Genomic DNA, 72089 nt, shown 5'->3' on the forward strand with positions numbered 1-72089 from the left:
CTTGGTCCGCGGCGCTGAAGCGCCATGCACCAAGGGTCTGCTCAACCCTGGCGATGACGCGCATCACGATGTTGTCCATCGCGTCGCCGGGGAGTGCCTCGGCCTCGATGGGTTGTGGCGCCTTCTTGTTTTCCTCATCGACGAGGTTGATGGCAGAGGCGGCGCTTTGATGGGTTGACATGCTTGGAAAAGGTGGATGTGCTACAGGCTCACTTGTTGCCTCCGTGCGTCGCGCACCGCCTAGGTTTATGTGCAATATCCCTGGGTGGCGGCAAACCGTGAGGAAATGGCGGGAAACCGTGGCGTGTTCGTAAAATGCCATCAATTAATGGAAACTTATAATAGAAGGAACATCGAGCTAGCACAAGAAGTAGATGATGATCAGATGATCATTTATCCTAGTTAATTATGCATGTAATAGTTTACTCTGGTGAGTGGAAATGTCATGTGTGTACTAGCCATCTATGTAATTGGATGTTTGCCGCATATAACACACATCTTGTTTATGTGAAATGTTTCTGTTCTCTTGGCTCAACACAAATAGTTTATCAGAATGAACTGTATGACCTCCATTGCACACACCTTGATCTGGTTGAACCATTTCTGTTCTGTTGCCTAATCGAAAATAGTTCATCCAAGTGAACCGTGTGCCGTATATCGCACACACCTTGATCTGGCTGACCGTTTCTGTTGTGTTGCCTAATCACAAACAGTTCATCCGAATGAACCGTAATCTGTATATCACACACGCCTTCATCTAGTTGCTTGTTTATTTTGTTCTGCCACACTGCAAATAGTTAATTGAACTGAACCATGTGCCCTGCATCGCACACGCAACTAAAATCTGAACTGTGTTTGATGCATCCATCATCGCAAACATTTTGCACCTTTTTTGACGGTTTTTTACACCACCGTTTGTGATTAATGCATCGCATACAATTTCATCCAAGGGTCTCTGATCGTAGTGTCGCGTTAGCAGCAACCTGCAGTAGTGCTTGGCAAAGATAAATATGAAACAAACTCGTAGGCAATGGATCAGTGATGGATAACTATGTCGGATGGCATTCATCATGCAACAGTGATAACCTAGGGTGGCACAAAACTAGTTCCAATTCATCAATATAATGTAGGCATGTATTCTGTATATAGTCATACTTGCTTTTGGAAAAAGAACTTGCATGACATCTTTTGTCCTACCCTCCCGTGGCAGCGGGTAATGGAAACTAAGGGATATTAAGGCCTCCTTTTAATAGAGAGCCGGAACAAAGCATTAGCACTTAGTGAATATGTGAACTCCTCAAACTACGGTAATCACCGGAAAGAATCCCAATTATTGTTACCTTGAGGTATACGGATCATAACTCGTAATAGGTGTCTACAACTTGCAAGATAGGATCAAGAACACAAATATATTCATCAAAACATAATAGGTTTGGATATGAAATCATGGCACTCGGGCCCTAGTGACAAGCATTAAGCATAGCAAGGTCATAGCAACATCAATCTCAAAACATAGTGGATAATAGGGATCAAACCCTAACAAAACTAACCCGATTACATGATAAATCTCATCCAACCCATCACTGTCCAGCAAGCCTACAATGGAAGTACTCACACACGGTGGTGAGCATCATGAAATTGGTGATGATGATGGCGACAATTTCCCCTCTCCGGAGCACCAAACGGACTCCAGATCTGCCCTCCCGATGAAGAACATGGGGTGACGGCGGCTCCGTATTGTAAAATGCGATGAATCCTTTTCTCTGGTTTTTTCTCCCTGAACGTGAATATATAGAGTTGGAGTTGAGGTCTGTGGAGGTCCAGGGGACCCACAAGCCAGGGGGTGCGCCCAGGGGGTAGGGCGCGCCCCCACCCTTGTGGTCTCCTGGTGGGTCCTCTTTGGTTGATTCTTTCACCAATATTTTTTATATATTCCAAAAATATTCCATAAGTTTTCAGGTCATTCTGAGAACTTATATTTTTGCACAAAAATAACACCAAGGCAATTCTGCTAGAAACAACGTCAGTTCGGGTTAGTTCCATTCAAACCATGCAAATTAGAGTCCAAAACAAGGGCAAAAGAGTTTGGAAAAGTGGATACGATGGAGACGTATCAACTCCCCCAAGCGTAACCCATTGCTTGTCCTCAAGCAATTCAGTTGAAAAACTGAAAGTGATAAAGAAAGAACTTTTACAAACTATGTTGATCTTGTAACTGCAAATATGTAAAGCCAGCATTCGGGTTTTCAGCAAAGATTATGAACTAACCGTACTCACAATAACGTTTAGGTCTCACATTTACTCATATCAATGGCATAATCAACTTGCGAGCAATAATAATAAATCTCGGGTGACAACACTTTTTCAAAACAATCATGATATAATATAACAAAATGGTATCTCTCTAGCCCTTTCTGAGACCGCAAAAGATAATGCAGAGCACCCCTGAAGATCAAGGACTGACTAGACATTGTAATTCATGGTAAAAAGAGATCCATTCACAGTCATACTCAATATCAATTAATAACAAAGCATACAGATGGCAGTAGTGCTCTCTAACTGGTGCTTTATATAAGAGGATGATGACTGGGCAATAAAAGTAAATAGATAGGCCCTTCGCAGAGGGAAGAAGGGATTTGCAGAGGTGCCAGAGCTCGAACTTTTTGAAACAGAGCTGAATAATATTTTGAGTGGTATGCTTTCATTGTCAACATAACAACCAAGAGATCTCGGTATCTTCCATGCTAGATACATTATAGGCGGTTCCCAAACAGAATGGTAAAGTTTTTACTCCCCCTCCACCAACAAGCACACTCCACAGCTGGTCCGAAACAACGGGTACCGTCCATACCAACAATAGTCCTTGGGGAGTTTTGTTTGAAATTATATTTGATTTGAATTGAGCATGGAATTGGGAATCCCGATTACCAGCCACTTTCTTGTGAAGGACAAGTGAATCAACACTCATCGTGAGAATAACCCACCTAGTATGGAAGATACTGACAACCCCCCGCCACTACATGAGCAATTCAGGCATACAAAACAGATTATTATTTGAAGGTTTAGAGTTTGGCACATGCAAATTTACTTGGAACGGCAGGTAAATACCGCATTTAGGTAGGTATGGTGGAATCATATGGAACAACTTTGGGTTTATGGAAGTGGATGCACAAGCAGTATTCCCGCTTAGTACAAGTGAAGGCTAGCTAAAGATTGAGGAGCGACCAACTAGAGAGCGACAACAGTCATGAACATGCATTGAGATTAACCAACATTGAGTGCAAGCATGAGTAGGACGTAAATCACCATGAACATAAATATTGTGGAGGCTATGTTGATTTTTGTTTCAACTACATGCATGAACATGTGCCAAGTCAAGCCACTCAAATCATTCAAGGGAGGATACCATCCTATCATACTATATCACAACCATTTTAAAAGCATGTTGGCACACAAGGTAAACCATTATAAACTCCTAGCTAATTAAGCATGGCATGAGTAACTATAATCTCTAATTGTCATTGCAAACATGTTTCATTCATAGTAGGCTGAATCAAGAACGATGAACTAATCATATCTACAAAAACCAAATAGGTAGAGTTCATACCAGCCTTTCCTCATCTCAATCATTTCATCAAATATCATCGTTATATCCTTTCACTTGCACGACCGAACATTGTGAATAATAATAAGAGTCCACGTGCATTGGACTAAGCTGGAATCTGCAATCATTTATTCAAAGGAGAAGACAAGGTAATATGGACTCTCTGTTAGATCGACAATAATGTATATGAGAGCCACTCAACATTTCTATTGTGGTCTTCTCCTCTCGACCCAAAGAAAGGAAAAAGAATTTCAAAGAAACACACAGAAATATTTTTTGAGTTTTGTTTTTTCTGAACAAAGTAAAACAAGAACGAGAAAAACTATTTACACGGGAAAGCTTCCAACAAGCAAAAGAAGAACGAGAAATCTTTTTAGGTTTCTTTTAATACTACTACTAAATAAACATGGAAAGGAAAACTAAAAAGAAGCTACAATTAAATTTTTTGGATTTTCTCAAAGTTTTTCAAACACACAAGAAGAAAGCGGGAAAAAGAAAATAAAATAGCATGGATAATACAATGAAAATAAGTATGAACACTGACAACTGGAATGACTGTGTGAACATGAATGTAATGTCGGTGAGAAATACGTACTCTCCCAAGCTTAGGCTTCTGGCCTAAGTTGGTATATGGCCACGGCTGGCCTGGCGGATATCCAAAGTTGTAGTCAGGGTTGTACTGGGATGCGGTAGCTACTACCTGAAGGGCTACAACATGGAGGCGAGCGGCCTCCACCTCTCTCTCATACTCGTTCGCCTCCTCTCTAGTTATAAAATATCTCCCTTTTACCTGAAAGTTAAAGAAGGCAGGAGCAGGAAGGGTAATATAGACAACATGCTGTCGGTCAAAGATTAGTCGGTACAAGAGGGACTGTTCGTTCCTCACAAGAAACTGGTAGCATAACAAAGCATTATAATCAAGGAAAGCAGGTGGTAATTCAATGACATTCCCCTTTATGGGCACCCGAAGATAATTAGCTAAACGGGTGGCATAAATTCCGCCACCGAATCTCCATCTTTAGCATTAAGATGTAACCTCCTCGCAATAATAGCCCCCAAGTTATATCGTTTATCACCCAACACCGCACACTTGAGGATATTAAGATCTGGAACGCAAAGGTGGCTATGCTCATGCTTACCGTTAATGCATTTACCTATAAAAAGAGCAAAATAATGTATAGCAGGAAAGTGAATGCTCCCCATGGTAACTTGTGTAATATTTCTAGTTTCTCCCACAGTGATGTCCAAAGTACTCGCAAGCAAGGATCCACACTACATATGCATCGGTATCAATGAAATTGGTAGTATTTGTGGACTGAACTACGGAATGCCAGAATAAGAGGGGGATAGCTAGTCCTATCGAAGACTACACTTCTGGCGGCCTCCATCTTGAAGCATGTAGAAGAGAGTAGCTGGTAAGTTCACCAAGTATCATTGTATAGCATAATCCTACCCGGCGATCCTCTCCTTGTTGCCCTGTGAGAGAGCGATCACCCGGTTGTATCTTGCACTTGAAAGGGTGTGTTTTATTAAGTATCCGGTTCTATTTGTCATAAGGTCGAAGTACAACTCCGGTTTGTCCTGTTACCGTGGACATGACTATTCGAATAGATCAATCTTCCCTGTAGGGTATCATAACATTGATTCTTATATTGTGGGTTATCAAGATCGACAACAGGTTCAATCTCCACATCATCATCATTACTAAGTTGAGCATCAACATGAACATCATCATTAACATCATCACTAGGTTCATGCTCATTACTAGATTGTGTCTCAGCATCAGGAATAGAAATATCGTTTGGGTTCTCAGGTGTATCTATAACAGGTTCACTAGGAGCATGCAAAGTCCTATCAGTTTTCCTTTTCTTTTTATTAGAAGGACTAGGTGCATCAGTACTAATTCTCTAAGAATCTTGCTCAATTCTCTTAGGATGACCTTCAGGATACAAAGGTTCTTGAGTCAATTTACAGCCTCTAGTCATAACCCTAACAACATGATCATTGTTCTTACTATTCATCTCATTGAGCAAATCATCTTGTGCCTTAAGTACTTATTCTACTTGAGTTTTTACCATAGAAGCATGTTTACTAATAAGCTTAACAGTTCTACACATATAATCACCCAAGCGTTCAAGCATATAAGCATTGCGTTTCAATTGTCTACTAACATAAGCATTGAAGTTTTCTTGTTTAACAATGAAGTTATCAAATTCATCCAAGCATTGACTAGCAGACTTATTATAAGGAATATCACCTTCATCAAATCTATAGAGAGAATTTACCTCTACTACCTGTGTCAGAATATTAAGACCATGTATCTCTTCAATAGGCGGTAAATTCTTAACATGTTCAGCTTTAGTACCTTTTTCTTTCATAGATTTCTTTGCCTCTTGCATATCTTCAGGACTGAGAAATAGAATACCTCTTTTCTTTGGAGTTGGCTTAGGAGGTGGTTTGGGAAGAGTCCAATCATTATCATTGCTCAATATATTATTCAATAGTTTTTCAGCTTTCTCAACAGTTCATTCCCTCAAAACACAACCAGCACAACTATCTAGGTGGTCCCCGTAAGCATCGATTAGTCCATTATAAAAGATATCAAGTATATCATTTTTCTTGAGAGGACGATCAGGCAAAGCATTAAGTAATTGGAGAAGCCTCCCAAGCTTGTGCGAGACTTTTTTCTTCAATTTGCACAAAGTTAAATATTTCCTATAAAGCAACTTGTTCCTTATGAGCAGGAAAATATTTTTCAGAGAAGTAATATATCATATCCTGGGGACTATGCACACAACCCGGAGCAAGAGAATTAAACCATATCTTAGCATCACCCTTTAATGAGAAAGGAAACAACTTAAGAATATAGTAATAGCGAATTTTTTCCTCATGAGCAAATAGGGTGGCTATATCATTCAACTTAGTAAGATGTGCCACAATAATTTCAGATTCATAACCATGGAAAGGATCAGATTCAACCAAAGTAATTAACTTAGGATCGGTAGAGAACTCACAAACCTTATCAGTAACAAAGATAGGTGAAATAGCAAACTTAGGATCATATTGCATTCTAGCATTCAAAGATTTTCTTTCAGCTTAGCTACTAGTTTTTTAAGATCATCTCTATCATTGCAAGCAAAAAAGTCTCTAGCAGTTTGTTCATCCATAATATAACCCTCTGATACCTTAGGCAATTCATATCTAGGGGGAGAATCGTAATCTTCAATTTCTATAATTTCATCAGTTTCAGTAATTTCATTCTCTCTAGCCCTAGCAAGTTGTTCATCAAGAAATTCACCTAGTGGCACAATATTATCAAGCAAAGAAGTAGTAGCATCATGCATAGAAGAAGTGGCATCATCAATAACATGTGACATATCAGAATCAATAACAGGTGTAGGTGTCGCAAGTTTACTCAAAACAAAAGGTGAATGAAGTGCAGAGCTAGATGGCAGTTCCTTACGTCCCCTCATAGTAGAGGGATAGATCTTGGTTTTGTTATCTTTCAAATTCCTCATAGTGATCAACAGATATAAATCCCAGGTGACTCAGAGAATAGAGCTATGCTCCCCGGTAACGGTGCCAGAAAAATGTCTTGATAACGCACAAGTATAGGGGAATGCAACAGTTTTTTAGGGTAGAGTATTCAACCCAAATTTATTGTTTCGACACAAGGGGAGCCAAATAGTATTCTCAAGTATTAGTAGATGAGTTGTCAATTCAACCACACCTGGAAGACTTAATATCTGCAGCAAAGTATTTAGTAGCAAAGTAGTATGGAAGTAACGGTAACAGTGGCAAAAGTAACAGTACTAGTTTTGTAGCAATCATAACAGTGGCAATGGAAAAGTAACTTGGCAAAGATCAATATGAAGCGAACTCGTAGGAAATGGATCAGTGATGGATAATTATGTCAGATGGCATTCATCATGCAACAGTTAAAACCTAGGGTGACATAGAACTAGCTCCAATTCATCAATATAACGTAGGCATGTATTCCGCATATAGTCATACATGCTTATGGAAAAGAACTTGCATGACATCTTTTGTCCTACCCTCACGTGGCAGTGGGGTCCTAATGGAAACTAAGGGATATTAAGGCCTCCTTTTAATAGAGAACTGAAACAAAGCATTAGCACTTGATTTATACATGAACTCCTCAAACTACGGTAATCATCGGAAAGAATCCCAATTATTGTCACCTTGGGGTATGTGGATCATAACTCGTAATAGGTGTCTGAAACTTGCAAGATGGGATCAAGAACACAAATATATTCATGAAAATATAATAGGTTTAGATCTGAAATCATGGCAGTCAGGCCCTAGTGACAAGCATTAAGCATAGCAAAGTCATAGCAACATCAATCTCAAAACATAGTGGATACTAGGGATCAAACCTTAACAAAACTAACTCGATTACATGATAAATCTCATCCAACCCATGACCGTCCAGCAAGCCTACGATGGAATTACTCACGCACGGCGGTGAGCATCATGAAATTGGTGATGGAGGAAGCTTGGTGATGACGATGGTGATGATTTTCCCTCTTCGGAGCCCCGAACAGTCTCTAGATCTGCCCTCCCGATGAAGAACAGGGGGTGACGGCGGCTCTGTATCGTAAAACATAATGAATCCTTCTCTCTGATTTTTTCTCCCCGAACGTGAATATATAGAGTTGGAGTTGAGGTCGGTGGAGGTCCAGGGGACACACAAGCCAGGGGGCGCGCCCGGGGGTAGGGCATGCACCCTCCCTTGTGATCTCCTGGTGGGTCCCGTCTAGTTGATTCTTTCGCCAATGTTTTTATATATTCCAAAAATATTTTCCATAAATTTTCAGGTCAATCTGGGAAATTTTATTTCTGCACAAAAATAACACTAAGGCAATTCTGCTGAAAACAATGTCAGTCTGAGTTAGTTCCATTCAAATCATGCAAATTAGAGTCCAAAACAAGGGCAAAAGAGTTTGGAAAAGTAGATACGATGGAGACGTATCAATGATGATGATGGCTATAATGGTGGTAGTTCTGTTGCAGCTAACCCTACCATTGCCAACAATCCCAACACCTTGAAGGGTTAGACGTACATTTTGGCAGCGGAAAACCAACTAAGGTGAAGACCTCCCCTCCTTGTTATTGATATGTTGTCCATTACCCTGGCAAGCCAATGTTATCGAATGATGTGTATGAAAGCATGGGGTTGGCCATGAGGCATGTTCCTGATGATTTCCTAAAGAAAGAGCTAGCGACCAAGGTCATGTATCAAAGTCCTCATGTAGAGTGCCATGTATACATTGTAAAGGTACCTAAAGGTCTCGACTTCATAGAAAACATCCCCGCGAACTTGTTCTATATTGGTTTCAATCATATCTTCAACATTTTGCACCCGAAGCACCTATTGGGCATCAAAATAGTCAGACGATGGGTGTCATCTAGTAAGTAAGGTTAAGAACGAGAAGCGCACAAAGATCACGGTGGCTAACCCTTACTACATGCACACATCTAACCTTGAGAATGGTCAAACTCTAGACAAACTGATCCAATACCTAGGCCAGTTTCTCCTTCAAAACAAGAGGGTTGAGGAGAACTTAATGCCCATCTATATACTGTAAGTAATAACTAACCTTCCATAGATTTGCATTATCATTCCATCTGCAAGCTAGGTTGAACCCAACTATTGTGGTCTCTTGTTTGTGCAGCGACGAACGCACATAGGAGCATTGGATACTAATAGTTATATCTCCAAAGAATGTGTGTTCCTATTTCTTGGATTCCATCCGTGCTGTCGAGAGAAGCTTCACCAAGATGAAGAAATTTTTGGATGAAGCTCTACTAATTTTTGGTGCCAATGAAGGGATCATTATCCCGTAAAAAATTAGACAACGACAACATGGTATGGTTCGACCATAAGACATCCTTTAGCTGCATGCAACAAGAGGATGAATCAAGGACCTCCGCTTGGTATGACATGATCCACATGGATGACTTCATACGGAAGTAAGTTGGCCTAAAAAATAAAGACGAGGTCACCAAATGTGGTCAATCCCTTGTCCTTCTCACACATGATGATTACACAACAAAGCTCAAAGGGATGCAACAGGAACTGATTGAAATCATTTACAAAGATGTGCTCAGTGAGACATGGAGCTTCAACAATGGGGTATCCTTTGTTCAGGAGCAACATCGTCTAGATGTGGCCTAAGTTTGCAACATGCCGACTCATTGCCATCTAGGAAGGAGTGAATGTCTGATCGTGTGTGGTATTGTGTGTTCAAAACAACAATTCTTGTTTTGTAAAGATTATTTCTAATTAGGACGCGTAACTAGACTTACCGTATGTTTTGTGTAGTTGCTACTGAAATCTTTAAGATGTATTCCGAAACTGACCTACTGCATTTACTTTCATATATATATGTGTGTGTGTGCGTGTGTGTGTGTGTGTGTGTGTGCGCGCGTGTGCATGTGCACACTACTAGGAAATAACTTATAGGTAGATGCACTAGTAAATACAATGGTAAATTGTATAGGTGCACTAGTTCGGCGAAGAGGCGGTGATACAAGTGTAGTATGGATAGTAGATATAGGTTTTTGTAATCTGAAAATATAAAAACAGCAAGGTAGCAAGTGATAAAATGGAGCACAAATGGTATTGCAATGCTTAAAAACAAGGTCTATGTTTCATACTTTCACTAGTGCAATCTCTCAACAGTGCTAACATAATTGAATCATATAACAATCCCTCAACGTGCGACAAAGAATCACTCCAAAGTTCTTATCTAGCAGAGAACATAAGATGAAATTGTTGTAGGGTAAGAAACCACCTCAAAGTTATCGTTTCCGATCAATCTATTAAGGCATACCTATAAGTGTCACAAACATCCATAAAGTTCGTACTAAAATAACACCATATGATACGCATCAACCAACTCTAATGTCACCTAGATAGTCCAATGTGACCACAAGTATTCATGAGTTGATTATTCGATATGCATCAAACAACTTCAGATTCATAATATTCAATCCAACACAAAGAACTTCAAAGAGTGCCTAATGGTTTCTACCAAAGAAAGTAGGATGAAAACGTGCATCAACCCCTATGCATAGATTAACCCAATGTCACCTCGGGAATCCACGAGCTGAGTGCCAAAACATACATCAAGTGAATCAATATAATACCCCATTGTCACCGCAGGTATTCATATGCAAAACATACATAAAGTATTCTCAAATCCAACAAGTATTCAATCCGACAATAGTGAAACCTCAAAGGTAAAAACTCAATCCATCACAACAAGATAGAGAGGGAGAAACAATGATACGTCTCCAGCGTATCTATAATTTATGAAGTATTCATGGCATGTTTACAACAATTTTATATGGTTTTGGTGCACTTTTATATGATTTTCATGGACTAACACATTGACCTAGTGCCCAGTGACAGTAGCTATTTTATTCTTGTTTTTGGTTTTCACATAATAAAGGTTGCTATCACAAGGGGCAATATAACGTGAAAACCAAAAAACAAGCAGAAAACAGCAACTGGCACTAGGCACTAGGTCAATATGTCAGTCCATGAAAATCATATAAAAGTGCACCAAAATCATATAAAACTATTGTTAAGCATGGCATGAATACTTCATAAGTTATAGATACATTGGAGACATATTTGTCCCACCGAAAAATATTCAGCCGTACTGCTACTTGTGAGCTGCGTTGGGATTTCCCCCAAGAGGGGAGGAGATGCAACACGCTAGATATAAGTATTTACCTCAGTGAGAACCAAGGTATCAATCCAGTAGGAGAATAAAGCAAAGCCTCATGAACAACACCTGCACACACAAAAGCAAATACTTGCACCCAACGTGGGCAAGAGGGTTGTCAATCCCCTTGAACTCATTACTTGCAAGGATCAAATTTTGTATAGGTAGATAGATACATTGAAAAACAAAATAAAAGAAATAAAATTGCAGCAAAGATATTTTGGGTTACACACACACACACACACAAACACCATTCTGATCACAACCAGAACTTCCTGAGTTACACGCGTGAACTTCCCTCTGTACGAACCCGACCTTCGGGCTATCTTCGCAACCATGTCTCCCCGCGCGAATTTTTCTGGTTAGTCGTGTTCTATGTGATGTAAGTGTAATATGGAAACTATTTCTAGCAACTAAATGCCCGTTTTAAATATGAATATCGCTCGTTGGCGGATTTGCTCTCGGGTCGTGATGAAACATGCCTCTGTTGCACTTTTACTGCCCGAGTTGTTCGACCTGAACTTCCCTCTGAACTAGGTTGAACTTCCGCCAACATTGCCCAAAAGGGGCTTGAGATATACCATTGGAAAGCTATGGACACCAGTATCATGACCCAACTTAAATTTTTGTCAAAATGTAAGTGGTTAAGAGCAGTTTTGAAAACCGTTTTATCTTCACACACAAAACATGAATCGTATTTTCGATCGCATTTCTAAACTGTTTATTGGAATGAGAAAAATAATATGGCGTTGGAAAGCTGCTGCAAAACCGCTCCTTCCATATGTTGAAAGTTTTCTCTAATTCCCTATGGTTAAAGAGTAATTTGGGAAAATGTAAAATTTCGCAAACCGAACAGCCGAGTTCGTATTTTCGATGCCATTTCTAATCGGCTAATCCAATTGAGGCAAGTGATATGGCGTTGGAAAGCTTATGAAAATGCTCTACTTTTTCATGTTCAAGGTTTTTTCTAATTTTGAACGGTTTAAGAGTAATTTAGAAAATAGTACAAGTTCCACCGAGTTTGTATTTTCGATCTAAGTTTTTAACCGTACGTCCGAATGCAGCAAATGATATGGCGTTGGAAATCTTGAGTAAATGCGAAACTTTTTGATATGCATTGTTTCTCCCAATTCGTTACGGTTTTAAGTCAGTTTTGAAAATGTGTAAAAATGTATTTTCACCGTAATTTCTACAAACTTTGTCGGAATGGGGCGAATAATATACCGTTCAAAAGCTACAAAAAATGCGAAACTTTTTCATGTTGATGATTTTCTCTGAATCCCATCCATTTTCAAGTAATTTCAGAACGGCGAGATCACTCGTTCTTCCTTTATCGCGAAACAGATTCGTCAAAAATCCATCGCGTGAAGTACTTGAACTTCTGTGACAGTTCTTCTTGAACTTCACTCTGTTTTTCACATGCTTTTTTAATCGTAGCTCTTCATTCACTCACCAGAATTAAGCAAGTGATATACCGATGGAAAGCTGCTGTAAACACACAAGTTTTCCGTGTTGATCATTATTTCATACTCCCGACGATTTAAAATTTTTTCATCTAAAATTTATTCAGCGTAGTAGTTGAACTTCCTGCCATTTTCACGTTGAACTTCTGTGATGTATTTTTGTTTGTAATTTTCTCATTCATTCGTCAATGTTAAACAAACGATATTTATTTTGTACAAACCTCTCTCATAATATTTTTTTTAACTTTCTCCGACCGTGGACTTGAACTTATAACAGCAAAAAAAACTAGACCTTGCCTTTTTATTCATTTTCTCATATTAAACACACACCATGTAGTACATGAACTTTTTCCATTTTTATAATTTGAAATTTTTATTTTCTTTTTGAAATCAAATTGCTCCTAAATAATAACCAAACTTTTTTGTGGATTGAGAGATTTATTTTAAAACACAAATAACATTTTGTGTGTGTTTTTGAACATGGAAATACAGGGTGAACCTCTCTTGCAAGAATTTTTGAACTTCCCCGGACAGAGCACTTGAACTTCTTTCAACAAATCTTCTAATCTTTTATTTTTCTATACTTTTATTCTCACCTGAAATGCCTTCCTTGTAGTACTTGAACTTCTTAATGTTTTCACCTTGAACTTCTATCACATTTTTGTGTATATGTCGAATTACACGCAATTGAATGTTGGACGTCATTTTTTGCCATTTTGAAACATGTAATTAAATTTGTACTTCTTTGCCTTTATTTCTATTAGTAATGGAAAATTCCAAGTTCGGGAATAAAAAACCTAGTATTTTAATAAGTATCGAGCCACTTCATTTTTTAGATTTGAATTTCTAGAGCTTTTTTAGCGAAGAACATCCTTTTTAATAAATTTGTGTTGAGATGCTTTTTTTTTCAGTTTGTCCTTCTTAGGATTGTAATAAATGTTGAACTTCTTTGTTATTTTAATTTGAACCTCTAGGTTTTTCTAGAAACAACGAAAAACTACTTTTTCTATAAATTTTTGAACTCCTCTATTTTTATTAGTTTGAACTTCTTGGTTTTATATTTATCAATGGAGAGAAATTCTAGTGTTGTAATAAACATCGAACTGCCATGTGTATTTAAATTTGAAGTTCAAAGTTCTTTTAAGAAACAAAGAAAACCCATTATCTTTTTTGAACGATAATCCATACATACACAAAATCCCAATAAAATAAGTTGCTACAACAAATGAAAACCAACTCATAATTTTTAGTTCATAGAATAAATACATTCTTACATGAACATTCGATTCATGGTTCCCATTTTTTGGCGCCATTCTTTCTTGTACAATTTCAGAACATTTTGTTGGGGGAATATAGTAATTAGCGCCACACAACATCCCCCTGAACCCCTATCATATATATCTCTGAACTTCACCCATGTTTCATGTTTTTGTGCTCTGTGTTCTTCGACACACAACACCCAAAAAAATTTCACTATGACATATTGCTGCAAAATTCATTCAACAGTCATCATGCATTACAAATTCTAGAGAAATCACAGAATGTAAACAAACAACAGGGAGTAAAATGTTCATACATACAGAAACGCATTGATGCATCTGAGTACAAAAAAGGTCCCTGTGCCGGCCCAGTTCTTGGGTGGCAACCTTCTTCCGGCGCCACCGTGAGGCACCTCCTCCCTGGTCCCGAGCTCCACCCCCATCTCCACCCCTCCAGCAGATCTTTCTGACCTCTAGTCGATCTCGCGGCGGCGGGAGATGCTCTTCTTCCACGGGCAATGGTGGTGATTGACATGGTTGGATGCAGCAGTGGGGAAGAAGCACGAATGCAGCAGCTGGTGTTGGAGGTCGTGGGGGCGCGTCGCCGGCGGCATCTAGCTGTGCAGGGAAGAAGGTCATGGTGGCAGTTGGAGGAAGGTCGTGACGATAGGTGGAGCAAGTTCGTGCTCATGGAGGCAGCCTGATCCGGGGCTAGGGATGGACGTGGCGGCGCGATCCGCGGCGAGGGGCAGTGGATGCGGCCCGATCCGGGAGGAGCAAGGGACAGTGGAGGCGATGAGGGGCGAGGGGCGGTGGAGGTGGCCCGATCCGGGGCGAGGGACGGTGCTGGTGGCGCGATCCGCGACGAGGGATGGTGGCGGCGCCGATTGGGGGGCGGTGGCGCGTTCCGACCGGCGGCGGTGGTGGCGGTGGAACTTCCCATCCGGGGTGAGGGTGGTAGGGGGGTGCCAGATCGGTGATGGATATGATGGGGTGGGTCATGGCGATTGGTTGGGGTAGCAGCTCGGGAGTTCGGGAGAACCTAATCGTGCCCTATATAGGCCTGACATGATCCAAATAGTTATTATGATCCCAGGATCAGAATAGTGCTACTATATATATATGTATATATATATGGTAAAAGTAGACCCGGGGGCCATAGTTTTCACTAGAGGCTTCTCCCTCGGACACATAGCATACGGTGGGTGAACAAATTACTGTTGAGCAATTGATAGAATATCACATACTTATGACGATATTCAAGGCAATGATCATGTATATAGACATCACCTCTTAGACAAGTAGACCGACTCCTATCTGCATCTACTACTATTACTCCACCCATCAACCGCTATCCAGAATGCATCTAGGATATTAAGTTAATAAAAATAGAGTAATGCCTTAAGCAAGATGACATGATGTAGACAAAATAAACCCAATCAATATGAATAAACCCCACCATTTTACCCTTAATGGCAAAAATACAAATATGTGTCTTGTCCCTTTCTGTCACTGGGATAGAGCATCGCAAGATTGAACCCATTACAAAGCACCTCTCCCACTGAAGATAAACCAACCTAGTTGGCCAAACCAAACGGATAGATCGAAGAGAAATACAAATCTATAACAATCATGCATAATAAAATTCAGAAAATACTTAATTACTTCTCATGAATATTCAGATCATAAACCCACAATTCATCGGATCCCAACTGAGGGAGTCCTGGATTAGGGGGTGTCCGGATAGCCGAACTATCACTGTTGGCCGGACTCCTGGACTATGAAGATACAAGAAGACTTTGTCCCGTGTCTGGATGGGACTTTCCTTGGCGTGGAAGGCAAGCTTGGCGATACGGATATGTAGATCTCCTACCATTGTAACCGACTCTGTGTAACCCTAACCCTCTCCGGTGTCTATATAAACCGGAGGGTTTTAGTCCGTAGGATGAACAACAATCATACCATAGGCTAGCTTCTAGGGTTTAGCCTCTTTGATCTCGTGGTAGATCTACTCTTGTACTACCCATATCATCAATATTAATCAAGCAGGAGTAGGGTTTTACCTCCATCGAGAGGGCCCGAACCTGGGTAAAAACATCGTATCCCTTGTCTCCTGTTACCATCCGCCTAGACGCACAGTTCGGGACCCCCTACCCGAGATCCACCGGTTTTGACACCGACATTGGTGCTTTCATTGAGAGTTCCTCTGTGTCGTCACCTTTAGGCCTGATGGCTCCTTCGATCATCAACAACGACGCGGTCCAGGGTGAGACTTTTCTCCCGGACAGATCTTCGTATTCGGCGGCTTTGCACAGCGGGCCAATTCACTTGGCCATCTGGAGCAGATCGAAAGCTACGCCCCTGGCCATCAGGTCAGATTTGGGAGTTTTAACTACACGACTGACATCCGCGGAGACTTGATCTTCGACGGATTCGAGCCACAGCCAAGCACGCCACACTGTCTCGATGGGTATGATTTAGCTCTACCGCCAAATAGTGCCCTGGAGGCCGCACCAGCGTCCGCTCCAACCCTTAGCTCGGAGCCGACTTTGCCGATCAAGGACGAGTGGCTGGAAACCGCCTCGGGGGCTACGATCTCTACGGCGATTGAGCCAAACACCATCCCTGTCCTTTGCAAAGCCCGTGACTCCGAGGTGCCGGACTCCTCTCCGGACTCTGAACCTCCCGCGCCCCTGCCAATCAAATCTGATTGGGCGCCGGTTATGGAGTTCACTTCCGCGGACATCTTTCAGCACTCGCCCTTTGGCGACATCCTGAATTCACTAAAGTTCCTCTCTTTATCAGGAGAGCCCTGGACGGACTATGGTCAGGAAGGTTGGGATGCGGACGATGAAGAAATTCAACACCCACCCACCACCCACTTTGTAGCCACTGTCGATGATTTAACCGACATGCCCGACTTCGACTCCGAAGACATCGACGGTATGGACGACGATGCAGGAGACAACCAAGAACCAGCGCCTACAGGGCACTGGAAGGCCACCTCGTCATATGACATATACATGGTGGACATCCCAAAAGATGGGAATGGCAATGGAACAGCGGAGGATGACCCCTCCAAGAAACAGCCCAAGCGCCGACGTCAGCGGCGCTGCTCTAAATCCCGCCACAGCAAAAATAGTGATTCCTGCACGGGAGATAATAACACCCCGGACAGTGCCGAAGACAACCCCCTCCAGCAGGATTCAGCACAGGAGGAGGGAGAAGCCAGCCCTCATGATAGAGCGGCAGATAGAGAGGTAGAGGACGATAATTATATGCCTCCCTCCGAAGATGAAGCAAGCCTCAACGTCGACGAATTTGTCATGCCCGAGGATCCCGTCGAACAAGAGCGTTTCAAGTGCAGGCTTATGGCCACGGCAAGCAGCCTTAAGAAAAAGCAGCAACAGCTTAGAGCTGACCAAGACTTGCTAGCTGACAGATGGACCAAAGTCCTTGCAGCCGAAGAGTACAAACTCGATCGCCCCTCCAAGAGCTACCCAAAACGCAGGCTGCTACCCCAATTAGAGGAGGAAGCACCCAAACCTACATCACCAGCGCATGACGCTGCCGACCGGCCACCTCGTGGCCGCGACAGAGAGGCCTCTAGGCCCTCCACTAAAGCCGCACCCCAGCGTCGCTTGAAAAGTACAAAGCCACGGGAAAATGCGCCAGACTTGCGAGACATATTGGAGGACAAGGCCAGGCAAATAAGATCGATCTATGGATCACGTGGGCGCCCCACGACACGTGATGACAACCGTCACACCGGATACATCAATTCTGGTCGGGCCGAACACAGTAGACAAAGCTCATTCGAGCTGCGTCGTGATATAGCCCAATACAGAGGCGCCGCACACCCACTATGCTTCACAGACGAAGTAATGGATCATCAAATCCCCGAGGGTTTCAAACCCGTAAACATTGAATCATACGACAGCACAACAGATCCTGCGGTTTGGATCGAGGACTATCTCCTTCACATCCACATGGCCCGCGGTGATGATCTACACGCCATCAAATATCTCCCACTCAAGCTTAAAGGACCAGCTCGGCATTGGCTCAACAGCTTGCCAGCAGAATCAATTGGTTGTTGGGAAGACCTGGAAGCCGCATTCCTTGATAACTTCCAGGGCACATATGTGCGACCACCAGACGCCGATGACCTAAGCCACATAATTCAGCAGCGAGATGAATCGGCTAGACAATTCTGGACACGGTTCTTAACCAAGAAAAATCAAATCATTGACTGTCCGGATGTAGTGGCCCTTGCAGCCTTCAAACATAACATCCGCGACGAGTGGCTTGCCCGGCACCTAGGACAGGAAAAGCCGAAATCCATGGCGGCCCTCACATCACTCATGACCCGCTTCTGCACGGGAGAGGACAGCTGGCTAGCTTGCAGTAACAACCTAACCAAAAACCCTGGTAGTTCGGATACCAAGGACAACAATGGTAGGTCGCGTCGCAACAAGCACAAGCGCCGCATTAACGACGATAATGCTGAAGATACGGCAGTCAATGCCGGATTGAGAGGCTCTAAACCCGGTCAACGGAAAAAGCCGTTCAAAATAAATACTCAGGGCCCGTCCAATTTGGACCGAATACTCGACCGCTCGTGCCAGATACATGGCACCCCCAAAAAACCAGCCAACCACACCTACAGGGATTGTTGGGTGTTCAAGCAGGCATGCAAGTTAAATGCCGAAAACAACGACAAGGGGCTGCATAGCAATGATGAGGAGGAGCCCCGGCCGCCGAACAATAGAGGACAGAAGGGCTTTCCCCCACAAGTGTGGACGGTGAACATGATATACGCAACCCACATACCCAAAAGGGAGCGAAGCGTGCACTAAGGGACGTATATGTGATGGAGCCAGTCGCCCCAAAGTTCAACCCGTGGTCCTCCTGCCCGATCACTTTTGATCGAAGGGACCACCCCACTAGTGTTCGCCACGGCGGATTCGCCGCATTGGTTCTTGACCCAATCATTGACGGATTTCACCTCACTAGAGTCCTGATGGACGGGGCAACAGCCTGAACCTGCTTTACCAGGATACAGTGTGCAAAATGGGCATAGACCCCTCAAGGATTAAACCCACAAAAACGACCTTTAAAGGCGTCATACCACGTGTAGAGGCCAACTGTACAGGCTCAGTTACACTCAAAGTGGTCTTCGGATCCCCGGATAACTTCCGAAGCGAGGAATTAATCTTCGACATAGTCCCGTTCCGCAGTGGCTATCACGCGCTGCTCGGACGAACCGCATTTGCAAAGTTCAATGCGGTGCCGCACTACGCATACCTCAAGCTCAAGATGCCAGGCCCTCGAGGAGTAATCACGGTCAATGGAAACACCAAACGCTCTCTCCGAACGGAGGAGCATATGACGGCCCTCGTGGCGGAAGTACAAAGTAGCCTCTTCAGGGAATTCTCGAGTCCGACTACTAAACATCCGGACACCGTCAAGCGCGCCCGGAGTAACCTACAACAAGACCGCCTGGCACGTTCCGAGCACGTGTAGCAATGCGGCCCCAACCCTAGCCCTAGCGAAATCGCGAGACCAGTACCACGCGTACATAACTACGCTCTGGAGATACCGTGGGCATAGGGGGAGGGGCACAACCACGGCATGCCCAGAGTGCGGCTCAACCGCACCAGGGGCTCCAAATTGTGTCATTCTTTTTTTTTCTTATTCTCAGGACTCCGTTTTCCAGAAGCCATGTCCGGCAGTAGAATCGCCGAACTCACGATGCAACAGCCAGGGAAGCAGTAAAGCTACGTCGAGTGTCCAGGTGGTCTCTATTTACGAGCAGTATACCTGTTTTACATACCATCCCGCAGCCTACCCCTGGAGGGGGACATGTTAAATAGTCCCATCCCTTGCTTATCGCACTATTTGTATCGTTCTGCTTTCATTGCAGTATCTTTTGAATAAATAATACATAGCTTCTGCTTATTATTGCATTCCTTTTTTTCCATAAATGTTCATCTATGACATGTTGCACCCTACAACTTGGTATGGTCAATACACCAGGGGCTTAAGTACCCCAAAACATGGTGTGGTAAGTCCGAACACTTTCACAAGTGCGGCACCCCAAACTTATAGCATTATATGCATCGGCTCTGAATCTTGTCTTGGGTCAACAGTTGGGTTTGCCCGGCTCCCATGTTTTGGTACCTTACGTTCCGTTATATCGGCTAAGGTAGTGCTGGGAGAACCACTGCGATTGTGCCCCGGTTGAGTTGGGTTGAGCACCTCAGTGGAGAAAGCTAAAACTGACCGTCATGATAGGGCGAGAGCCGGTCGCTGTTCGAGAGGTTTTTCAGGTCCCTAAAGACTGATGCCGCTTAGAGCGAGGAGTCGGCATTGTCCGGCCAAGGTGTGGATAGCGCCCCGAACTCGGTCTTCCGAATACTAGGGGCTTCGCCGAAATTTAAAATTATAGAATTCTATGGCTAAGTGAGAGTGTTCAAGCATTATAGTTTGGTTGCCTCGTTCATCGTGTTGAACGCCTCCCTCGAAGGACCCAAGAATGAAAACAAGAGCGCTCAAGCTTATCCCGAACACCCCAGCACTCGTGGCATGAGGGCTGAAGCCAACGACTCGCCATCTCTCAAATTTGATAAACGGCCGCACAGAAGGTAATATTTTAAATTAACAAGCATTGCTTAGCGCATATGAACAAAGTTTTCAGCGTACAGGATAACAAATGCGAGTCTACTCAAAAATTACATCTTTGGAGCATTCACCCGCTATAAGGCGGGCACCCTTCAGGACGCCCTCATAGTACATCTCGGGCTTGTGATACTCCTTGCCCGGCGGTGGCGCGTCCATCACAAGCTTCTCAGCGTCCATCTTGCCCCAGTGCACTTTAGCACGGGCCAGAGCCTGACGGGCACCTTCAATGCAGACGAAACACTTGATGACTTCAATCCATGGACAGGCGTCCACCAGCCGCCGCACTAGACCGAAGTAGCTCCCAGGCATGGCTTCTTTAGGCCACAGCTGAACTATGAGGCCCTTCATGGCCTGTTCGGCCACCTTGTGGAGCTCGACCAGCTGCTTCAGCTGGTCGCTCAGGGGCACTGGATGTCCGGCCTCAGCATATTGAGACCAGAACACCTTTTCCGTCGAGCCCCCCTCCTCGGCTCGGTAGAACATGGCAGCATCGGACACACTACGGGGCAGATCTGCGAACGCTCCTGGAGAGTTCCGAATTCGGGTAAGTAATAGATAATTCACTTTTACATGCTTGCTTTGCATGAAGAATGCCTTACCCGCCGCTATCTTTTCTATCGCCTCAATCTCCTGGAGGGCCTTCTGGGCTTCGGCCTTAGCGGCTTTGGCACTCTCAAGAACCAACGCAAGCTCGGACTCTCGAGTCTTCGAGTCACGCTCCAAACTCTCGTGTTTTTCCACGAGAGCCTGGAGCTCTTGCCGCACCTCCGCCACCCGCGCCTCCTGCTTCTCTCGCTCGGTGCACTCCGCGGCCGCACTGTTTTCGGCCTTGGACACCGCTTCCTTCAGGGTCGTCACCTCGTTCGTGGCCCCTGCAATACTCACGTTATTCCTGTCATTTTTTGCAACCAAATCCTTTCTATAAGGTATTACTTTAATAAGGTATTACTTACCTTCCTTGTCCTCAAGCTGCTTCTTGGCAAGGCCGAGCTCATTCTAGGACCGCTCGAGGCTCTCCTTCAATGCATTGACCTCCGCAGTCAGTGCGGCAGAGGTCAGCAGCGCAGCCTGCATTCCCATATTGACATATTTATGTTAGACGGCTTTTCTTTCCGAACACCGAACTAAGCATTAGGGGCTACTGTCTATGTGGTAATATTCTTACATATCTTAAAAACTTACCTCAAAGCCTGTTAGAAGGCTGGTACAGGCTTCAGTCAGCCCGCTCTTGGCGGACTGAACTTTCTGGATCACCGCACTCATGATAATGTGTCGGTGTACTAGAGTAGGGGTACCCTAGTATCCCGAACTTGTGCACGGGCAGTTGCAGCACCCTGCGGCAAGGCTTGCCGGGCGACCGCCAAGGTCCTCCGTGGTCCCCATGGAGCCATTCAAGAACAAAGTATTCAAGCCAAGGAGACAAGGCCCCGGCAAGAGGAGCTTGCCGGGAAGGCCAACCGAGGCATTTCGAGGAACTTGCTGCGACGCGCCACGCGTCCCGGCAAGACCCGGTGAGCGACAAGCTTCCGGACGCGACAAGACAACGGCCGCGGCAAGGCGCTTGCCGCGGCAGGTTATCACTCTGCACCCACGCTCCAGCGCATCCACCAACGTGTCGCCCTGGGGCCTTCCCAGGCGCGCGTGGCAGGAGGCTGAGCAGCCAGCGGTGCGAGGTGGCAAGCGACGCTGACAAGATTACCATCGTGGCGAACGGTGGCGCCCCTGACGGTCCTTTTCTGCACTGTTTGGGCGACACAGACGGGCATTTAATGCCTTTGTCCCCTGCCGTCAGGGTTAGGTAGGATGCACTGTGCAGGTAGCTGTACCAACCGCAACTCCTTTTCCATTTTTACCCTCGTCTGCGTTGCCACCTGTCGGAGACCCCTTGAGCATATAAAAGGAGGCCCATGTGCAACGTAGAGGGGGGTTCGGTTGGGTTCGAACCCAGAAAATCACACACGCTCGGTCTCGTTAGCAGCTAGAGTGTACTGTAGCACTCAGCGCTCTTGAGCAAGAACACAATACAATCAGACAAGCAGCAGTAGGAGTATTATCTCTCCGGAGAGCTCTGAAGCTGGGTAAACTGCTCATGTGCTTCGCCTCGATCCGCTCTTCGTGCGATCTCCGCCCCCTGACGAACCGAAAGGGGCTCGGTCTGCCGGTCCATAGGTGTTCATGGATCAGCTTCCCCGACATCTTTGGCGCGCCAGGTAGGGGGCGTCGAGGTTGTGTGAACCTGATCCGGCGTTCACACGAGCTAGATCTTCATCTTCTTCATCGACATGCCACCGAAGAAGAAAACTTCGGCGGCAGCTGCTCCGTCCACGTCACTTCCACCACCACTGGAGCAAACGGGTGGTGGAGTAGACGCCGGCGGAAGAACGGACGCCGACGAGGAAGCTCACGACGCTGCCAGGTCCAAGGACAAGGCTGCACAGACCTCGGCGTCCGTACATGTACCACGCCCATCTCAGGAGGCGCAGGACCGACAGCGTCATGGTATTTGCAGTACCATACGTTCGTTGGGACAAGATCGAGCTGGTGGATCTCAGGGTGCTCAAGACCAGCATGCACGCCAACATGCTGGCACGAGCGAGACACGGTCGCCTGGACGGGATACTGCTCCTTCTAACATAGTTAGAAGTCCGAGCATATCCCGCTCCTCGCACCGTTCGCCACTGCCGCCCACCACTCCAGCAGAAGCTTTGGCGCGAGCTCAACTGCTCCTGGATTACCCTCCAGCGGAAGACAAGATCGACCAATAGAGGGCCACCATTCAGAGTCTCATCGGCTTTGCCAACGGCGACACTCCGCGGCAGCCAAGTGCATCGCGGCCGTGGCAGGACTGCCAGGCACGAGCCGGTGGCGACGAAACCGGTGGGGGTGCAACCACAATGCACTCTCCACCCCGAAGGCCAAGATCGCCGACTCGTTGGATCCACCTCGATAGCGACTCCACCGCATCATCAGATCCATGAGCTCGTCGCGATCAGCGCCAAGTTCTTCACGGACGACAGCAAGAAGACGCTCGTACTCGCATCGAGCGCCGAAGAGAAGCGCGATGTCAATCCGACAAGCGCGCTGGGCCCTCTATTGACATGCATGCGCCAGGGGAACCAGGCGACTTGCCGTACGCGGTAGGTTGCCCTGCGTTCACTCGTGAGCTGCGGCAAGTCCAGTGGCCCAGCACGAAGAATTTCAAGCCAGATGTACCAGAGAAGTACGACGGCAAGTCGCATCCGTCAGAGTTCCTCAGCATCTACACCATCGCGGTGCAAGCTTCCGAGGGATGGGACGGCAAGATCCTTGCCAACTACTTCCCGCTGGTGCTCAAGCCCAATGTCAGATCCTGGCTCATGCACTTGCCGGACAAATCCATATCCTCCTGGGCTGACCTATGCCATCAGTTTGTCGGCGCCTTTACAGGCGGCCACAAGCCTCATGGCCAAGAGAGCGACCTTCATCTGCTCGCCCAGAAGGAAGGAGAGCCCCTGCGCAAGTACATTCAGAGATTCACCCGTGTACAGCACAACATCCCAGATGTCCACCCTACTGCCGTAATCAGCGCGTTCCATCAGAACGTGCGAAACCGCAGGATGCGGGAGGAGATGGCGATGTGCAAGATCAGAGACGTCAGTGAGCTATATGCCCTGGCCGACAAGTGTGCACGTGCTGAGGAAGGGAGGAAACTCCCCGGAGAGAATACAGGAGCGGGAGGATCTGATAGTGAGGAGACTACCCCGGCAAAGAAAAACCAGCGGCGGAACAACAGGAAGAAGAAAGGCAAAGAGGTGCTAGTCGTTGAGCAGTCCGGCAAGAAACCCAAAGCTGGTAGCTCCGGCAAGGAGGTTGCCGCAGCAGTGGCAGTCGCCGACAAGAAGGACGGCACCAACAAGCAGTACTGCAAGATCCACCGCACCAAGGGCCACGACCTCCAGAGCTGCAAGAAGGTCGAGCTGCTTGTAGAGCAGCAAAAGGCTGAATACGAGCGAAGCGACAAGGAGAAAGCCCAGGAAGGTGCTGGAGGAACTAGCAAGAAACATCCCGGCTGAGGAGGACGCCGCGGCAAGGCCAAGCAGCGGCAAGGAGACAGACCTCCCCGCGGCCGCGACAAGGATGAAGATGACGACGACGATGAAGATATGGATGATGACGAGACCGATGAGCAGGAGTTCCAGAAAGCCACAGAGGTCCTGTGCGTTGACGGTGGTGCTTCTCTGCATACTTGACACCGCCAGCTCAAGCAGTGGGTACGGGAAGTCAAGGCAGCAGAACCACCCGTCGAGTCACGCAAGCCTCTGAAATGGTCCAGCACGCCTATCATCTTTGATATTGAGGACCACCCTGATTGCATAACTGTGGTCGGGTGCTTGCCGATGTTGGTTTCACCAACCATCCGCAACCTCAAGGTCACTAAGATGCTAGTTGACGGCGGGGCCGGCTTGAACTTGATCTCCTCCGCGGTACTCCAGAAACTCCAGATCCCTGATAGCGAGCTCGAAGAAACTGGCACATTCCAAGGAATCAATCCGGGAAGGAGCAAGCCGAAGGGGAAGATCACGTTGCCGGTAACATTTGGCAGCGAGTTGAACTTCAGGACTGAGAGGGTCACTTTTGACGTTGCTGATTTTCCATTGCCTTACAAGGGGATACTCGGCCGTCCAGCACTCGCCAAGTTCATGGCAGCCTCTCACTATGCATACAACGTACTAAAGATGCCAGGCCCGATAAGCGTCATCTCTGTTCCTGGCGACAAGAAGGATGCTCTTATCTGCGCCGACAAGATCTACCGGGAAGCAGCAGCCGCAACAGACCGCAAGTCACTTGCCGTTGAAGCTCCCGGGGCAAAGAAGAAGACCAAGTCTGGCAAGAGTTCTGATGCCCACTCCGGCAAGCGCACCTCTTCAGAGTGCTGCGCTACCGTCGAGGACGCACCATCGAGCTCCACCGGCAAGTGTAAGAAGACAATGGCAGCTCCACCAGAGACCAAGAAAGTGTCCGCCAAGGAGGATGGCACTGGTGGTACCTTCACCATCAGTGCCACTCTCGACCCTAAATAGGAAAGCGCGCTCGTTGCTTTCCTGCGGGCGAACGTCGACGTGTTTGCGTGGCAACCGTCTGACATCCCCGGTGTTCCCAGGAAAGTAATCGAGCACCATCTTGCCGTCTGCCCTCATGCGCGGCCCGTCAAGCAGAAAGTCAGGAAACAGGCATTGGAGCGCCAAGAATTCATTGCAGAAGAGATCAAGAAATTGGAAGCAGCAGGCCTTGTCAGAGGAGTGCTCCATCCTACATGGTTGGCCAATCCTGTAGTCGTGCGCAAGGCAAACGGGAAATGGAGGCTTTGTATCGACTTTACCGATGTTAATAAAGCTTGTCCCAAAGACCCATTTCCCTTGCCGCGCATCGACCAGATTGTTGACTCCACGGCCGGATGTGATTTGCTTTCATTTCTTGATGCATACTCAGGATACCATCAGATCTTCATGGCAGAAGAGGATGAGGAGAAGACCGCATTCATCACCCCGTGTGGCACATATTGTTTCGTACGGATGCCTTTTGGTTTGAAGAATGCTGGTTCAACATTTGCAAGGGTAGTCCATGACGCTTTTGAACTGCAAGTGCACAGAAATGTGGAAGCCTACATGGATGACATAGTGGTTAAGAGCAAAGACAAGGCGACTCTGATTCAAGATTTAGACGAAACCTTTGCAAATCTGCGCAGGATCAACCTCAAGCTTAACCCCCGAGAAGTGCGTGTTTGGAGTCCCCTCCGGCAAGCTTCTCGGGTTCTTTGTGTCTCAACGCGGAATTGAGGCCAATCCCGACAAGATCAAGGCCATTGAGCAGATTGAAGCACCGAAGCGCGTCAAGGATGTACGAAGACTTGCTGGTTGCGTTGCTGCTCTCAGCAGTTTTATCTCTAGGTCTGCTGAGCGCGCCCTGCCATTTTTCAAAATATTGAAAAAGGCGGGTCCAATGAAATGGGCTCCGGAAGCGGAGGCTGCGCTGCAGGACTTGAAGAGATACCTGTCCTCCACTCCAACACTTGTCGCATCTAAGCCACAAGAGAAGTTGTTGCAGTATATAGCGGTGACCAATCAAGTGGTTAGTGCTGCGTTAGTAGCGGAGAGGGAGGCGGATGATGAGCCAGCAACCACGACAGATGCATCCAGCGACAAGCAGAGGACTTCACCGGCAAGCTCTGGTCCCGACAAGGATGGATCTGCGTAGGAGCATGAGAAGATGCAGGAGAGAATGGTGCAACGCCCAGTTTACTTTGTCAGTTCCCTTCTGCAGGGGGCTAGGTCAAGGTACTCTGGTGTGCAGAAATTGCTTTTCAGCCTTCTCATGGCCTCGAGAAAGCTGCGCCATTACTTCCAAGCACATGAGATCACAGTCATCACTCGTTTTCCGCTGAAGAGGATACTGCAGAATCCAGAAGCAACAGGCAGGATTGTCGAGTGGGCGCTGGAACTATCAAGCTTTGGCCTCAAGTTTGAAAGCACTTCAACTATCCAAAGCAGAGCATTAGCAGAGTTCATAGCAGAATGGACGCCAACACCATATGAAGAAATTCCAGAAACGAGCATCCTCGTCAAGGAAGCAAGCAAAGAGTGGCTGATGTACTTTGACGGTGCTTTCTCTCTGCAAGGCGCTGGTGCAGGAGTGCTACTAGTTGCACCCACCGGAGAGCACATCAAGTACGTAGTCCAGATGCACTTTCCCAAGGAGCAAGCCACAAACAATACCGCAGAGTATGAAGGGTTGCTTGCCGGTCTCAGGATCGCGGCAAACCTTGGGATCAAGAAGCTCATTGTCAGGGGTGACTCACAGCTTGTCGTCCGCCAAGTGAACAAGAATTATCAGAGTCCATTAATGGAAGCTTACGTTGATGAAGTGAGAAAGCTAGAAGAGCACTTTGATGGCCTACAGATGGAACATGTTCCAAGAGCTCAAAATGACATTGCCGATGGCCTGTCGAAGTGCGCTGCACTTAAGTTACCTGTGGAACCAGGGATCTTTGTGCTCAAGCTGACTCAACCATCCGTAACACCATCAATTGGACAGGGCAAAAAGAGGAAGTTGATTTCTGATGACTATTTTCCGGCAGAGATCCCCGAAGCCGCTGCCAAGAAGGTCCTCAAAATCAACACCAAGGATGCTGAGGAGCAGTTTGCTCTGGCAAGCCTTAGGGTTTGTTCCGTTGAAGCAGACGCTCGAGGCAAGCTTTGCTCTGGCAAGCTTGCCGGGGAACATCAAGCTCCGGCTGAGCCGCAAGTTCTTGCCGTAGAAGCGGATGTTCCCGCAGCAGCAGATGTGCCTTTAGTCCTTGTTGTCGAGCCGCAAGCTCCAACATGGGCACAACAGATTGTCCATTTCCTTCAGACAGGAGAACTTCCCGAAGAGCAAGAAGAAGCGGAAAGAGTAGCCCGGCAGTCAAGTATGTACCACTTTGTTGACAACACATTGTACAGAAGAAGACTCAACGGCGTGAAATTGAAGTGTATTCATCGGGAAGACGGACAAAAGCTGTTGGCAGAGATACATGGAGGCATATGTGGTCACCACATTGGCGCAAGAGCACTTGCCGACAAAGCGTTCTGGCAAGGTTTCTTTTGGCCGACAGCCCTCCAGGATGCGACTGCACAAGTAACCAAGTGTGAAGCGTGCCAGTTCCATTCTAAGCAGATACACCAGCCAGCTCAAGCTCTCCAGACGATCCCTTTATCCTGGCCATTTTCGGTCTGGGGGCTCGACATCCTCGGCCCCTTTCCCCGAGCTGTCGGGGGCTTTGAGTACTTGTACGTTGCAATCGACAAGTTCACAAAGTGGCCGGAAGTGGAAGCAGTGAGGAAGGTGACAGCACAGTCAGCAGTCAAGTTCTTCAGGTCGATTGTTTGCCGCTTCGGGATCCCTAACAGGATCATCACCGACAACGGCACGCAATTCACGAGCCGCACCTTCATGCAGTACGTCCAAGATCTTGGCGCCAAGGTCTGCTTCGCTTCTGTTGCTCATCCGAGAAGCAACGGTCAAGAAGAGAGGGCAAATGCTGAAGTGCTGCGCAGGCTCAAGACCAGAACTTTCGATAGGCTGCGCAAGTGCGGAAGGAACTGGATCGAGGAGCTGCCGGTGGTTCTTTGGTCGATCAGGACAACGCCGAATCGAGCTACTGGCCAGACATCTTTCGCTCTAGTCTATGGAGCAGATGCAGTTCTCCCCACGGAATTCGTATACGGGTCACCTCGAGTGCTCGCTTATGATGAGCTTGAGCAAGAGCAGCTGCGACAAGATGACGCACTGCTCCTTGAGGAGGACCGTCTTCAGGCTGCTGTACGAGCTGCTCGATACCAGCAAGCTTTGTGCCGCTACCATAGCCGCAGAGTTAATGCCAGAAGTTTCGAGGAAGGCGACCTTGTTCTTCGGCGCGTTCAGTCTGCCAAGACTTCCAACAAGTTGACACCGAAGTGGGAAGGCCCTTATCGGGTGAAACGAGTCACTAGGCCTGGCGCTGTCCGCCTTGAGACCGAAGATGGCGTTCCGGTGAGCAACTCCTGGAACATTGAGCATCTTCGTAAGTTTTACCCGTAGGGCGCGGTTGCCGGAACCCGTTCCGGCAACCACCTTTTGCACAAGTCTTGCCGATGTTGCATGTAATCCTTTGTACAAAGCCGGGCCCAGATCCCGTGCATAAGTAAAGCTCGTGTGCTCCGCACATCTTGTCAATTTCATGCTTTCTACTTTATATTTGCATGCGTTATCTGACACTTTGTGCAGCACCTACCCCCGGTAAGCAATAACGAGCCGTAAGGCTCCATATCTTTATTTTCTCTTCTTTCTCTTTCTGAAAGGAAAGGAAGGTTCCCTCGCCCACAAGTTTGCCGGGGGGAAGGAGAAGATAATGGTGTGGACCAGGCATCGTTCAAGGAAGTTTTGCCTTACCGGAAAGCAAGCGACAGAAAAGCTAAGTTGCCAGAGTTTGAGCAATCAGTTTTAAAATTTTAAGTTATCTTCCTTGAACGACCGTGCTTTGTATGGAAAACCTGTGCGCGGAGGAACCAACTCGTAGCTAGTTGCACCCTTACTTTGTTTCGAGTCCGCTCAACAATTTAAGTGAGCTGCGACTAGTTGCGACAAGGTTTCTTGTCGGTAGCGGCACCGCCAGCAGGCTGCTGACGTCCCGCACTCAGCGCTCACGGCTAAGGTGCCTGCGCCGGCAAGTTCCCTAAAAGCATAGGGCAGAAACATACAAAGGAAGGAATCAAGTAAAGGAAATAGCATAGCAAATCTCTATCCAAAATAGAGTTATATTACAAGATAGCTTGTCGCAGCTCTAACAGATTGTTCTCATGACATGACTAGCAGGGACAAGGAGAAAGAGAAAACGGGCGGCCTAATCTACGCGATCGCCCTCAATCCTCTTGATTCCGCTCACCTTGTCCACAATGGGTGCGACGAGGGCCTTGAGCGCTTCCAGATCAGCATCCGGCGGCAAGGACTTGAGGACGTTGGTGAAGTTGAGGCCTGGGTTGCGGAAGGCCACCTTCATCAGCACCTTCTAGAGAGCTCCTGCGCAGATCTTGCGCGACTCGTCGGCCAGCTGCTTTGGGATCTTCTCCCGGAGTCGCTGGAGGGCCGTCGCCACGCCTTTGAAGAACAAGCTGAGCTTGGCGCTGGGTTGGAGGTGCTCGTCGGAGGAGTACCCGAGATCCTCCATCCCCAGCTGCGCTAGCTCCCCGTCGATGGTGGCGGCAAGATCCACAAGACCCTCAGTCCAGTGCTCCACAGTCTCCCTGAAGGCGTCGTGGGCGGCAACAGCATTCGCCAGCAGCGCCTCGTCGGCCTTGATCTTCTCCGACAAGGCCACCTACCGCTCCCTGGCGCCGTCTAGCGTCTGAGTCAAAGTGGCCAGCTTCAACTCGAGATCTGCATTAGAATCCTTGGCGGCGCTGAGCTCCTTGCTTCTCTCAGCAAGAAGACCCTGCAGCTCGCCATGAGCGGCGGCATCCTTCTCGCGCTCACGCTTGAGAACGGCAAGCTCCTCGCCGCTCGCCCGGAGATCAGCCTCCAGCTGCGCTACCTTCGTTTCCAACTCCTTCTTGGCGACCTCAGCAGCTGCGGCAGCATCCCTTGCCTCCTTGAGAGCCCCGCCAATTGCTTGCTCGCGTGCGGCAAGCTCTTCCTCGTGGCTGTCAAGGTTGACCTTGCGCTGCGCCAACTCCCCTTCCTGCGCAAATAGATTTTCGGCGACAAGCCATTGTTGCTCTTCAACCTCAGCCTTCGCGAGGACGAAGGCTTTCCTCTCCTCGAGAAGCTGCTCCCGCTCCTCCGCCAGAGACCAGAGAGTTTCCTGCCTCAGACCCCGGAGTTCCTCCGCGCGCTTCTCAATATCCACTCCCGCCTTCGCGACAAGCGCCTCTCGGGATGCCAGCTTGGCTTGTCGGGCGCGGTAGAGCGACAGCAGCTTCCGCAGCAGCCGCTCCTCCTTAGGCTCGTCGCTGCTGCTCCTTGGCGCGTCGACCAGCGCCAGCCCAGCGGAGGCGAGCACTTCTTCGTCAAAAGTTTCTCCTTCGACCGGCGCCCTGGAGCTAGACGCCCAGGGGAGCTTGATGAAGACGCCATCGCCGGCCTTCAAGTAGGCGCCAGACTGGGGCTCTTCGGAGCCTGGCGCAGCGGCAGCGGCAGAGGGATCGGCGGTCGGTGCAGCGCCTGGCGCTCCTGCGGCCTCGGGGCTGTCAGTGCGATCGCCGGATTCCTCGCCAGCTTCTGCGGCCGCAGCCTTGGCGGCCTCTTCGCCGGCGGGATCATCAGCACCGGCCTCTACTTCGGTGGCGACGGTGTCGTCGTTGTTGCCGCGCGCGTTCTCCTCGCCGGCGGCCTCGGTTTCCATCAGCTCCGTGGCAGGTGGATCTGACCACCGAAGAGGGGAGAAAGGTCAAGCAAACACTCAAAAAGAAAATCAGAAGAAGAAGAACCCAAGGGAAGTTTTCAGGCAAAAGGCTTACCTGTGCTAGGATCTGCAGTCGTGGTCTCAACCACCGGAGGATCACTGGCGCTGTCCCTTGCCGGAGAACTACCCCTTGCCGGAGAATTCTCCCTTGCCGGAGAACGCTCCCTTGCCGGGGAATCCTCCCTTGGCGGTGTAGTCGAAGCAGATGGCACTTCGGGAGCGGCCTCCGGGCCCTCCTGGTGAGGCTGCTCCGCTCCTACACAAACCAACACTCAGATATCAGCAAAGGAAGAGCACCCACGCGCGCATGAAAGAAGGAAGTAAACTATGTACTTATGTGGAGGGCTGCGCTGGGGGCTGCTTTGAGGAATGGTTGCCGGGTCCGACAAGGTGGTCTCGGACATGTCCTCTGCCGTCGTGGTGGGGTCGTCCTCGATGACAATCACCGGGGCCTTGGCTCTATTTGCCGCTCTCTGGGCCAGAGTCCTGAAAAGGAATGAGTTCAGTGTAAAGCAAATCAGATACAAGACGAAACAACAAAAATTGAAGAACTACAAGTACAGCAAGGAATCTTACTCTTCTTCTTCCTCATCGGAGCTGAGCGCGGAGAGATCGAAGTCCGGCTCACCTCCGGTGCGATGAGGCGGAGGAGTAGGCTCCCTTGTCCTCTTGGCAGGAGCAGTAGCGGTGGACCGGGAAGACCCAGCTCCGGTTGCCGCAGCGGCGTGAGGCGCTCCCGCGGCAACAGTGCTTGCCGCGGTAGAGCGTGTCGCGCGGCTCGGCGACTGTTGACCCATCTGCCGCCCTGCTACGTCCGAGGCCTTGCCGACACGCCTTCTTGGCGGGGCTGGGGGCTCCGCCTGCGGCAAGCTATCCGAAGGTTCGGGTCCGACAGGCTCTCCCTCGCCGGGCTCGCTCGGCTCAGCTTCAGGCCCGACAAGCTCTTCCTCGCCGACGAACTCCTCTCGCTCGGCAAGGCTTGCCGCCTCTGCTGCCTCTGCCTCCTCCACGGTGAATCCAAACACGCCTGCGGCAGCGGCTGCTGCCGCCTCTTCCAGCCTGGTGGCGATGCGCTGCATCTCATCATCGGTGGTGTCGCGGGTGAGGCTCTTCTGCTCATCAGCGCGGACCGGCACTTCTACCAGGCCGTCAAAGAAATCCCACACGACGTCGTCTGCAGGCTCTTGCCAAGTCGGGACGATTCCGTGCGAGTCGCACAGCGGCATCATTGCACGGATGCGGTCGAGCGAAGAATTGTTGCACAGCGGAATGACATCCCGTGGCAACATGAACGGATGCTGGGGATCACGCTTGAACAGCTCCAGGAGCATCGCGTCCAGCTCCAGAACGGTGAAGTTGAAGTTTAGGCCCGGGCGCAGCCTCATGATATCCGCTGAGTTCTGGAACTCCCAAGCTGGTCTCCTCCTCTCCTGCAGGGGGGCGATGCGGCGGCGAAGAAAATCTGCGCCAACTGCGCCTACAGTGAGCCCGGCAAGCCTGAGGCGAAGGATTCGGGTGACGGCAATCTTCAGCCTATCGTCTTCCGGGGCCACGTTGCTCCAATCATTGCCGCGCACTACTGGGGCTTGGCGCAGGGCGGTAAATGGCTGCGGGTTCTCCTCTACAATCCAGCACCACTCTGCTCTCCATTCTTCCCATTTGCTGCGGAGCTGTCCCTCCAGATAAGCATCCTTCTTGCCAGTTCTCGAGATCCAAGCGATTCCGCCGGCAAGGGGCTCTCCTCTCTCAACCCGGGGCATAAAGAAGTGGCGAAAGAGGGCTACGTTTGGATGGACTCCGACAAAGTTTTCGCACAGATGTGCGAAAACTGCCATGGTCAGGACAGCATTGGGGGTGAAGTCAAGGAGGCGGAACCCGTAGGTGTTCATGATGTCACAAAAAAATTCAGAGTAGGGCGGGCAGAGCCCGCAGTAGAAGAATAGCGCAAAGAAGGGATACCATTCGGAGCCAGTCTCGAAGCGGTAGCCGGGAGTACCTTCGTGCACGGATGCGCTCGCGTCTTCGTCTACCAGAAAAGGTAGTAGTACTCCCTCAGCTCCTTTGCGTCAAGCTGAGGGGGGAAGATGGCCCGCTCCTTTCGCAGCGCCGCGAGCCGCTGCGCCTCGGCCGACTTCACGCCCTTCCCCTTGTCAGCTTTCGGAGCCATGGCGGAGGTGGCGGGGGAGATCGACGGTGTTGGTGGCGCTGGTGGCGATGGGGGGCGGAGCGCTGCTCTCTTTCGGCTTTGAGAAGAAGGGGGGAGCGGCGGAGATTTTCGAGAATGGAGTAACAACCGGCAAAGTGGGCAAACTGCCCCTGTTTCCCCTGCTTATAAAGAGGGAGGGGGCGGACATTTCGCCCTTCCGAATAAAGAAACCACCCACGATCTCTCCCACGATGCCGCATTCAACGCGTGCCGTGAGGGCGTGGTGGATACGGAGTAAGATACGGCGTGACCCAGGCCGCGCGTGCCTATGCCCTGCTTTGGTCCTGGCCCAATAGCGCTCGGCACCGTGTGTGGCCCAGGCCTGGGGGCTCCTGTCGGTGTACTAGAGTAGGGGTACCCTAGTATCCCGAACTTGTGCACAGGCAGTTGCAGCACCCTGCGGCAAGGCTTGCCGGGCGACCGCCAAGGTCCTCCGTGGTCCCCATGGAGCCATTCAAGAACAAAGTATTCAAGCCAAGGAGACAAGGCCCCGGCAAGAGGAGCTTGCCGGGAAGGCCAACCGAGGCATTTCGAGGAACTAGCCGCGACGCGCCACGCGTCCCAGCAAGACCCGGTGAGCGACAAGCTTCCGGACGCGACAAGACAACGGCCGCGGCAAGGCGCTTGCTGCGGCAGGTTATCACTCTGCACCCACGCTCCAGCGCATCCACCAATATGTCGCCCTGGGGCCTTCCCAGGCGCGTGTGGCAGGAGGCTGAGCAGCCAGCGGTGCGAGGTGGCAAGCAACGCTGACAAGATTACCATCGTGGCGAATGGTGGCGCCCCTGACGGTCCTTTTCTGCACTGTTTGGGCGACACAGACGGGCATTTAATGCCTTTGTCCCCTACCGTTAGGGTTAGGTAGGATGCACTGTGCAGGTAGCTGTACCAACCACAACTCCTTTTGCATTTTTACCCTCGTCTGCGTTGCCACCTGTCGGAGACCCCTTGAGCATATAAAAGGAGGCCCATGCGCAACATAGAGGGGGGTTCGGTTGGGTTCGAACCCAGAAAATCACACACGCTCGGTCTCGTTAGCAGCTAGAGTGTACTGTAGCACTCAGCTGTCTTGAGCAAGAACACAATACAATCAGACAAGCAGCAGTAGGAGTATTATCTCTCCGGAGAGCTCCTAAGCTGGGTAAACTACTCGTGTAATTCGCCTCGATCCGCTCTTCGTGCAATCTCCGCCCCCCGCCGAACCGAAAGGGGCTCGGTCCGCCGGTCCAATAGGTGTTTGTGGATCAGCTTCCCCGACATAATGCGGTGCTCCTCGTCGATGGAGGCGCCGTTAAGAGCCTCCAGCAAGCTATCCAGTGCCTCCGGTTGGACGGAGGCCACCGGCGTTGCAGTCTTGCCCTTCTTACGAAGGGGCCGCCTGCAGGACTCTGGAACCACTGAAGGTTCTGGTACGGAGTCCGGCACAGGGCCAGACTTAGAGGCCTCTGGGGTTTTGCCCCCTTTGCTCCCGGAATCCGGGAGGTCACCTTGCGGCGCCTCCAGGACCACCTCCTCTTGGTCGGGCCCCATTTGGGACTCCATCGCAGCGTCGTCTACGTCACGAGGGGAGGAGGTGGTCGGAAGTGAAGTGCCATTCACATCCGACGAATCCAAGGAGCCGCTCGACAAAGCGGGGAGCTCGTCCTTGGGCGGGCTACATGGTTGTATTCGGCGTTAGAAGACACTATGCGACAAATGAAAAATCATGAGTTATCCTGGAATCCGGACACTTACGATCTCGCCAGGGGCTCCTCGAGGGCCACTCTTCTTCACCGTCGTCGGTGTTGGTGGAAAAGTCCGGAGGAAGGGTCCTTCCTTTCTTGGACCCTCCGCCCCCCAGCTGGGGCGGCTTTCCTTTTATTCTCTCCCCCCGTTGGGGGAGAGGCCTCCTTTTCCTCCTCCTCGTCTTCACGGGAGGAGTCCACCTCGGAATCGTCGGACGACGAGTCCGACACGACCTGGCGCCGGGCACTCCTTCGAGTTCCCGTGGCCTTCTTCTTGGCCTTCTTCTCCGGCACCACGTGAGGTGCCGGAACCAGCAACCCCGTCAAGCGGGCGTCTGCTGGGTCTTTTGGCAAAGGAGCCGGACAGTTAACCTGCCCGGATGTCTTCAGCTAGCCCTGTCAAAGGTAAGGGAGTTTAGATCCCACATAGAGTCAGACTATGAAAAACAAGAGTCCCGTAAAGGGTAGAATAGCTTACCTCGCTGGCCTGACGCCGCGAGCTGAATCCGCGATCTTCGGTAGCGGACGCGGGGGCCTCGGCGCCCTTAAACAGCACCTTCCAGGCATCTTCGTACGTAGTGTCGAAGAGCTTGCTCAAGGTTTGGTGCTGTGCCGGATCAAACTCCCACAATTTGGAGGCCCGTTGTTGGCATGGGAGGATCCGACGGATGAGCATGACCTGGACTACGTTGACAAGCTTGAGATTCTTGTTCACCAGCTTTTGGACGCAGGTTTGAAGTCCGGTCAGCTCTTCCGAATCTCCCCACGTTAGGCCCGTCTCTTTCCAGGAGGTGAGCCGTATGGGGAAACCAAATCAGAATTCGGGGGCCGCCACCCATTTGGAGTCGCACAGCTCGGTGATGTAGAACCACCCCGATTGCCACCCCTTTATTGTCTCCACGAAGGAGCCCTCGAGCCATAGGACGTTGGCCATCCAGCCCACCATGGCGCCTCCGCACTTCGCTTGGTGGCCGCCCACTACCTTCGGCTTGACATTAAAAGTCTTCAGCCATAAGCCGAAGTGGGGCTGGATGCAGAGGAAGGCCTCGCACACGACGATCAACGCCGAGATGTTGAGGATGAAGTTCGGGGCCAGATCATGAAAATCTAGGCCATAGTAGAACATGAGCCCCCGGACAAATGGGTGAAGTGGAAAACCTAGTCCGCGGAGGAAGTGGGTGAGGAACACCACCCTCTCATGGGGCCTGGGGGTGGGGAGGAGCTGCCCCTTGTCGGGGAGCCGATGCGCGATGTCGCCGGACAAGTATACGGCCTTCCACAGCTTTTTGACTTGTTCCCCTGTTACGGAGGAGACCATCCACTTGCCTCCCGCTCCGGACATGGCTGGAGAAGGTTGAGAAGGGATGTGCGGACTTGGGCGCTGGAGCTCGAGTGCGCGGAAATGGATAGGCAAAGGAGGAAGAAGGTGTAGGTAAAAAGGTGGATCCTTATCCCCTTATATGGACGGACGAAACTATGCGTCCCCACCAGCCTGGTAAAACTCGCTTATCTCCCAAGCGCCGTAATCAATGGCGCGGTTGGGATACCCACGCCCGTATTGATGAGAATCCCGGAATAAGGGGGCATGATCTCCGCTTTGATAAGACGTGCCAAGGAAACCGCCTCGCTAAACACGCTGAGGTGGGACAGTGAAAATGATTCCAATAAAGGATTGGCCGTGGTGTGACATCACGCCGAAGAATACGTCAGCAAATTGAATTTGTGTAAAGATTATTCTCTCTACGGTGGTATGTGGAACTTATTTTGCAGAGCCGGACACTAACCTTGTGTTCAAAATCTTCTATGAAGTATTCGGAGGAGGAACCCGCCTTGCAATGCTGAAGACAATATGCACGCCGGACTCGTCGTCATTGAAGCCTGGTTCAGGGGCTACCGAGGGAGTCCTGGATTAGGGGGTGTCCGGATAGCCAAACTATCACCGTTGGCCGGACTCCTGGACTATGAAGATACAAGAAGACTTCGTCCCGTGTCCGGATGGGACTTTCCTTGGCGTGGAAGGCAAGCTTGGCGATACGGATATGTAGATCTCCTACCATTGTAACCAACTCTGTGTAACCCTAACCCTCTCCGGTGTCTATATAAACCGGAGGGTTTTAGTCCGTAGGACGAACAACAATCATACCATAGGCTAGCTTCTAGGGTTTAGCCTCTTTGATCTCGTGGTAGATCTACTCTTGTACTACCCATATCATCAATATTAATCAAGCAGGAGTAGGGTTTTACCTCCATCGAGAGGGCCCAAACCTGGGTAAAAACATCGTGTCCCTTGTCTCCTGTTACCATCCACCTAGACGCACAGTTCGGGACCCCCTACCTGAAATCCGCCGGTTTTGACACCGACACCAACAGAACTCCAAGAACATTGAAGAGAACATTGTATTGAAGATCAAAGAGAGAGAAGAAGCCATCTAGCTACTTGCTATAGGCCCTTAGGTCTGTGCTAAAATACTCACGCATCATCGAAGGGCAGCAAGGATGATGTAGAAGTCGTCTGTGATCGATTCCCCCTCCCACAGAGTAACGGAAAAGGCCTCAAGATGGGATCGTGGAAGAACAAAAACTTGCGGCGACGGAAAAAGTGTTTTAGGTGGCCTCTATTGGTTCCCGATTTTAGAGGATTTATAGATGTGGAATTAGGTATGACGGAGCCACGAGGGGCCCACAAGGCAACATGGTACACCATGTTGCCTTGCCGTCTCCTTGCTTTGTTGTATGGTCTCCTCCTGAAGCTTCTAGGGTCTCTCTTGTCTGGAAAAAAATCATCAAAAAGTTTCATAGCGTTTGGACTCAGTAAGGTACTGAATTTTTGGAACCAAAAACAAGCAAAAAAACAATCAACACTAGGCACTAGGTTAATAAGTTAGTCCCAAAAAATGATATAAAATAAAATAAAAAGTTATATGAAACATCCAAGGTTGATACTATAATAGTATGGAACAGTCAAAAATCATAGATACGTTGGAGACGTATCTGTAGGATCGAAGAAGATAGGTCTAGAGGGGCCTTGAATAGACACTTAACCAATCCAAGTTGCGGTTTTTAGTTTTCTTGAAACTTAGGCAGATTTTGGCACAAGTTAAGATAACACCAAGACTTTCTACACATGCATATCTAGAGATAGAGCGGCGAAAATAGTAAATCATGCATTTTTGCGGAAAGTAAGGGGTAGAGTCGGAAGATCAAACGCAATGAAGCCATGATGATTTTTGGCCTGGTTTCGATAGGTGGTGCTATCGTATGTCCATGTTGATGGCGACTTCAACCCATGAAGGGTAATGGTTGCGCGAGTCCACGGAGGGCTCCACCCACGAAGGGTCCACGAATAAGCAACCTTGTCTATTCCACCATGGCTTTCGTCCATAAAGGACTAGCCTCACTCGGGTATATCTTAACTAAGTAGGCGATCTCCTTACCCTTACAAACTCCTTGGTTCAACTTCACATGATCTTGGAGGCTCCCAAGTGACACCTAACCAATCTAGGAGACATCACTCTCCAAAAGGTAATAGATTTTGTGTCGGTGATGAACTCCTTGCTCTTGTGCTTCAGATGATAGTCTCCTCAACACTCAATGTCTCTCTCACAGATTTGGCTTGGGTAGGAGATGGATTGGAGTGGAAAGCAACTTGAAGAGGCTAGAATCAAGATTCAAATGGTAGGAATGAAATCTCTTGATCTCAACACATGAGTGATGCGGCTTGAACTACGTCGGTATTTCCCCAAAGAGGAAGGGACGATGCAGCACACCTACAGTAGGTATTTCCCTCAGTGATGAGACCAAGGTTATCGAACCAGTAGGAGAACCATGCAACACTACGTGAATGACACCTGCACACAAAGAACAAATACTTACAACCCGACATAAAAGAGGGGTTGTCAATCCCTCCCGGGTAAAAAGATAGATAAAATTGTAGTAGATTGGATAAATAGATCTCGCGGGAACGCAAGATAAAATAAATAAATAAAAAATTTAGCAAGGTATTTTTGGGGTTTTGGATTAATAGATCTGAAAATAAAAGCAAATAAAAATAGATCTCAAAGGCAAATATGATAAACAAGAGAACCGGGGGCCGTAGATTTCACTAGTTGCTTTTCTCGAGAAAAATAGCATACGGTGGGTAAAAAATTTACTGTTGGGCAATTGATAGAACTTCAAATAATTATGACGATATCCAGGCAATGATCATTATATAGGCATCACGTCCAAGATTAGTGGACCAACTCCTGCCTGCATCTACTACTATTACTCCACACATCAACCGCTATCCAGCATGCATCTAGTGTATTAAGTTCATGGAGAAATGGAGTAATGCAATAAGAACGATGACATGATGTAGACAAGATCTATTCATGTAGTAATAGACCCCATCTAGTTATCCTTAATAGCAACGATACATATGTGTCATTTCCCCTTATGTCATTGGGATTGAGCACCGTAAGATCGAACCCATCACAAAGCACCTCTTCCCATGGCAAGAAAAATCGATCTAGTCGGCCTAATTAAACGAAAGATTCGAAGAAGAAATACAAGGCTATAAGTAATCATGCATATAGGAGATCAAAAGACTCAAATAACTTTCATGGATAAAAAAATAGATCTGATCATAAACTCAAAGTTAATCGGATCCCAACAAACACACCGCAAAAAGAGTTATATCAAATAGACCTCCAAGAGACCATTGTATTGTGAATCAAAAGAGATAGAGGAAGCCATCTAGCTACTAACTACGGACTCGTAGGTCTATAATGAACTACTCACGCATCATCATAGAGGCACCAATGAGGATGATGAACCCCTCCGTGATGGTGTCTAGATTAGATATGTGGTTTCTGGAACCTGCGGCGGCTAGAATTGTGTTTCGTCGACTCCCCTAGGATTTTTGGAATATTGGGGTATTTATAGAGCAAAGAGGCGGTGTAGGAGGCCATCGAGGTGGGCACAACTCACCAGGGCGCGCCTGGGCCCCCAAGCGCACCCAGGTGGGTTGTGCCCCCCTCAGGGCACCCCTTTGGTGTCTTCTGGCCCAGAAAAATTCTCCAAAAAGTTTTGCTGCATTTGGACTCCATTTTGTATTGATTTTCTACGAAGTAAAAAACAAGCAAAAACAGTAACTAGCACCGGGCACTATGTCAAAAGGTTAGTCCCAAAAAATGATATAAAGTTGCTAGAAATGATTGTAAAACATCCGAGAATGACAATATAATAGCATGGAACAATCAAAAATTATAGATACGTTGGAGACGTATCAATGAGCAGGTGGTTCTCTCTCAGAGTATGAATGGTGGACGTTGCGTTTCATTCTAATGGATTTCTCTTAAAAGTGAGTTCTGGTGGAGGGGTATAAATAGGCAGCATCAAAATCTAACCATTACAAGTCTTTGACCCAACTCGGTGGCACCGATATGAAAATCTCGGTGAGACCGACTAGTGTAGAAGACTTGACCATTAGCATTTCTGGTGAGACCGATTATACCATCTCGGTGAGACCAAAGTGCAATGGCTAGGGCAGAGCCGTGTCTCGGTAATTCCGATTGTTTTGTCTCGGTGATTCCGAAAGGAACCGACTTCATCACAAAAACTTGGCAAGGCCTTCTCGATGGGACGAGAACCAATTCGGTCAGACCAAAATGTTATAGTTTTGGCTGTGGCACTAGAATGGTCATCTCAGGAGGTCCGAGGTAGATGGTATCGGTGGGACCGAAATGATGATTTAGGGTTGTTCATATGTGATTGTGGGAAAGTGATTAGGGTTTTTGGAGCAATATCACTGAGCACTTTGAGCAACAACTTCATCAACAATACCTCATCCCCTTTTAATAGTACTGGCTTTCCTAAGGGACTCAATGTGATCATGGTTCACTAAACCAAAAATGTAGTCTTGGGGTAGACAAATCTTGTCCCTCACATTTTGATGCCAATCATTGATCTTTTCTTAAATCTACCATCAATGTTCATTAGACCAGTTTGTTGGAAATATGCCCTAGAGGCAATAATAAATTGCTTATTATCATATTTCCTTATTCATGATAAAGGTTTTTATTATTCATGCTAGAATTGTATTGACCAGAAACTTAAATACATGTGTGAATACATAAACAAGTACTATGTCCCTAGTAAGCCTCTACTAGACTAGCTCGTTGATCAAAGATGGTTAAGGTTTCCTAACAATAGACATGAGTTCTCATTTGATAACGGGGTCACATCATTAGGAGAATGATGTGATAGGCAATACCCAACCGTAAGCTTAGCAGTTGATCGTATCAGTTTATTGTTATAACTTTCTTCATGTCAAGTATCCATTCCTAAGACCATGAGATCGTGCAACTCCCTGGCACCATATGAATACTTAGTGTGTATCCAAATGCCACTTCATAACTGGGTGATCATAAAGGTGCTCTATAGGTTATCACCGAAGGTGTTTGTTGGGTTGGCACGGATCAAGACTGGGATTTGTCACTCCATGTGACGGAGAGATATCTCTAGGCCCTCTAGGTAATACAACATCGTAAAGAGCTTGCAGGAAATATGCCTAATGAGTTAGTCACAAGATCTTTTATTATAGAACGAGTAAAGAGACTTGTCGGTAATGCGATCGAACTAGGCATGGAGATGCCGACGATCGAATCTCAGGCAAGTAACATATCACGGACAAAGGGAATTGCATACGGGATTAACCGAATCCTTGTGTGGTTCAACCGATAAAAGATCTTCATGGAATATGTAGGAACCAATATGGGAATCCAGGTCTTGCTATTTTTTGTTGACCAGAGATGTGTCTCGGTCATGACTACATGATTCCCGAACCTGCAGGGTTGCACGCTTAACTTTCGTTTGCCGCTAGAGTAGTATTGGGATATTTGATGATTAGCAACCGAATGTTGTTCAGAGTCCCGAATTAGATCTCGGACGTCACGAGGAGTCTTGGAATGGTTGAGAGGTAAATATTTATACATGGGAAGTCATATTTTCAGTTCAGGAAAAGGTGCAGTTTTTTCGGTATTGTACCGGGAAGCTTTCAGAAAGTTCCGGAGGATTCCGGAGGGGTCCGGAAGTCCACAAGTGGGTCCACCACATCCCAAGGGCTGGCATGGGCTAAGGGGAGGCGCCCTGGCCTTATTGTGCTAGGCACACCAAGTCCTCAAAAACCCATGTGGCTAGGGAAGGGAAAAGAGGAGTCCTAGTAGGAATAGGATTGGACTTGGAGTCCAAGTCCTCGTCCCCTTTGGTGCCAACTCCTTTTAGGAGTAGGGCTGGACTCCCATCCCTCCCACAGATATAAATACAGGGGAGGGGGCAAATAAAGGGATCCCAATATGTTGGCCTTGGCTGCTGCCCCGTCTCTCCCTCCCGGCATAGTTCTCGTCCATGGTTCTTCGCTTAGTGAAGCCCTGCTGATATTTTGACTCCACCGCCACCATCACCACCATGCCGTTGTGCTGGTTGTGATCCCATCTACTTCTCCACCTTATCTTGCTGGAACAAGAAGGAGGAGACGTCATCGAGCCACATGTGTGCTAAACTCGGAGGTGCCGTCCGTTCGGCACTAGATCAATTGGATTGTGATCGGATCGCGAAGAGTACAACTACACCAACCACGTTATATACGATTCTACTTTTAGTCTATGAGGGTAAATATACACACTCTCCCCTCTTGTTGCTATGCTTCTCCTAGATAGATCTTAGGTGTTCATAGAATTTTTTTTGATTTTCATGTTTTGTTCCCCATTAGTGGTATCAGAGCTAGGTCCATGTGTAGATGTATATGCACGAGTAGAACACAAAGAGTTGTGGGTGTTGATGCTCAAATTGCTTACCTCTCTTGTCTTATTTGGATTTGGTGGTATTGTGGGATGAAGGTCCCTGACCAACCTTAATTGTCCACGCACAAGAGACCGGTTCCACCGACAGACATGCAACTTGTTTTGCATAAGGTGGCTAACGGGTGTCTGTCTCTCCTACTTTAGTTGAATCCAATTTGACAAAATCGATTCTAGTAGAAGGTTAAAAGGCAACTTCATTATCACCATTGTGGTTTTACATAGGTAAGAGCGGTTCTTGCTAGTTTCCCATAGCAGCCACGTAAAATTTGCAACGACAAAGTAGAGGACATCCAACTTGTTTTTGTAGGGCATGTTGTGATGTGGTATGGCCAAAACGTGATGTGATATATGTTGATGTATGAGATGATCATATTTTATAATAGGTTCATGACTTGCATGTTGATACGTCTCCAACGTATCTATAATTTATGAAGCATTCATGCTATTTTATTATCTGTTTTGAATGATTACGGGCTTTATTATACACTTTTATATTACTTTTGGGACTAACCTATTAACCAGAGGCCCAACCCATATTGTTGTTTTATTGCCTGTTTCAGTATTTCGAAGAAAAGGAATATCAAACGGAGTCCAAATGGAATGAAACCTTCGGTAGCGTGATTTTTGGAACGAATGTGACCCAGGAAACTTGGAGTGCAAGCCAGGGGAGCATTGAGGAAGCCACGAGATAGGGGGGCGCGCCCACCTCCCTAGGTGCACCCTCCCCTCTCGTGGGCCCCTCGAGGATCCCCCGACCGACTTCTTTCGCCTATATAAGTCCACATACCCTAAAACCATCAAATATCAAGATAGACCGGGAGTTCCACCGCCGCAAGCCTCTGTAGCCACCAAAAACCTCTCAGGAGCCCGTTCTGGCACCCTGCCGGAGGGGGAATCCATCACCGCTGGCCATCATCATCATCCCGGCGCTCTCCATGACGAGGAGGGAGTAGTTCACCCTCGGGGCTGAGGGTATGTACCAGTAGCTATGTGTTTGATCTCTCTCTCTCTCTCATGTTCTCTCTATGGCACGATCTTCATGTATCGCGAGCTTTGCTATTATAGTTGGATCTTATGATGTTTCTTCCCCCTCTACTCTCTTGTGATGAATTGAGTTTTCCTCTTGAAGTTATCTTATCGGATTGAGTCTTTAAGGATTTGAGAACACTTGATGTATGTCTTGCTAAGCTTATCTGTGGTGACAATGGGATTTCACGTGCCACTTGATGTATGTTTTGGTGATCAACTTGCGGGTTCCTCCCATGAACCTATGCATAGGGGTTGGCACACGTTTTCGTCTTGACTCTACAGTAGAAACTTTGGGGCACTCTTTGAAGTACTTTGTGTTGGTTGAATAGATGAATCTGAGATTGTGTGATTCATCTCGTATAATCATGCTCACGGATACTTGAGGTGACAATGGAGTATCTAGGTGACATTAGTGAAAGTGCGTTATATCGACTAGAGGGGGGTCAATAGGCGATTTTTATGAATTCTTCACTGAGGAATTTGCTGGTGAGGAAATTCCTAAATGAAGAACTACTAGCAACGGAATAAGAACTCAGAAGTAAACATAACAGAACACAAGCACAGTCATCATGATGAATTGAAGACAAGCACAGAGTACAAAAAGCGTAAACACAGGATAACACAAGGAAGAAGACGAACAGACTGAAGAAATAGAACCGAGGAAATTGAGAAAGTCTTCAGTCAAAGTCTTCAAACAGATATGAACAGGCACACAACAACAGACATGAGGAAATGAAAGAGTTAAGGAAATAGAACAAGTTAGCTTGGTGAAGACAATGATTTGGTAGACCAGTTTCAACTGCTGTCTCAGTTGTACATCTAGTTGGAGCGGCTGAGTATTTAAACTCGAGGACACCCAGTCCCGGACACACAGTCCTCATCGTATTCTCCTTGAGCTAAGGTCACACAGACCTCGCCCAATCACTCGTGGTAAGTCTTCAGGTGAATTCCGAACCTTCATAAACTCGGTCACTCGGCGATCCACAATTCCTCTTGGATGCTCTAGACCTTGACGCCTAACCATCTGGAAGAAGCACAGTCTTCAAAGGAAACACGCATCGGATCCACGCAGGATCAATCTCTTCAGTGATGCTCAATCACTTTGGGTTTGTAGGTGTTGGGTTTGGGTTTTCCTCACTTGATGATTTTCGCTCAAAGTCCTCGGAGGATGGGATGATCTCAATTGACAAGTGTCAGTTTCTCTCGGAGCAGCCAACCAGCTAGTGGTTGTAGGGGGAGGCTATTTATAGCCTAGGGAGCAGCCCAACATGATAAGACATAAATGCCCTTGTCTGATATGACCGTTAGGTGGGTAGATATTTTGGAACTGCTGGCGCATAGCACAGCAACGTTCGGGATTTTGACTATCGAAATCCTCAGGGCTATCATGTTCCTCACTGTGTAGGCAATTCACACTGGCGAATTCCTAACTCCTCAGTCAGAACAAATTGCTCAGAGACCAGAAGAACTTCGTCTCTGTCACTGAAAAATATGACTGAACTGTATGAGATTTCCAATGGCTTCACTCGAAGGGATTGGTAGGTGTTGGATTTTGAGTTGAGCATCACATGGAAATTTTTCCTTAGTATTTCCTCGACCCCCTTTAACAGTACGGTGTTTCCTATGACTCAAGAAAGAGAAAATGAAACTACGAAAACAAAAGTCTTCACACTTCATGTTCCTCGAATGATTGCTTAGTCTTCAAGGTCACACCAATATTTTCACTTTCAAAGTCTTTAGAAAGTCTTCAGAAATCCAAAGTCTTCAGATGAAGAACTTCATTTTTAGGGGTCGACTTTCTCTGTAAATATCAAACTCCTCATAGACATATGGACCTGTGTACACTCACAACGCACCAGTCCCTTAACCTATAAGTCTTCAATACACCAAAATCACTACGGGGCACTAGATGCACTTACAATCTTCCCCTTTTTGGTGATTGATGACAATATAGGTTAAGCTTTCAACGGGGATAAATATATGAAGTGTAGATACATATGTTGAGGAATTTGATTGCAAGATATAGAAGAACTCCCCCTAAAGATGTGCATAGTGAGGAATTTGCTTTTGAAGCAATGCACAATTGAAGAGTATAATCATGGAGATCTCCCCCTATATCTTGTAATTCATACACACATTTGATATATTATATGAAGAATTTGAAATGCATGATGAAATATGGTGACTGATGTAATTCATCATGCGTGCATTAACATTAAAGAGGAATAAGCATGCAGAAGAACACAAAAAGTATCAGGTCACCATAGAGTTTAAGATTACAACTCGATCCAGCAAAGTCATCAGAAGAACGAGAGTTGTAACTTAGCAAAAAACGCCCATATAAGATAGACCTGCTTGAAGACTAACTCAAATTTCTCCCCCTTTGTCATCGAATGACCAAAAGGGTTGAAACTGAGGACTAACGCCCTGAAGAATATCATGATGATGGAGGAGCACCAGCGTTGTCAGGGTCTTGAGTCGTTGTAGGGCCTGCTGCAGTGTCGTCCAAGTCTTCATGCTCGTCCGTGGCGTGTGATGAAGAATATGAGCTAGCCACCAAGGAAGGAACCTTGACCTTCTTGTATCTCTTCGGAGGAGGAGCAGACCAGTTAAAGTCTTCCTTGAAGCCCATTTGCTTCAGATCTTCTTCACCATAAAGATGTGACAAAATAGCCCAGGTGCGATCAAACACTTCATGGAGGTAGTAGTGGTTTTTCTTCACTGCATTATGTGTAGAAGTCATGTTGTGAAGAATAGAGCCAAACTGACGCTTAACCCACTTGTGGTTGTGATCCACCTTCTGGTGAAGACTTATCAGCAGTTCATGATCAGTCAGCACACGAGGAGCAGTAGCTTGAGGACTTGTCTTGGTAGCATTGGCAGCAGTATCATGAGTGGCAGAGTCATCATTGGTGGAGTAAGATGCAGCTTTGCGGAACTGACCATCCAATGGACGAATGCCTTCATCGATCACGGCTGGTGACTTGCCCTTCTCATCAGATGATGAAATTGTCCGCTTGAGGACTTCAATAGGGGGCAAGTAGCTGAGGTGATTCTGAAAATCAGCCTTGTAGTTGAGTGAAGACCTTGTTCTGAGGAATCTCATGATCCACGACGCGTAAGGCTTCAGCTCAAATGGAGAAAGTGCAACATTCGCCAGAGTCCTCAAGAAGAAATCATAATAATTTATGGGGATGCCATGCATGATGTTGAAAAGCATATTCTTCATCATTCCGATAACTTCTTCATCAGATGAGTCATGGCCTTTGATAGGACTCATGGTCTTCGTCAGAATGCGGTAGATTGTCCTTTACACATAGAGCAATTCCTTCATGAGGAATTTGGTCCTTGGAGCTTGTCCTGGCTTCGGCGGCTTCATGAGCACTTGCATATAGTGATCAGTGAGTTCTGGCTCATCATACAGACAACAAGCACCGTCAGGTGGAGGACTGATTGGTAAGGCACGAAGCAATTTAGAGGTTGGTGCCTTGTAATGAGTATTTTCAAGTATCCAGTCAAACACCATGAGTTGACGTCAGCAGCATCGCCTGTGATATGCAAAGTTGCGTAGAACTGAAGAATAAGCTCTTCATTCCAGTCAACTAAGTCAGAGGAGAAATTGAGCAAGCCAGCGTCATGAATCATGCTGAGGACTTGAGAGAACCAAGGCATGGATTCCATGTCCACATGAGGAATATGCTCATGTTCGAAGACTTTGTCCTTGTTGAGGACCATTGAGGAATAGAAGTTGGCCTGGCTGGCAGTCCAGAAATGCTTCCTTCTAAGACGAGCATTGTCATATGGGTTGAATTCGGTGAAGAATACGTGCTCGCCGAAGAAATCACCAGCCTTGAATTTTTGCTTCTTGGAGAAAGTGTCCTTTGGATTGGACTGAGGAGTGTCAGTCAATTGCAGCACCACCTCAGGAATCGCAATCTCGGGTTCCTCAGGCTGAGGAATTTTAGGCTCTTCAGCAGCTTCAGCCTGGGTCGTCAATTCTTCATTGACAATTTCTTCAGCACTAGTGGCTGGAATTTCTTCATGAACACTTGGGGTTGCATGAGGTTCTTGAGGTCCCATTTGCACTTCAGTGGCGGCAGGGGACTGAGGAATAGCTTGGAGTGGAGTGAACATTGGAGAGTTTGGATGTTGATTGTCCCAAAATTCATCATTGAGCACAGGAGTGGTACACCCAATGTCCACATCCTCATCTTCAATTTCTTCAACACCTGCCTCTTCAACAGTAAACTAAGGCATATGTGAGGAAATGACTGGGGTTGAAGGGATCTTATCTACTTCAATTTCTTCGTCCAACTACTCTGACGAAGCAGCAGAAGGAGTTTCTTCATCAGATTCATCAGGAATCACATAATCTTCACCAAATGGAACAAGGTCCTTTGATGGCATTGATGAGACCGGAACGGCATCAATTGGATTGTCAATTGAACTGACCAGACTCTTGATTTTCTTTGGAGCTGAAGAATTTGAAGAAGTTGATGCGTTCCTTTTCTTCACAGCTGCACATTCTACAGCCTTGGTCTTCTTCGCATGTGATGCAGATGGAAGGATCGGAGTTGGTGTAGGCGCAGGAGGTGCAGAGGGTTTTGGTTCATTTTCCTCAGGCACAACTGACACAGTTGTCCTGATTTGTTCACTTTCCTCAGGCGCATCACTAGTGGATGCCCTGGAAATATCTTCAGCGGCTGGAATGGAGTCATCAGCCCTGGCACTCTCATTTTCTTCAGTAGCCTGATTGTCATCAGTGGTGCTGGTAAGTTCTTCAGTAGGCTGAGCAGATGTTTCAGCTTGAGTAACTTCAACGTGCACAGGTGGAGCAGCACTTGAAGTGAATTTTTCTTTGTCAGATTGACGAAATGCACCTTGGCACCCTTCCAATCAGCATAGTAGCGATCAAATTCATCGCTTAGTTGTTTGATTTCCACTTGCAAGGCAAGGAGTTGATCAGGAGTGAGAGTGAGGACATTGTCCTTGAGGTAGCGTTGTTTCTTGTACTGCGCTTTCTTCAAACTTCTGCCTTGTTCAAATTTCCATTTTTCTTCCTCAATGAAGGCAGTCAGAACATGACTTTGACCTGGAGTGAGGTTCATCTCTGGCAAAGGCATGTTAGGATCCTTGTGCCATAGATCAATGTAGTCGAGGATCAACTTTGGATCCAACATCAACGGCATAGTGCTGCCTTTGGCTCTAGCGGCCCTGGCTTGCCTGTTTTTGATGATTTCGGCAAGTTCTTCATCATCCGCCTCATCATCATCAGAGGGCGCTTGGAAAGCGACTTGCTTCTTGTGAGGACTTGGTCGAGTGCCTCATCCAGCAGTGGCCTTTTTCTTCAGCAGTGAGGGACCAGCTGAGGAAGTTCGAGCAGCCGAGGAGCTTGCAGATGCTCCTGAGGCAATAGAGAAGCCTTCAGTCCTTTGGCACGTGGCGAGATGCACAGGTGCCGAGGATTTTGTCGGAGCAGCTGAAGACTTTGACGGAGGAGCTGAGGACTTTGGAGGAGCAGTCTGAGGAATTTGCCGTGAGGGCCTTGAAGAATCTGGCCTTGATGGCATAGCAGAGGAGCTTGGTCATGAGGGCATTGAAGGTGAAGCACTGGACTTGTGCGCATGCTTCTTGTGCATTGCCTTCTTTGGCTGACTAGTAGAGGCCTCAGCAGAGGCAGCAGCAGCAGCAGAGTCTGCGTTGAATTTCTTCACTACTTCCTTTGCTTGCTTAGCCAATTTGGCTTGGCGCTTTGCCCATTCATCAGGATAATCCTCACCGCGCTTGAGGCTGGTGGGATCTGCCAACTGGCCTGGTGCCAATGGAGGTCTTGGGCATCGAGGGTTGAGTGCGAATTTCTTCATGTACTTGAGAGTTACATACCTGTACTCTCTCCATTCCTGTGCCCATCTCCTCTCTATCTTCTGAATGCACACCTTGCGCTGATTTCTATCTTCCGCAGGGGGTGTGCAGTACCCAGCATAAATGTTCTTAGGGATTTCAAACGTAGTATTGACCTCAGGCCTCTTTCCTCCCTTCTGTGGCCTTTTGTCACCCATTTTCTTCAGCCGAGGAATATGAACAACTGACGTTTCTGAAGAGGTATGCAACTTTTCTTCGAGGAACGCTGCAAATGAGTTAAGTTGATGAGAACCTAGTGATTCAGCAGCGGACATTTGTACCTGTGAACAGAGTATAGTTGCGAGGAATTTGGAGAGGTTATATGCGTTCTCAGAAGGTTTTTCAAAAAGAATAGGTTTTGAGGAATTTGACCAGATGAGTCTTGAGGAATTTCACTAAGCGTTCTTTGTCTTAGGTTCCAGAGTTGTATAGATTGAGAATCCACACAATTGAGGAATCTTTAAGAAAATCATCGCTTAGAGAAACGAATCAAGAGCATATGACATGTGAGGTGTTCATGTGTGTGAAGATTTGAAGAATAAACACCTTTGAAGATTTTCAGGAAAGCTTGAGAATCAAAGCGAGCAATAAAAGTAACTTTTAATTACCCGAAGTGAAGAACACGACGAACTGGGAAAAACGGATGTGAAGTTCGTCATTTCAGATCTGCCACGCCCTAACTCGGCAGAGGAAGATGGCTACGGCGGCGGTGGAGTGAAGAAATCCGCAACCGACGCGAGTACGACGGCGACGAGGTCGAGGCAGTGAAGCTCTTCCTCACCGGTGATGATGAAGTAGCGGCGGCGCTAGGGTTCTGGGGAAGCTCGAGTGGGAGAGAGCGCGAGCGAGGTGAAAGTGAAGTGAGGAAGAGATAAAGGTATTTATAGAGGGAGTGAAAAACTGTTCACCCGAGGAGATCGGACGAACATGCCCCTGGCCCCTTCTCCTTCGATTGACATGTGTCACCCACATACTGAGAGGTGGTGATCATGTAGGATCTGGGTGAATAGATAACTATTTGTCGTGAGAAGCGGAACAGTTTGAGCGGCAAAGCCGAAAATTTAGATAAGATAAGTTTAAAAGTTCCGTTCGCAATTTCTTCAGCTGTCAAGGACAAAGTGAAGATTTTGAACGAGATTCAAATAGAACACATATGAGGAATTTGTGAATAGACTAGGTTGAGTTTAGCATAGAGGGGAAGGGTCCGATCACATTCACTTAGCAGAAGAAATCAATCTTGAAGAAATAGCAATAAGTGAATGTTGTAGAGGACATAAACTCATATATTATATATATTCAAATGAAGAACAACACCGGAAACAGTGAAGACAATGCAAAGTTGAAGAATTTGAAAAAAGCTGAGGAATTTCAAAAACAAAGAAAAACTCAAATTGAAGATTTTCAACTTTGGTTGGTGGCGTAACCCACCATATAAGAAAGCTGATTTCGGACACCGCGTACAGTTGTCGTAGGGCTCTGAGAATCAATTTCTTCATTAATTTCTTCACACTTAGATGGTTAGTCTTCATTGATTGAAGAAAAACGTTACTTCGTGTGTTTCGCATCTAAGTCATCAAGTCAGCATAAGTGTTAGGATGTGTGTTCATTTCAGAGAACATGCGAAGATTCTAGGATATTTAGCTCACATCGCAACTTGCTAAATATCTTCTCATCCAAGGGCTTAGTGAAGATATCGGCCAGCTGATCTTCAGTGCTGATGTGGTCGATGGAGATGTCGCCCTTGAACACATGATCACGAAGAAAATGATGACGAATCTGGATGTGCTTGGTCTTCGAGTGCTGAACTGGGTTATGAGCAATCTTGATGGCACTCTCATTGTCACAGTAGAGAGGCACATTCTTCACGTTGACGCCATAGTCCTTGAGAGTTTGCTTCATCCATAGTAGTTGAGCACAGCATGATCCAGCAGCAATGTACTCAGCTTCTGCAGTGGAGAGTGATACACAGTTCTGTTTCTTTGAGGACCAACAGACCAAAGGTCGTTCGAGGAAATGACATGTGCCAGATGTTGACTTGCGGTCCACGCGATCGCCAGCATAGTCAGAGTCTGAATATCCAATGGGATCAAAAGTAGAGCCCTTGGGATACCATAATCCAAGTGTTGGTGTGTGAGCTAAGTATCAAAGAATATGCTTCACAGCCTTATGGTGTGATTCCTTCGGTGTAGCTTGAAATCGGGCACACATGCAAACACTAAGCATAATATCCGGCCTAGATGCACATAGGTACAATAAAGAACCAATCATGGAGCAGTTTACCTTTTGATCGAAGTCTTTACCATTTTCATTAGTGCATAGATGGCCATTTGTGGGCATTGGAATTTTGACCCCTTTGCAATCTTGCATGCCGAATTTCCTCAATACGTCCTTGAGGTATTTCTCCTGAGATATGAATATCCCATTGCGCTGTTGACGAATTTGAAGACCTAAAAAGAATTTCAATTCTCCCATCATAGACATTTGATATTCTTCACTCATCATATAGGCAAATTCATCACTATATCGTTGGTCAGTACAACCAAAAATGATATCATCAACATATATTTGGCACACACACAATTCATCATCATAAGATTTAGTGAAAAGAGTTGGGTCGAGTGAACCGGGTTTGAAGCCTTTCTTCATGAAGAATTCCTTCAAAGTATCATACCACGCCCGAGGGGCTTGCTTGAGGCCATACAGGTCCTTGTTGAGTTTGAAGACTTTGTCAGGATTCTTTGGATCTTCAAAACCTGGTGGTTGAGCAACATATACTTCTTCCTCAATCTTACCATGAGGAATGCACTTTTCACATACATTTGTTGTAAGATAATATCATGATGGTTAGCATAAGCAAGTAATATGCGAATAGCCTCAAGTCTAGCAACAGGTGCAAAAGTTTCATCAAAGTTAATTCCTTCAACCTGTGTGTAGCCTTGAGCTGCAAGCCGTGCCTTATTCCTCACCACAAGGCCATTTTCATCTTGCTTGTTGCGGTAGATCCACTTTGTGCCAATAATGTTGTGTTTGCGAGGATCTGGACGCTTGACCAGTTCCCAGACGTTGTTGAGCTCGAACTGATGTAATTCTTCTTGCATAGCCTGAATCCACTCAGGCTCCAGAAATGCTTCATCTACCTTAGTGGGCTCTGTGATAGAGACAAAAGCAAAGTGCCCACAAAAGTTAGACAAGTGTGAAGCTTTTGAGCGTGTGAGAGGATCTGGTGCTTCAATGTCATCAATGATCTTCTTGATTTGCACTTCGTTTGCAATGCGAGGATGAGCGGGTTGTCTTCGAGGAATTTGATCTGCATTTTCTTCAGGAGCATTTTCCTCAGTACCATTTTCTTCAGGTGCGCCAGCTCGACGTTCATCATGTTCTGGACTGAATTCTTCAGCAGATTCTTTAGTAGGAATGACATCCTCAGTGGCTTTGAACTTGATGGATTCCTCAGATGCCGGTTCATCTATCACAGAAGGTAGGTGCTCTCTTTGCGAGCCATTAGTTTCATCGAACCGCACATCCACAGTTTCAACAACCTTGTGAAGAACGTTGTTGAAGACTTTGTAGGTGTGCGAGTCCTTTCCGTAACCAAGCATGAAACCCTCATGTGCTTTCAGTCCAAATTTAGAATTGTGATGAGGATCTCTAATCCAACATTTAGCACCGAAGACTTTGAAGTAACTCACATTGAGTTTCTTGTTAGTGAGGAGTTCATAGGCAGTATTCTTGAAGAATTTGTGAAGATATACTCTGTTGATGATGTGGCACGCAGTATCAATTGCCTCACTCCAGAAACGACAAGGCGTCTTGTATTCATCAAGCATAGTGCGAGCCATCTCAACAAGAGTTCTGTTCTTGCGCTCCACGACGCCATTCTGTTGAGGAGTATAAGGAGCAGATAACTCATGAGTAATACCAAGTTCATCAAGATAGTCATCAAGACCAGAATTCTTGAACTCAGTTCCATTGTCACTCCTGATGTGCTTGATCTTCACACCAAAGTTGGTTGAAGCCCTCGAGGAAAATCGTTTGAAGACTTCCTGCACCTCATGTTTGTAAGTGACAATGTGTACCCATGTATAATGAGAATAACCATCAACAATAACAAAGCCATATGGAGATGCATCATTTGTAACAGCAGAATAGTGATTTGGACCAAAGAGATCCATGTGAAGCAATTCAAATGGTCAAGTGGTGGTCATGATAGTCTTCGCTGGATGCTTGGCCTTTGTCATCTTCCCAGCTTCATAGGCTCCGCATAAGTGATCCTTGAGGAATTTGACATTCTCAATGCCAATGACATGCTTCTTCTTCGCGAGCGTGTGCAGATTCCTCATGCCAGCATGACCAAGTCGTCGATGCCATAGCCAGCCTTCTGAAGCTTTTGCAAGTAAGCATATGGCTGGTTGTAGTCCTGTAGAGAAATCAACAATGTACAAGTCTCCTCTCCTAAAGCCTTCGAAGACTTTGGAATTGTCAGCTTCCATGATCACAACACAATGATACTTGCCAAAGACAACAACCATATCAAGATCACAAAGCATTGGGAACATGAGGTTGTAACCTAAGGACTCAACAAGCATGACTTTGTCCATGTGTATCTCCTTAGAGATTGCAACCTTACCTAGACCCAATACCTGACTTTTGCCTTTGTCAGCAAAGATGATATGCTTCAGATGTGACGGTGATAAAGGAGCATCCATCAATAGATTCTTGTCACCAGTCATGTGATTTGTACATCCACTATCGAGGACCCACTCATTTGCTTTGGGTTGATCATCCTGCAGATGAATTAGTGCAGCTTACAAACTCATATACTTCATCAGTGAAGAATATGACATCAATATCATCAGATTAATTTCTTCGAGCAATTAGAACAGATAAACAGTTATGAGGACGTGTGAAATGAAAGCTCATTTCATCATGATTAGCCTGCGTCCTATCAGGCACTGTTCAGGTCTCCAGCAAATTCTTCAGTCGTTTTGAGCACGACTGGAGACCTGACCCTGCAAAAGAGATTAGTTCTTTTTCTTCACTACCCACATCTGGAGGGGTGGCAAAGAATTCATCACTCTGCGAGCACCATATGAGAAAGGTGGCATAGACGCCAGTCCACTTCGTTTCACATAAGAGGGGTTGGGGTAAGCATATGAATAAGCAGAGAAATTCTTTGAGGACTTATGAACATAATGATTTGAAGAATAATGCACATATTCATAGCCCTTAGCTCTACGCTGCGAAAAAGAAGGGTTAGCATGATGATGATCATATGAGGACTTTGATCCTTTTGAGGAATTTAGTCCATATGAGGACTTGGATCCATATGAAGAATTTGGTTCATATGAAGAATTTGATATGGAGTTCCTATTCTTCACAGGTGGTGTCATGAGGACATTCACCTGAAGACTTTCAAGGCAACTTTTGGGAACCCAGATTTTCTTCATAGGGGAACTGTTCCTGCAGTTAGTCCCAACATATCTAGCAAATACTTCACCATTCTGATTTTTGTACAGTTTATAGTTAGAGTCAAATGACTCATCAGAAGAATGAGGAGATTCACATGTAAAGCCAGATAAGTTGGATGGATCAACTGGAGGTCCCTTTGCAGCAACCCATGAGGTTTTGGGGTACTGCTCAGGCTTCCAATATGTTCCATCAGCATTGAGTTTCCTCTCAAAGGCAATACCCTCTTTCCTAGGGTTTCTGTTGAGGATCTGCTTTTTGAACACATCACAAAGAGTCTGATGCCCTTTGAGGCTTTTGTACATGCCTGTCATGTACAATTCCTTCAGCCCTGCATCATCAGTGATACTTGCATTGTCCTCAGATGAGGAATTAGTGATAGCAGAGACATATGAAGAATTTGTAGCGTTTGAAGCATTTGAACATTCAGGTGAAGAATTAGCAGTTTCACGTTCAATGCACTTCAGACATGGAGGAACAAATTCTTCCTGGGTAGCGTTGATTTGTTGAGCAAGTAATGAATCGCGCTCCTTCTGAAGATCTTCATAATCCACTCTTAGCTTTTCAAGATCTTGCTTTCTTTGAAGAAATTCATAAGAAAGCTTCTCGTGATCAGATAAGAGTGTGTTATGATGACCTTGAAGATTGTCAAACTTGGACTGAAATCCCTGAAGATTTTCAGTCAAGGTTTTAGTGCGATCCATTTCTTCACCCAACATATCATCACTTTTGTCTAGCATGTTTTGAACCTTTTCAAAGGCCTTTTGTTTTTTCATAGCAATTTTAGCAAGTTTAGAGTAGCTGGGCTTGAGATTTTCATCAGATTCATCCTCACTAGAGTCAGAGGAGGCGTATTTAGTTACCTTGGCACCCTTTGCCATGAAGCAATAGGTGGGAGCGTAGTCATCATTGCCTTCATCAGCCTTGTTGGTGAAGTCGTTTTCTTCCGAGTTGAAGATAGACTTGCTGATGAATGCAGTAGCGAGAGCTAGGCTCGCCACACCAGACTCGGACTCCTCAGATGCCTCCTCGTCCTCATGTTCCTCAGATTCAGTCTTAGAGTCCATTTCCTTGCCAATGAATGCCCGAGCCTTCTTGGAGCTGCTCTTCTTGTGAGACGAAGACCTCGAGGATTTTGATGATGAAGACTTTGAAGATTTCTTCTTCTTCTTTGCATCATCAAAACTGTAATCCTTGTATTTCTTCTTCTTTGATTCATTATCCCACTGAGGACAATCTTGGATGTAGTGACCAGGTTTCTTGCATTTGTGGCATAGCCTCTTCTTGTAGTCACTGGATGAGGAATCATTGCTCCTTGAGGGTTTTCCAAAGCGACCACGTCTAGAGAACTTCTGAAATTTCTTCACGAGCAATGCAAGTTCCTGGCTCAGTTCTTTAGGGTCACCAAGGCTGCTAGCAGAGTCTTCATCTTCAGACTCAGAGACTGCCTTGGCCTTCAAAGCACATGATCTGCCATAGCTCGAACCGTAGAGATCTCTCTTCTCAGCAAGCTGGAATTCATGAGTGTTTAGCCTCTCGAGGATATCAGCAGGATCAAGTGACTTGTAGTCAGCACGCTCTTGAATCATCAGTGTCAAAGTGTCAAATGAAGAATCTAGTGATCTCAACAATTTCCTCACCAACTCATGGTCGGTGATGTCAGTGGCGCCAAGCACTTGAAGCTCATTTGAGATGTCAGTGAGGCAATCAAAGGTTTGCTGAACATTTTCATTGTCGAGTCTTTTGAAGCGGTTGAAGAGATTGCGAAGAACGTTAACACGAGAGTCACATTGAGTTGAGACTCCTTCATTCACTTTGGACAGCCTATCCCAGATAAGCTTAGCAGTTTCCAAAGCACTCACTCTTCCATACTGTCCTTTGCTCAGATGACCACATATGACATTCTTCGCTTGAGGATCGAGTTTCTTGAACCTCTTCACATTAGTAGCGTTCAGGGAAGGTGTGACTGAGGGAACACCATTTTCCACAACATACCAGAGATCATTCTCAATTGCCTCAAGATGCATTCGCATCTTGTTCTTCCAGTGGGGGTAGTCCGTTCCATCGAAGGTAGGACACCCAGCTGAGACCTTGATCATACCTGCGATTGACATAACTAAAACTCCAGGTGGTTAAACCAAAATCACACAGAACAAGGGAGTACCTTGCTCTGATACCAATTGAAAGTGTGTTATATCGACTAGAGGGGGGGTGAATAGGCAATTTTTATGAATTCTTCACTGAGGAATTTGCTGGTGAGGAAATTCCTAAATGAAGAACTACTAGCAGTGGAATAAGTACTCAGAAGTAAACATAACAGAACACAAGCACAGTCATCATGATGAATTGAAGACAAGCACAGAGTACAGAAAGCGTAAACACAGGATAACACAAGGAAGAAGACGAACAGACTGAAGAAATAGAACTGAGGAAATTGAGAAAGTCTTCAGTCAAAGTCTTCAAACAGATATGAACAGGCACACAACAACATACATGAGGAAATGAAAGAGTTGAGGAAATAGAACCAGTTAGCTTGGTGAAGATAATGATTTGGTAGACCAGTTCCAACTGCTGTCTCAGTTGTACATCTGGTTGGAGCGGCTGAGTATTTAAACTCGAGGACACCCAGTCCCGGACACACAATCCTCACCGTATTCTCCTTGAGCTAAGGTCACACAGACCTCGCCCAATCACTCGTGGTAAGTCTTCAAGTGACTTCCGAACCTTCACAAACTCGGTCACTCGGCGATCCACAATTCCTCTTGGATGCTCTAGACCTTGACGCCTAACCGTCTGGAAGAAGCACAATCTTCAAAGCAAACAAGCGTCGGATCCACGCAGGATCAATCTCTTCAGTGATGCTCAATCACTTTGGGTTTGTAGGTGTTCGGTTTGGGTTTTCCTCACTTGATGATTTTCGCTCAAAGTCCTCGGAGGATGGGATGCTCTCAATTGACAAGTGTCAGTTTCTTTCGGAGCAGCCAACCAGCTAGTGGTTGTAGGGGGTGAGTATTTATAGCCTAGGGAGCAGCCCGACATGATAAGACATAAATGCCCTTGTCTGATATGACCGTTAGGTGGGTAGATATTTTGGAACTGCTGGCGCATAGCACAGCAACGATCGGAATTTTGACTATCAAAATCCTCAGGGCTATCATGTTCCTCACTGTGTAGGCAATTCACACTGGTGAATTCCTAACTCCTCAGTCAGAACAAATTCCTCAGAGACCAGAAGAACTTCGTCTCTGTCACTGAAGAATATGACTGAACTGTATGAGATTTCCAATGGCTTCACTCGAAGGGATTGGTAGGTGTAGGATTTTGAGTTGAGCATCACATGGAAATTTTTCCTTAGTATTTGCTCGACCCCCTTTAACAGTACGGTGTTTCCTATGACTCAAGAAAGAGAAAATGAAACTACGAAAACAAAAGTCTTCACGCTTCATGTTCTTTGAATGATTGCTTAGTCTTCAAGGTCACACAAATTTCTTCACTTTCAAAGTCTTCAGAAAGTCTTTAGAAATCCAAAGTCTTCAGATGAAGAACTTCATTTTTAGGGGTCGACTTTCTCTGTAAATATCAAACTCCTCATAGACTTATAGACCTGTCTACACTCACAAATGCATCAGTCCCTTAACCTACAAGTCTTCAATACACCAAAATCACCACGGGGCACTAGATGCACTTACAATTAGGGCTTTGGTTGATTTGTGTCTTAAGGTGTTATTCTAGTACGAACTCTTGAATAGATGGATCCAAAAGAATAACTTTGAGGTGGTTTCGTACCCTACCATAATCTCTTCGTTTGTTCTCCGCTATTAGTGGCTTTGGAGTGACTTTTTGTTGCATGTTGAGGGATTGTTATATGATCTATCTATGTTATTATTGTTGAGAGAACTTGCACTAGTGAAAGTATGGACCCTAGGCCTTGTTTCCTACCATTGCAATACCGTTTACACTCACTTTTATCATTATTTACCTTGCTGTTTTTATATTTTCAGATTACAAAAACCTATATCTACCTTCCATATTGCACTTGTATCACCATCTCTTCGCCGAACTAGTGCACCTATACAATTTACCATTGTATTGGGTGTGTTGGGGACACAAGAGACTCTTTGTTATTTGGTTGTAGGGTTGCTTGAGAGAGACCATCTTCATCCTACGCCTCCCACGGATTGATAAACCTTAGGTCATCCACTTGAGGGAAATTTGCTACTGTCCTACAAACCTGTGCACTTGCAGGCCCAACAACATCTACAAGAAGAAGGTTGTGTAGTAGACATCAAGCTCTTTTCTGGCGCCGTTTCCGGGGAAGTGAGTGCTTGAAGCTATATCTTTAGATCTTGCAATTGAATCTTTTTGTTTCTTGTTTTATCACTAGTTTAGTTTATAAAAGAAAACTACAAAAAAGGAGTTGAGTTTGTCTCATATGCTTCGTCTTTTTAATATCTTTCGTGAGTATGATGAAAAGGAAAATTGTGCTCAAGTACTAGAAGAAGAAGTCTATAGAATGTTTGATACTAAATCTTTGAATGATGAGCATGTTTGCAATGTTGTTAGTATGAACTCTTTGAATATCCATAGTACTAATGATGATTGCACTAGTTATGATGAAAATGTCTCCTATAAGCATGTCAATTTTTGTGGAGAGCATTGGGTTTGCATAGATACACCAAATAGAGAAGATAGATATTGCAAGAGGCCTAAGCATTTAGAAACTAAATTGTTGCAAGAAAGTCATGATGAGTGTGCTAAAAGATTCAATATTTTTTGCGCCCCTTGTGAACTTTGCAATGAACATGGTCATTTAACTCTCCAATGCAAGTTGTTTCATTATCGAATCGTGTCCAAAAATTGTGATGAATTGATTTCCCTTGCGCATCATAATGAAATTAGTTTGCTTTTGGGGTATGAAGAAATGAAACGTATAACTGAAGGTATTCCAAAATTTAATCTTGATATATTTATTGATTTTGATCTAGAGAAGATTTATATGTTTTGTGCGGTGAATTGCATTTAAAATTCTTATATTGCCAATTACCTAAAGAAAAGAAAGCAAATAGAAGATGATGAGAATACTAATTAAAGGGAAGAGACTTCCCAATATACTCCTATTATTTCTTAAGATGAATCAGGTAACAAGGATGAGCTTTCTATTCAACCAATCTCGTTAATAAGGAGCTCAAAGAGGAAGGTTGAACCCACACATAATATGAAGAAGAAAAATAAAAGAAGGAGCAACAAAGGTATAAAGGTATCCCTATGTTGCTCCTACTACTCATTGTGATGATGATAATTGCTTTACTATTGGTGCTATCCATGTTTTTAATGATGAGAGTGATTATGCTTATGATATGAAAGGGCCCAAGCTTGGGGAAGCTATGCTTGATGGGGATGAAATATTTGAGAATATATTTGCTGGAATTAATGTTTGTCCCAAGCTTTGGGATGCTATGTTTAATGAAGATGATATTTTTAGCCTCCCAAGTTTCGATATGCAAAGTTGTTATGATGATAGCATGCCTCTTACTTATGATTATATTAATGAAAGTGGGTTTGGAAGAGTGTCAACTTTAGGAAGTAGTGATCCCAATATTTTGTAGGATGTTGAATCTTATTATGATGAATATGAAAGCGGATTTGGAAGAGTGTCAACTTTATTTAGTAGTGATTCCACTATCTTGGGAGAGGTTTCAATCGATTATGATGAGAACGAAGTTGCTACTTATGATGATTATTGTGATGAAACTTATGCTATAAAAAGTAGTGATGATCATATTTATAGAACTTGTCATGATTATGATTACCCTTTTTCTGAACATTACTCTTTTAATGTGGAAACAATTTTTAGTGTTCTAGTCTCTTATGATACTCCCACTATTCCGAATGAGAAGAATTTTGCTTATGCGGAGAGTAGTAAAAATTCTATGCTTGTAGATCATGAAAAGAATGCTTTAGGTGCTGTTTATATTGTTGAATTAATTCATGATGCTACTGAATATTATTATGAGAGAGGAATGCATGCTTGTAGCAATAGTATCAAGTTCCCTCTCTATGTGCTTAAAATCTTGAAGCTATGCTTGTTTTACCTTCCTATGCTAGTTGATTATTGTTCCCATAAGTTGTTTGCTCACAAAATCCCTATGCATAGTAAGTGGTTTATACTTAAATGTTCTAGTCATATGCTTCATGATGCTCCCGTTATGTTTCAATTCCTATCTTTTAGGTGAGCATCATTGTCATCATCATGCCTAGCTAGAAAGGCATTAAAGAAAAGCGCTTGTTGGGAGACAACCCAATATCTATCCTTACTGTTTTTGTGTGTCAACATGATTATTCTACTGTAATAATCATGTTTTATAGCTTTTGTTTCAATAAATTGCCAAGTAAGACCTTTAGGATAGCTTACGGTGATAGTTGTGTTGATCCTGCTGAGAACCATAAACTTTTGCACCCAGTAAATTAGTTTAGTTAATTCACAGAAACATGCTCTTGATATGATTCGTTCTGCTCTGGATTGGTAAACACATTTCTTAGGACTTCCTAATTTGGTAGGATTTTTGGAGTTCCATAGGTATATGTTTGATACAGATTACTACAGACTATTCTGTTTTTGACAGATTCTGTTTTCTATGTGTTGTTTGCTTATTTTGATGAATCTATGGCTAGTATTAAGTGGTATGAACCATAGAAAAGTTGTAATACAGTATATATTACACCAATATGAATTTATAATGAGTTCATTACAGTACCTAAGTGGTGGTTTTATTATACTAACGGAGCTTACGAGTTTTTTGTTGAGTTTTGTGTTGTGAAGTTTTCAAGTTTTGGGTAAGGATTTGATGGACTATGGAATAAGGAGTGGCAAGAGCCTAAGCTTGGGGATGCCCAAGGCAACCCAAGGTAATATTCAAGGACAACCAAGAGCCCAAGCTTGGGGATGCCCCGGATGGCACCCCCTCTTTCGTCTTCGTTCATCGGTAACTTTACTTAGAGCTATATTTTTATTCACCACATGATATGTGTTTTGCTTGGAGCGTCAATTTCTTTTGTTAGTATTTGCTTGCTGTTATTTATAATAATGTTTTGCATCTTTATTTTCAATAAAAATGTCAAGGATAGCCTTTACCATGCTTATTTTGCTAGTGTATATGATTGCTGTTTGAAAACAGAAAGTTTACCGCTGTTGAAAAACTTCCCTAGAAAATTCAGAGAATGATATAACGTTGAAACCTTTTGAATAATGAGCTCTGATAAATTTACTACATTGGGAATTTTCTCTCATAATTTTTGGAGTTAGGGAAGTTTGATGAATCTTGCATTCTTCACAAACTGTACTGTTTTGGCAGATTGCTGTTATGTTTGCAATGTTTGCATATGTTTGCTTGTTTAATGATTCTATTCGAGGATAGGAGTATTAAATATGCAGAGGCATTTAGTATGCAATGTTGAATAATAATTTTAGTGATTTGTAACAATAGAAAATGATAAGGTTTTCCATTGGTTTATACTAACCTATCTCATGAGTTCTTGTTGAGTTTGGTGTGGATGAAGCTTTTGTTAAAAAGAAAAACCATGATATGAAAGGAATTAAGGAGACACAAAAGCTCAAGCTTGGGGATGCCCAAGGCACCCCAATATAACATTTCAAGAAGTCTCAAGCATCTAAGCTTGGGGATGCCCCGTTAGGCATCCCACCTTTCTTCTTCAACAACTATCGGTTAGTATCGGTTGAACCTAAGTTTTTGCTTCTTCACATGAGTTGTGCTATCCTTGCAATGTCATTTTATTTTGCTTTGCTTGCTGTTTGAATACAATATCAAGATCTGAAATTATTTAATGAGAGAGAGTCTTCACATAGTTACATAATTATTTAGCTACTCATTGATCTTCACTTATATCTTTTTGGAGTAGTTTTTTATTTACTCATGTGCTTCACTTATATCCTATGAGTAAATTGTTGAATGAGTTGATTGTCATAAATCTGAAATTATATTTGTCTCATTTGCTTATCCCATGGGGAGTAATGACTTCACATCTAAGAAGTAGAGGTTGTAAATTTATTGAAGGTTAGCAAGCATTATATTGGTCATTTGAACAATTCATGAAAGAATATTGAAGGACGAGAGATTTCACATATAAATATACTATCCTAGACATCTTTTATAATGGTGAGCACTCATTAAGTATGACATGCTAAAGAGTTGATGTTGGACAAGGAAGACAACATAATGGGTTATGTTTTCTCACATCTCAGTTAAAGTATATTGTCATGGATCATTCAAACTTGTTGAGCTTGCCTTTCCCCCTCATGCTAGCCAAAATTCCTTGCACAAAGTAGAGATACTACTTGTGCTTCCAAATATCTTTAAACCCGGTTTTTGTCATGAGTGTCTACCATACCTACCTATATGCGGTATTTAGCTGCCGTTCCAAGTAAATTTGCATGTGCCAAACTCTAAACCTTCAAATAATAATCGGTTTTGTATGCCCGAATCGCTCATGTAGCGACTAGGGGATGTCAGTATCTTCCATGCTAGGTGGGTTATTCTCAAGATGAGTGGACTCCGCTCATCATGCACGAGAAAAATGGCTGGTAACCGGGATGCCCAGTCCCATCATCAAAAGATCAAAATCAAATAAAAAATAATTGCAAACAAAACTCCCCCAGGTTTGATGTTAGTTGGAGGCACCTGTTGTTTCGGGCAAGCCATGGATTATGATTGTTGGTGGAGGGGAGTAAAAACTTTTACCATTCTGTTTGGGAACCGCCTATAATGTATGTAGTATGGAAGATATTGGGAACTCTTGGTTGTTATGTTCACAATGAGATCATACCTCTCAAAATTATTTATCTCTATTTCAAAATTGAGCTCTGGCACCTCTGCAAATCCTTGCTTCCCTCTGCGAAGGGCCTATCTTTTACTTTTATGCAAGAGTCAAGGTGATCTTCACCTTTCCCTTTTTCTTTTTATCCTTTAGCAAGCACCTCGTGTTGGAAAGATCCTGATATATATATCCAATTGGATGTAAGTTAGCATGAACTATAATTGTTGACATCACCCAAAGGTGAATACGTTGGGAAGCAATACTATAAGCCCCTATCTTTCTTAGTGTCCGACTGAAACTCCATAACCATTAGTATTGCGTGAGTGTTAGCAATTGTAGAAGACTATATGATAGTTGAGTATGTGGAGTTTGCTCTGACATAGACCCTTCATGAAAATAAGATGAATTGCAATTGTTTGATGACTAAGAATGAAGTTTGCTAGTTTTATGGTCTATGCTTTAACATGTGAATTGCTTGTTACTTGTTCGTGAGAAGTTTTATGAGATGAACTACTGTTATGACTTATAATCATGCTAGAAAAGGTGATTGAAATTATCATTGATCAAACTTGTGCACCTGCTAGCATTCACACTTCATAAATTCTTTCTTTTATCATTTAGCTACTCGAGGACGAGTAGGAATTAAGCTTGGGGATGCTGATACGTCTCCAACGTATCTATAATTTATGAAGCATTCATGCTATTTTATTATCTGTTTTGAATGATTACGGGCTTTATTATACACTTTTATATTACTTTTGGGACTAACCTATTAACCGGAGGCCCAACCTATATTGTTGTTTTATTGCCTGTTTCAATATTTCGAAGAAAAGGAATATCAAACGGAGTCCAAACGGAATGAAACCTTTGGCAGCGTGATTTTTGGAACGAACGTGACCCAGGAAACTTGGAGTGCAAGCCAGGGGAGCATCGAGGGAGCCACAAGATAGGGGGGCGCGCCCACCCCCCTGGGCGTGCTCTCCCCTCTCGTGGGCCCCTCGAGGCTCCCCCGACCGACTTCTTTCGCCTATATAAGTCCACATACCCTAAAACCATCGAATATCAAGATAGATCGGGAGTTCCGCCGCCGCAAGCCTCTGTAGCCACCCAAAACCTCTCGGGAGCCCGTTCCGGCACCCTAACGTAGGGGGAATCCATCACCGGTGGCCATCTTCATCATCCCGGTGCTCTCCATGACGAGGAGGGAGTAGTTCACCCTCGGGGCTGAGGGTATGTACCAGTAGCTATGTGTTTGATCTCTCTCTCTCTCTCGTGTTCTCTCTATGGCACGATCTTGATGTATCGCGAGCTTTGCTATTATAGTTGGATCTTATGATGTTTCTCCCCCCTCTACTCTCTTATGATGAATTGAGTTTTCCTCTTGAAGTTATCTTATCGGATTGAGTCTTTAAGGATTTGAGAACACTTGATGTATGTCTTGCCATGCTTATCTGTGGTGACAATGGGATTTCACGTGCCACTTGATGTATGTTTTGGTGATCAACTTGCGGGTTCCGCCACTGAACCTATGCATAGGGGTTGGCACACGTTTTCGTCTTGACTCTCCGATAGAAACTTTAGGGCACTCTTTGAAGTACTTTGTGTTGGTTGAATAGATGAATCTGAGATTGTGTGATTCATATCGTATAATCATGCCCACGGATACTTTAGGTGACAATGGAGTATCTAGGTGACATTAGGGCTTTGGTTGATTTGTGTCTTTAGGTGTTATTCTAGTACGAACTCTTGAATAGATCGATCCGAAAGAATAACTTTGAGGTGGTTTCGTACCCTACCATAATCTCTTCGTTTGTTCTATGCTATTAGTGGCTTTGGAGTGACTCTTTGTTGCATGTTGACGGATTGTTATATGATCTATCTATGTTATTATTGTTGAGAGAACTTGCACTAGTGAAAGTATGAACCCTAGGCCTTGTTTCCTACCATTGCAATACCATTTACGCTCATTTTTATCGTTAGTTACCTTGCTGTTTTTATATTTTCAGATTACAAAAACCTATATCTACCTTCCATATTGCACTTGTATCACCATCTCTTCGCCAAACTAGTGCACCTATACAATTTACCATTGCATTGGGTGTGTTGGGGACACAAGAGACTCTTTGTTATTTGGTTGCAGGGTTGCTTGAGAGAGACCATCTTCATCCTACGCCTTCCATGGATTGATAAACCTTAGGTCATCCACTTGAGGGAAATTTGCTACTGTCCTACAAACCTGTGCACTTGCAGACCCAACAACGTCTACAAGAAGAAGGTTGTGTAGTAGACATCACATGTCAATGAGTACGGCAACCGACAGGAGCCATAGGGTTATCTTTAAATTATTCGTCATGTAATTGCTTTACTTTATTGCTATGAGTTAGCAATAGTTGGCGAGACGACCACGTGATGACACGATGATGGAGATCATGGTGTTATGCTGGTGATGATGGAGATCATGCCGGTTCTTTGGAGATGGAGATCGAAGGCACAAGGTGATAACGGCCATATCATGTCACATATTGATTCCATGTGATGTTTATCTTTTTATGCATCTTATTTTGCTTAGAACATCGGTAGCATTATAAGACAATCCCTTCACTTAATTTCAAGAAATTTTGTTCTCCCTAAGTATGCACCATTGCAAAAGTTCGTCGTTCCGAAGCACCTCGTGATGGTCGGGGGTGATAGACTCTACGTTCACATACAATGGGTGTAAGCCAATATTACACATGCAAAAAACTTGGGTTGAAGTTGACGAGCCTAGCATGTACAGACATGGACTCGGAACACAGGAGACCGAAAGGTCAAACATGAGTCATATAGTAGATATGATCAACATGGAGATGTTCACCATTGATGACTACCCCATCTCACATGATGATCGGACATGGGTTAGTTGTTTCGAAACATGTATCACTTAGACAACTTGAAGGATGTTGATTTAAGTGGGAGTTCAATAGTAATTTAATTAACTAAACTAATTATCATGAACTTAGTCTTAATTGTCTTTGCAAAATTTGTATTGTAGATCAATGGCCCGCGCTGTCATTCCCCTAAATTTTAATGTGTTCCCAGAGAAAGCTAAGTTGAAAGATGATGGAAGCAAGTATGAGGACTAGGTCCATAACTTAAGGATTATCCTCATTGCTGCATGGAAGGCTTATGTCCTTGATGCACCACTAGGTGCCGTACCCCCTCAAGCGTCATCTATGGAAGTTGTGAACATCGGGCAGGCACGTTCTGATTACTACTCGATAGTTCAGCGCGCCATGCTTTACAGCTTAGAACCGGGGCTCCAAAGACGTTTTGAGCACCATGGAGCATATGAGATGTTCTAGGAGCTGAAATTTGTACTTCAAGATCATGCCCGGGTCGAGAGGTATCATACCTCCGACAAAGTTCTTTAGGTGCAAGATGGAGGATAACGGTTTGGTTAGTGAACATATACTAAGAATGTCTGGATTTCACAATCGCTTGACTCAGTTCGGAGTTAATCTTCTAGATGACACAGTCATTGAGAGGGTTCTCCGGTCACTGCCACCAAGCTATAAGGGCTTTGTGATGAACTATAATATGCAAGGGATGGAGAAAATGATTCTCGAGCTCTTCGCGATGCTTAAGGCCGCAGAGGTACAAATCAAGAAGGAGCATCAAGTGTTGACGGTTAAAAAGACCACTAGTTTCAAGAAAGGCAAAGGAACAAAAGGGAACTTCAAGAAGAACGACAAGATAGTTGTTGCTCCCATGAAGAAACCCAAGGCTAGACCCTGAGATTGAGTGTTTTTATTGTAAGGGGAATGGTCACTAGAAGCGGAACTGCCCCTAGTACTTGGCAGATAAGAAGGTTGGCAACGTCAACAAAGCTATATGCGATATACATGTTATTGATGTGTACCTTACTAGTGCTCGTAGTAGCTCCTGGGTTTTTGATACTGGTTCGGTTGCTAATATTTGTAACTCGAAACAGGAGCTGCAAAATAAATGAAGACTAGCTAAGGATGAGGTGACGATGCACGTCAGAAATGGTTCCAAGGTTGATATGATTGCCGTCGGCACGCTTCCTCTACATCTACCTTCGGGGTTAGTTTTAGACCTAAATAATTTTTATTTGGTGCCTGCGTTGAGCATGAACATTATATCTGGATGTTGTTTATTGTGAGACGGTTATTCATTTAAGTCAGAGAATAATGGTTGTTCTATTTATATGAGTAGAATATTTTATGGTCATGCACCCCTTATGAATGGTTTATTCTTGTTGAATCTTGATCATAGTGATACACATATTCATAATATTAATGCCAAAAGGTGCAAAGTTAATAAAGATAGTATCACATATTTGTGGCACTGCTGCTTAGGTCATATTGTATAAAGCGCATGAAGAAACTCCATGCTGATGGACTTTTGGAATCTCTTGATTATGAATGATTTGAGACATGTGAACCATGCCTCATGGGCAAGATGACTAAACTTCCGTTATCTGGAACTATGGTGCGAGCTAGTGACTTCTTGGAAATAATACATATCGATGTATGTGGTCCGAAGTGATGAAGCATGCGGTGGATATCGTTATTTTCTTACCTTCACAGATGATTTGAGTAGATATGGTATATTTACTTAATGAAACACAAGTCTGAAACATTTGAAAAGTTCAAGGAATTTCAGAGTAAAGTGGGGAATTATCATAACAAGAAAATAAAGTTTCTACGATCTAATCGTGGAGGTGAATATTTGAGTTACGAGTTTGTTATGCATTTAAGACAGTGTGGAATTGTTTCACAGCTCACGCCACCTATAACACCACATCGTAATGGTGTGTCCAAACGTCATAATTGTACTCTATTGGATATGGTGCGTTCTATGATGTCTCTTACCGATTTGCCACTATCATTCTGGGGTTATGCATTAGAACAACTGCATTCACTTTAAATAGGGAACCGTCAATCCGTTGAGACGACACCGTATGAGTTGTGGTTCGGCGACAAACCTAAATTGCAGTTTCTTAAAGTTTGGGGATGCGACGCTTATGTCAAAAGGCTTCAGTTTGATAAGCTCGAACCCAAAGCAGAGAAGTGCATCTTCATAGGATACCCTAAATAGACCATTGGGTATACCTTCTACCACAGATCCGAGGGCAAAAAATTTGTTGCCAAGAATGGGTCCTTTCCAGAGAAGGAGTTTCTCTCAAAAGAAGTGAGTGGGACGAAAGTAGAACTTGATGAGGTAATCATACCTTCTCTCGATTTGGAAGGTAGCACATCACAGAAAGCAGTTCAGTGATGCCTACACCAACCGAAGAGGAAGCTAATGATAATGATCATGAAACTTCGGATCAAGTTACTACTGAACTTCATAGGTCGACCAGGGTACGTTCCACACCAGAGTGGTAGGGTAACCCTGTCCCCGAAGTCATGTTGTTAGATAACGACGAACCTACAAACTATGTAGAACCTATGTTGAGCCCGGATTCCGAAAAATGGCTTCAAGCCATGAGATCCGAGATAGGATCCATGTATGAGAATAAAGTATGGAATTTAGTGGACTTGCCCAATGATCTGCAAGCCATTGAAAATAAATGGATCTTTAAGAAGAAGACATACACTGATGGTAATGTCATCGTCCCTCAAGCTTGACTTATCGCAAAGGGTTTCCAAGAAGTTCAAGGGGTTGACTACGATGAGACTTTCTCACCCGTAGTGATGCTTAGGTCTGTTATAATTATGTTAGCAATTGCTGCATTTCATGATTTTGAGATCTAGCAAATGGACGTCAAAACGGCATTCCTTAACGGGTTTCTTAAGGAAGAGTTGTATATGATGCAACCAGAAGGTTTTATCGATCCTAAGGACGCTAACAAAGTATGCAAGCTCTAGCTATCCATGTATGGACTAGTGCAAGCATCTGAGAGTTGGAATATACATTTTGATGACGTGATCGAAGCTTTTGGTTTTATACAAACTTACGGAGAAGCTTGTATTTACAAGAAAGTCAGTCGGAGCTCAGTAGCATTTCTAATATTATATGTGGATGACATATTGTTGATTGGAAATGATATAGAATTTCTGGAAACCATTAGAGGATATTTGAACAAGAGTTTTTCAATGAAAGACCTCGGTGATGCTGCTTACATATTGGTCATCAAAATCTATAGAGGTTGATCAAGATGCTTAATATGAATTCACAAAGAACATACCTTGACAAAGTTTTGAAGAAGTTCAACATGGATCAGTTAAAGAAAGGGTTCTTGCCTATATTGCAAGGTGTGAAGTTGCGTAAGAATCAAAGCCCGACCATGATACGTCTCCAACGTATCTATATTTTTTGATCATTCCATGCTGTTATATTATCATTCTTGGATGTTTTACAATCATTTTATAGCAAATTTATATCATTTTTTGGGACTAACCTATTAACATAGTGCCCAGTGCCAGTTGTTGTTTTTTGCTTGTTTTTTACTTCGCATAATATCAGTACCAAACGGAGTCCAAACACAGCGAAACTTTTTGGAGATTTTTTTGGACCAGAAGTCACCCATTGGGCCAAAGAAGTACCAGAGGGAGGCCCGTGGGGAGCACAACCCACCAGGGGGCGCCTAGGAGCCCATGCACATCCAGGTTGTTGTGGCCCCCATGGAGCCCCCCTGCACCGCCTCTTTGCCCTATAAATTCCCAAATAATCTAGAAACCCTAGGGGAGTGGACGAAACACAATTCCAGCCTCTGCAAGTTCTAGAACCACGAGATCCAATCTAACACCATCCCAAAGGGGTTTACCATCCTCATTGGTGCCTCTCCGATGATGCATGAGTAGTCCACCATAGATCTATGGGTCCGTAGGTAGTAGCTAGATGGCTTCCTCTCTCTCTCTTTTGATTCTCGATACAATGGTCTCTTAGAGATCTATTTGGTGTAACTCTTTTTTGCGGTGTGTTTGTTGGGATTCGATAAACTTTGAGTTTATGATCAGATCTTTATCCATGAATATAATTAGAGTCTTCTTTGATCTCTTATATGCATGATTATTTATAGCCTCGTATATCTTCTTCGAATATTTGGTTTATTTAGGCCAACTAGATCGATTTTTCTTGCCATGGGAGGAGGTGCTTTGTAATGGGTTTGATCTTGCGGTGTTTTTCCCAGTGACAGAAGGGGCAAGAAGACACGCATATATCATTGCTATGAAGGATAACAAGATGGGGTCTATTCCTAGATGAATAGATCTCGTCTACATCATGTCGTCGCTCTTATTGCATTACTCCATTTTTCCATGAACTTAATACACTAGATGCATGCTAGATAGTGGTCGATGTGTGGAGTAATAGTAGTAGATGCAGGTAGGAGCCAGTCTACTAATCTTGGACGTGATGCCTATAT

Source organism: Triticum dicoccoides, chromosome 7B (genome assembly GCF_002162155.2).
Source record: "Triticum dicoccoides isolate Atlit2015 ecotype Zavitan chromosome 7B, WEW_v2.0, whole genome shotgun sequence".
Lineage (NCBI taxonomy): Eukaryota > Viridiplantae > Streptophyta > Magnoliopsida > Poales > Poaceae > Triticum > Triticum dicoccoides.